Consider the following 72,089-nt stretch of genomic DNA (forward strand, 5'->3'; position numbering starts at 1 on the left):
AGCACTGTAGCTTCTCATGTGATTTAAACCTCTCCCAATCTGATCGGACGGTCCAGATTGATTTGGAGCTTGATCAACGGTCGGATAGACTCAGATCTAGATCAAAACCTCTGGATCTTCATTAATGGATGAGATATGCTCTTCATTAGGTTTGGATGAACCAGATCTTCATCTGATGGCTCAGATCTGTTTGATCTTAGATGAACGGTCCATAATGCTCCACAGCTTGATCGTCTCGTTTAGCCCTAGATTTGACCCCAAATGTGGTCTGATCTGATCGGGTCTATGACCCTTTTGATGCCTACAAAATAATAATCAAATATTATCATCAAATACCATAATAATTGGCTAATTTGTAATTAAGTCCAAGATCAAATGCAATTTATGAAATGTAATGTAAATGTGAGTTCAAGCTATGAATATACCATCAAAAACATGCATTATGAATCAAAATAATGTAGCAAAATCATGGTTATCAATGTACTATGAGTCACTTCATGTTTTACTATTGGTTTACATATTCATCATGATGTTACTCTACGATTTCTTCAAGCCTTTCTCATATCATGTTTTATTTTAGTTCCTCATGTTCAAGTATTGTTAGGTACCCTAAATGAGTTTTGGTTTGGTTTGTATGTATGTGTTGAGGAAATGATACTATGTTAGCTTCATTAGATTTGTAATGTTCAGATTTTATAGATTACTATGCTCTTTTGTTATTTGGAAGTTAATACCATGCTAGCTCCTAGAACTTGTAACCTTCAGAATTTAGTATGAATGTTTGAGTTACTCATGCTCCTCACATCATGGCAATTTAGCGGACTTTAATGGCTACATCTAGATTTCAGATCTCTAGGTTAGGTAAGTTCATGTTGGTATTCTTTGATTTTTCATTTTGATAACCTTGAATGCTGATGAAATGAACTCACTTACGGTGATGCATCTGTTAATAATTGCATTTCATACTTGTGTAGTAATTATGCTTATATATCTATGTTTGAGCTCATGCCTATGTAAGGGTTAAGTTTAGGTTTATGTACATGCTTATATTCATGCTTATGTAGTGATCGTGATTATGATTGTGCTTATGCTTATGTCTATATTTATGGAATGAAGTGGTTGGTTGTAACTGGGGACCTAAGCCTGGGAAGCATACCAAATCTTATTATAGGTTAAGTTATGAACCGAGGACCTAAGCCTAGGGAGCTTGCCAAATCTTATTATGGGTTAAGTTATAAACCAGGTACCTAAGCTTGGGGAGCTTGCCAAATCTTATTATGGATTAAGTTATAAACCGGGGATCTAAACCTAGGGAGCTTATCAAATCTTATTATGGGTTAAGTTATGAATCGAAGATCTAAGCCCGGGGAGCTTGCCAAAGAACCCTCATGAATTGGGATGATGGGATGAACCGGAGACCTAAACCCGGGGAGCGTGTCAAAATCATGCACGGGTAGGGGATTCGTTCCAAGGAGCAGTCCCAGCCAACCTAGCTAAGGTAGTTATCTGCTCAACAACTTATGTTACGGTACTGCTATATGCAACCAAGCCACCACCATGATACATTTATAAGTACTTATGTAGATATGTTCAAGCTATGTTTATGTTTACGCCAATGTTTATATTTATGTTTATGCTTATACTTATACTTACGTCTATGCCTATGTACATGCTCATGATTAAGTCTATTCTTATGCGTATGTTTATGTCATGCAAGTATGCTTATGTATATGCTCATGATTCAGTCTAGTCTTATGTGTATATGCTCATGATTCAGTCTAGTCTTATGTGTATATTTATACCATGCAAGTATGCTTATGTCGATACTTAGGGACATGCCCGTAACCAAGTCTATTATTATGCCTAGTTCATTTACATGCTTATATTTATACTCTCCTACTTATGTCGATGCCTATGCTTACATTCATGGTATGTTAGCAGGAAGGTCCCTAATTACCTAGAATGTGGTTTCCTTAGTACACTGAATTATAAACGCTAACTATTGTTTAACATGGTTTTGGAATGTGTTGAGTCTCTCGACTCACAGATTTTAACCTTTCTATAGACAATGGGATGAATGAGACAGGCGATATTGACCAGTGAGCTAGCTCGAGACAATAATAATACAACCCGAAGACCTTCCAGTTTAGTTTCCGCATTATTATATGTTTTAAGAACCATTTATGTAACTTCGTTGAGTTGAAAACCCACTATGGCAATTATCAAAGAAATGTAAACAAAAAGAAGGAAAAAAACTAGGGATGCTACATGAACTCAATCCAAACCTTCAACCAAATCTAACCCAAGCCTAACCCTAATCCTGATCTAAACCAAACCTCAACAACAACATTTGCTTGCAATATTTCTATACTTACCCAAGATTTTTCAAAAGTTTTGGAGAATTTTTCTTATCTTAATGGCCTTGTAGGAAGGTTACAATATCATTTGTTCTCTTCTTTGCAATGATAATAATTTTATCTATTGGAAGGGTAGGATGAAGTACTTCTGAATGAACATGATTAAAATCTGGAATATCATCAAAGATGGTTTTGACTTGCCAAGAAACTCAATTAGTGAGCTAGCTAGATCGAGTTATGGACCAACAACATCAAGAAAAATGTTTAACTAAATGCAAGGGCTACTACAACTCTAATGTGTTCTAACTTAGGAGCAACTTGAGGAAGTTGGACCATTCAATAGTATAAAGGAGTTGTGAAAGAGACTGATTGAGATTAATAAAGAAAAACTAACTCAGATGAATCAAAACAAGTCATCGTACAACACTCATAGCCAAGTTAGAATTAGAATATGCATCAAACTCTGATGACATAACTACCAAAATTCTAAGTGAGTGGATGGTAGTAGATGCTCCAGACACATAATCGGAAATCAAGACATGTTTTTCACACTTAAGTTCAAGGAAATGGGAATAATATGTTTTGAAAACAATGACAAGCTAAAGGTACTCGGATTAGGTAACATTACTATAAGTGCAAATTGATTTATTCAAAAGAGTTCTTTATATTGAGATCTTAAGTTTAATTTTCTTAGTATAAGTTAGTTATGTGATACTGATTATAAAGTATAATTTCTTTCAACTAAGTGTATTGTTAAGTCTATTGTTAAGAAGAACTTCAGTCATCAGACCTCTAATAGTCGCTTCGATAATCGAGTTGCTTCTTGCACCACAAAGTTAGTCCACAAAGTCCATAAAATATTTTCTAAGATTTGGACAACAATCATTGCCCATCTTGACTTAAAAACATAAGGTGGTTTTAGTCAGGTTTGCACTTAGTTATTAGACTACCATCGACTCCAGAAAGAAAATACACTCCTCACTACTTTCTGTGTTAGAAAGGTGCTCATAACTTTACCTACTTGGTGCCTTTAGGACTTAACCTATCAAGTATCTAGTCTAGCTACCTATGACCCATTGAGACTTCCACTTCTCATGATGTCTAGTCATTTGATCCATCAAAACTTTCTCCCCCTAATAAAATATTCATAAAATATTTCTCCCCCTTAATCAAATATTCATTTTCTCATTCAAAACTATAAAACTTCTCCTTTTCTTCCCTTTTTACCTACATCAAAAATGGGTTCAAAAGGAAAGTTTGTGTTTTGTAAAACTGGATTTTTGAAAATCAAAATGTTTAACTAATGTTATCTTTTAAAATTATGCGCGCAATGAATATAAAGTGAGAGCATTTAGGACACGGTTAAGCATGCACTAAAAAATGAAGTCAAATAAGTCGATTAAGTAAAGCCAAATAGAGTTAACAAGTAAAAATAAAATAAACTTAAAGCAAAAACTTTGACTATAGAGCAATTATAAAGAGGGTTAAAGTGAAATAAAAGTATGTCAAAGTTGGTTAAACATGGTCCAAACATCAAGTAAATTATGAAATCTAATTAATAATGGCCAAACTTAGGTCATTTATATTGGTTTTGGTTGACGAAAATCCAAGTTTAAAGAAAAAATAACTAAAATAATTAACCAAAAATAATTTTTAAATAATATAAAGATTTTTAAAATAATTTTGAAAACCTTTTGACATGTCAAACAAGTATTTTTAGTTTAATTGTCTAAAGGACATAAGCTTTCAATGAGTTGGTCACTTAAGTGGGAGTTTCCAGCTTAATTGTCTAAGCCTTCAATGAGTTGGTCACCTAAATGATCAATTTGGATTATTAACTTAGATTTATATTGATGTACATATATAAGCATATAGAATTAAGGTCTAGTTTAGCATCTCACACCCATCTACGTAAGTCAATATATAAATAGTTTATTCTAAAATATTTGTGAGAAGTGAACACTGCTTAAATATATAGGTTCATGCAATTTATAGTACATCCTAGGCTAAGTCCATTTATACTTAAAAAAAATAAATAAGTATTCATAAATTTTTACTAAAAGAATTAGTAGCCTAAATATAATAATTAACACATGAAAAGCATCCTAGTCTAAATAAAAATATTAAACTAATTTTAACTCACCCTCACTCAGAGAATTATTTCTTTTCGTTTTTCAAAATTTTCTAACTCCCCTATATTCTAGCTTTCTACCTTTTAGAGTTAATATGAGTTTCATTCACATAATGAATATGTAGTTTTGGAATCCAAAAAGAGTAATATCTTACCCGGTTGATTAAAGATGACTTGGGAATCCAAATCATCTGACATTTTGCAATTTAGAGTGTGATTGATAGTGAGATTCAATCGACTAGTAATCTATGTATTCATATACCTTAAGTTAGGTTTATCTGGAGTATTATGATTGGATCAATCAACTAATAAGTAACTATTTGTCAACTCTTGATATCAGATTTGTTAAATGAACAGAAGATTATCTAGTCGACAAGATGAATTGACTGAGGTTCTTTTTTGTGAAAAATAGAATATTTTTTAGCCAATTGGAGTATTATGGTTGGATCAGTTAACTAATAGATAACTATTATTCAACTATTGATATCAAATTTATTAAATGAACAGAAGATTATCTCATCGACTAGATGAGTTGACTGAGGTTCTTTTGAAAGGAAATAGAATATTTTTTAGTCGATTGGAGAGGTCATTTTGATTTCATTGAAAGAATACAATATGTCCAAGAGTCGACTGAAGCAATCAATTAAGCATTGAGGAGTCAATTGTTGGTTTAAACTAGTTGATTGATGGTAAAAGGTTCAATTCAAACTTAGTTGATGATGGAAATTCCAACAATAGGATTTAGATAAGATCCAGAGAGTATTAATTGATTGATGAGTGACACTACTCATGATCAACAAACGATAGGATTCATTGTGAACATAATAAAAAAGGCTGATGGGTTGGGAAATCAAAAATCAAGAGGTGAAAAACACACCCATATTCTATCTTCGTAAAGCCATTGTTCTATATCTTTTTTGTTTTATTACTTAGTGGACTCTACGTGCATTGGTCAGTGGATGTAGCAATTTTAGGGCTGTGAACCACATAAATCATGTTGTCTGTGGGTTTGCATTTTCTACTTTGTGCTTTATTTGTTTAATTCTACTGCAAATTACTCTTTTATAAAGAACTACCATCACAAAAAAAAGTTATTCACCCTCCTCAGCTGTTGTCACTGATCCCAACACTTTTAGTTCAAATTTAGTTAATTTGTCATTCAATATAACTTGAGTATCATCCTTTTTTGTTTTATTTCATTAGTACGGGTATCATATGGATCATATTGCTTAAATGTCGAGGTTCAATTAATAACTCTGACGAGGGTTCATCTCGATACCCATGGCCCCCACACCCAATACTGACCCTTTTTAATTGAAAATGAGGCAATTGTACAACAACTAGTTAGATCATCGGTGTTCGATATCTGAACGACCATTTTATTTATCAATTTTGTTGAGAAGTGTAAATATAATAGGGTATTATTGTTTAGAGAGGTTAGTCTACTACAAACAATTCATAAATATAGATCTATGGATGGCTAGTACACCGACACCACTAGAGTAGGTTGGATGACATCATTCTTACCCCCACAATCATCTGAGAGAATTTGGGGGGCATCCATCAGATAATACCTTTATTTGCTTTCCTTTATTTACTAAAACCTTGTCATACCTTTATGATGATATTGGTACCATGTGTTCTTATTTCTTTTTTAGTCATCATCTTCCTGGTCTCACCCAATTTGATGTTGTACATCTCGGTGCCCTCGATACTGTACTTTATAAAGTCATCGTTGGTTGTCTCTTACCACTAGTCACCAGAAGTCAAGCCAAGTTGAGGTTGCCTCATATTTTTCTTGTGTATGTATTCCATCAGCAACTTGACATAGACATAACTCTACAAATCTTCTAATTCATTATTCATTTCTGCGTACTTGGATTAAGAAAGATACATATTCTATGTTGTTATGCCATTACTACATTTCTTGCATCTTACTCAATCCTCTAGCCAATTAGCAGTAAGTTATAAGTCAACTTTATGATTTACTTCCCTTCACATAATTTAGAGATTAACTGTGAGAAACGCCTGAGATGAACATAATCATTTTTTATTACAAAAGTGTTACAAGATAATATGAAGCCTCTCTTGGAGAAGTACAACCAAATAGGACTAAGATAGATGGGCCCTCACTATAGTGGAGCGATAGACACATTTGGAGGAGATGGTAATTATTGGTGTAGGTAACATCAAACAATCGAACTTGACTTTTGATGTATGATAAAAGGTTTAAAGTTAAACACCGGATGTTCTAATGTGTGTGTTAAGTGCCAAGAGGAGGGAACTTGGCATGTAAAGCCACGATAGGTTAGGAGAACTGGACACTAGGTAGGTGAAGCCCCGGTAGTTTAGGAGGATCAAACACCAAGCAAGTGAAGCCTTGGTGGATTAGAAGGATCGAACGCCAAACAAATGAACTTCTAATGAATCAAAAGGGTCCGAACACTAGGCATGGAAAGTACAAATGGATTGATGAACTAGACATTTGGCAAGAAAAGTTTAAATGAGCCAAGAGGATCGAACATTTGACAAAAAAAGTTTAAATGGGTTAGTAGGACCCGATATTTGAGAAGGTAAAATGTCTTGGATAACTAGGTAACCTTAGTCTAGGAGAGGATCTTTTAGTAAAGATGGTTGTAAGGAACATCTTAACTATGGTATAAGTAGACTTACATCTAGGCATGGATATAATCGATAAATCAATAGATTTTTGAAGTCAAGGGAGATAGATAGTTTTAATTGTCTTAGTGTGAATTTTGTGACATCTTAGTGTTGTAGAAAAAGTTGAAGTTCTAGGTGACCAAAAGTGATTCTAGGCAATCAGAGCTTTAGGTGACTGGAAGTAGGTCCGATTGAGCGAAGATCCTGGTGAGCATCAAATCAAGATAAGTATTAACATGGCAGGGATCACGTCTGGTTCTGAATGATCGAAAGTGATCTAAACAATTAGAGGGCCCACTTAGCATATATAACAAAAGCTTATCTAGACGGAGGATGACATATGGACATTCGAGCAACCAAAAGTGGATCTGATCCATCAAATCATGGATAAACATCGAGTAACAAACATCATATAATGACTAAGATGGGGTGACCGGAAAGGGTTATAGTTGACAAGAATTCTTATATAACAGGGGTTGCTAGTAACCTTCCGATTCACTCAAAAACTCATTAAGCAATTCATATTCATTCAATACAAGTGCTCAAAGGCTCGTTGTGTTCATCCAGAAGCTCTCTAAAGGAAGTGATACCTCTTTTGGTATATTTAATTTAGGTTGGCTTTTTTATTCTTTATATTTGATCATTGTGCCTATATTCATTTATCATTCTCGCATCAAATACTTAATTGTAATAAGATATTTCAATTCTGTACTTCTTTAAAATTCTCTTCAGAAAGGATAAAGTGTTGACAACTCTAAATGTATAAATCAAAACGAATTAAAACGATAAATATTTACAGCGATCTCCTATAAATTTATAATCAGTGACGACAAAATTTACCATCGGAAGAGTAATCACAAGATCGGAAAGCTCTCCATAATTTCACGAACCAAATCCCACTGTCACGGATGTTCTTCTTCCTCTCTCGTTGTCTCTTTCTACACCTTCGTTCATCTCCCACGAATGATCCTTGGACGCACCCTTTATAAAGGAAAATAACCCACGGGTATAATGGATGATCCTGTCCGAATGCCGAATCAACGGACGCTGGGCACGTGGCGCTTCCGGCTGCTGGCGTGGATCTTCGACTAGCGGCACGAAGCTCCGGCGAACCTGCACAGAAGTCGGGCCGGGAAGGGATTCCCGGCGGCGATCCTCCGACGCTCAAGTCAGGCGAAGCTCAAGAAAGAAACAATGGCTTTAAAACTCGTAGACTGCGTACCTCCGGCGAAGAATGAGGGCCTTTATATAGGGCAGCGAAGAAGTGAGTGTACACCTACCGGGGTGTACACGTGTCCATGGCCCATACTCCAGTAAGGACTTGTCAGTGAGCTTCCCTAACTCATACTGCTACAGTCTTAGCATGTCCTCGATGGGACAGCAGAATCCCCTGTCACAAGATTTGGAGCATGGCCCACACGTGAAACATACCTGCTGTCAGAAAAAGACATTCCTTGTCCTTTTCCCCTTTGCTCCAAATCTGGCTTCCGGGCGGACAGCTCCCTCAACATCCGGCCAGACATATGCGGTGGTTTATTTGGGGAGATCCTCCATCACGTGCTTTATGGGGACTATTAGCAGTGTTACCTTATGGCTTTGGCCGAGCGTGAGGTCCGCTCGGCCCCGCGACCTTTTCCACTGAGCGCCGGAACCCTGATTTCGACAGGGCGCCTTTAATCATCAGCCGAATATCGTCCGGTCGGCAAGCCGATCGGACCCATCCCTCTCCGGGCGTTCGATTCCATCGGCCGGCCGGCCGTCCGGTCGGACCCGGCCCTCTCCGGACGTTCGATTCCATCGACCGGCCGGCCTTCCGGTCGGACCCGGCCCTCCGGTCGGACCCGGCCCTCTCCGGATGAACTGCCACTGTGACTTCCACGTGGCGTTGACTCCACCGGGCGGGGTCCCCTGTTCTTACTACCGGATCAATGGACTTTTTCTATTAAGAGTAGTAGGGAATGTGAGCACGTTCTCACGTTATCCGTTCTCATTTCCTACATCTTCCACTCGTTCAAGATAAGTCACTAAGACTAGTTCATTCAGGTAAGTCACTAAAATCAGTCAGTCACAAAGACCTAATAAGTCACATAGACTATTTGAGAGTTTGGTCACAAAGATCATATTAGAACATTCAATTCATACTTAGAGAAAATGGTTCGTGCGATAACAAACACATTGAGCGATAGTTGCTAAGAAGATTATTGCAGCTTACATAATCGCTCTCTGAGCGATCAATGCTAACAAAGTTGTTACACTTTACTTAGCCACTCTTCCAAATAAATTAGAGGCATACTCTGCATGACACATAGTCTCTCTCCTGGTGGCGCATAGCCTTTATCTAGGATCCATCCAATCTTCCAGTGGCATACAACCATTATCTTGGAGATATCTATATCATGCTATTTACCAAGATTAAATAATTTTCATTTATATTAATATGAACATCTCTAATCCCTTATATAACTATCATATCAAGAGAATGTTCCATATTCAATATTCACATTCATTTCTATACATAACAAAAATAGGTTGACCAGTGAATAACACAAAAAGATATAAATCTATTTAATCTTCCTTTTTAGCTATAATCTATTCATTTTAATCAGTTGTTTTCCTAGTTATGCTTCATACATTGAATCATCCATAGTCATAGGATACACGCTAAAGTAACAGACACTGATTAAAACTTCAAGTAAACAGCTAAATAGTCACTAAGGGTAAAAACTGAGATTAACTTATAATCTCAAAGGTCTCACATAGTAGAGAAATAGGAATCCATTCTCCTACTACCTTTATAGTCGCAATAACACATGTGGTATGAATCACATGTTACGATATTATTCTCTTTACTAAAAAGAGTGCATGTTGTCTTCAAATTTAACATCATACAGATTTTGATCTAGACATACCTAATGTCTAACCCTGAATTCAACATATGAATTCTAATATGACTTTCAACAGGTTTAGTAAATGGTGGGTTCATTTACTTCGATCATTATTAACACATAAATGATCACAACTTTGTTAGGGTTGCAAGGTTGCAAACATAGTCCCATATTGAAAATACATGGAAAAGATCATGGGTTTATAAGAAAAAGATATCTCCATTGGCATGAGGCCTTTTGGGTAGAGCCCAAGAGCAAAACCATCAGGGCTTAGGCCCAAAGTGGACAATATCATGTCATTGTGGAGATATCTAAATTCTTTTCGATCCTACAATTGGTATCAGAGCCCGAACTACCAGAAGGTTTAACCGCCGACTGTGCACAAGAGCTATGGTCTGATTGAACCATGTGAGTACAATATTGACCTCAAACAAAGAAAGTGAGGGCTCCTATGTTCAGATCAAGAGGACCGGACACCAAGCAGGAAGTCCTAGTAGGTCGGGTGGACCGAGGGGCAGGAAGTCCTAGTTGCGGCTAGGCAAGGAAGTCCTAATAGGTCGAGTAGACCGAGGGGCAGGAAGATCTGGTGAGTCCAGGATCAGACGTGGGAAGCCCATGGTCCTTTGTTTGAGGGGGGGATTGTTAGGGTTGCAAGGTTGCAAACATAGTCCCATATTGAAAATACATGGAAAAGATCATGGGTTTATAAGAAAAAGATATCTCCATTGGCATGAGGCCTTTTGGGTAGAGCCCAAGAGCAAAACCATGAGGGCTTAGGCCCAAAGTGGACAATATCATGTCATTGTGGAGATATCTAAATTCTTTTCGATCCTACAAACTTGACACACTTATCAAGGTGACCTTAACTTATGGTCTGTCTCTTTTTATACCTACTTAAGTTGTCTCATAAGTAACGGTCTTATCTCTATTTGTACTCAACGAATAGAGATGATTGTCCATGTAAGTAGACCAATCTCCACTTACCAACATGGTCACCGAGATCTTATATGGATATAACAAATACAACATATACATTGAATAGTATGTCAAGTCACATAATCAAATCACAAAGTCTGATTGTTATTTTAATATTGTTACATTCTATGAAGTCCCAAAGACTTTACATATTCTTTAAATGACTCTTTAGTCATTGGATTAGTAAAAGAATCTGCAAACATAGCACGTAAGGGGCATATCCCTCACAAAATTATATTTAATTTCTATATAGTTGTGTTTGCTGTGATATTGGAATCCTTGAAAAAGCTATTGCAGCTTGACTGTCACAATAGATAGTTATTGGACTCCCACTGTCCTCAGTAATTTTCATATGCTTCGGGAACCTTCTTAACCAGATAGCTTTTTGCACAACTGATGCGCAAGCTACATCCTTAGCTTCCAATGTTGACAGCGCTACACAAGCTTGTTTCTTGTTATTCCATGAGATGGTGGCCACCATTTTGCAAGAAGGCATTGCCAGATGTAGTTTTTCTATCATCAAGGACTCCAACCTAATCTGCATCTGAATAACCTTTCAGACTCATATTTGATCCTTGAAAACAGAGACAATAATCTGTTTCGCCTTCAGATATCTGAATATCTTTTTTACTGTCTTCTAGTGTCTCGGTCCTGGATTTGACGGGAAGTGATTCACTAAGCCAACAACATAGCTGATATCAGGACTAGTACACAACATAGTGTACATCAAACTACCAATAGTGTTGGTATATAATTTTTTATTCATTTCAGCTATTTCTTCTGGAGTTTTGGGACACATACTCTTGTTCAAAATAGTACCTTTTACAATAGGTGTATGTTCTATATTGCAATTGGACATACTGAAATGATGAAACATTTTATTTATATAAGACTCTTAAGACAGACCTAAAAGTCTTTTAGGACGATCTCTAATGATCTTCACCCCTAAGATGTACTCAGCTTCTCTTATATCCGTTGTATCAGATTATAATAACAATCACTTTTTGACTTTATTTACATACCTAATGCATTCAGCTATCAGCATATCATCAACATATAATGATAAAATGATATACTTTCCTTTTCCCCTTTTCAGAAAAACACAGTGATCCTCATTGACCATCTTAAAACTATAAGATAAAACGATTTCGTTAAATCTTATGTTCCATTGTCTTGACGCTTGCTTTAGCCCATATATAGACTTTCTAAGTCTACATACTTTCTGTTCTTGGTCTTTAGCAATGAAACATTCTGGCTGAACCATATAGATTTCTTCGTTAAGATCACCATTAAGGAAAGTGGTTTTTACATCTATCTGATGTAATTCCAAGTCATAATGTGCCACAAAGGCCAAAATAACTCTTATTGATATAAATTTCACTACGGGGGAAAATATTTTTTCAAAGTTAATACCCTCCATTTAGGTATATCCTTTTGCAACTAAACGAGCTTTGTATCTGTTAATCGATCCATCAACTTTCCTCTTTATTTTGAGAATCCACTTAATCATAATAGCCCTTCGGCTTGGAGGAAGATCAACTAAGTTCCAAACATGATTCTGAATTATGAACTCCATTTTTTCAACCATTGTAGCTTTCCATTTTTTTATCTAACTATACATCCTCATGCTTCCTCAATAGATTAAGGTTCGTCGTCGTCAATTGGAAGTATAATTAATGCCTCATTTTCAATATCAAACTTCTTCTTAGGTTTGATCTTACGAACACTTCTTTGTAAGTTGGGCTATTGAGAAGTCAACTCATGACTTAGCATATCACTCCCACTCGGTTGAGTAGACTCAGGCATCCCTTTTGACATCTCTCTTGTTGATAATAGCTCATCCTCAAATAGAGAAATATTTTTATCAACATCACTTCTGATTGGAAACTCTGTTTTGAGAAAAATCGCATCTCTCGAATCTATTCGGAGATGGTTTCATCTTGCTGCTCACCTATAAAAACATAATCTTTGGAGGTCTCATGATATCTTATAAAGATATATTTCTTACCCCTATATCCTAATTTTCTATACTTATGAGAACTTTCATGAACATAAGCAGCTAACCCCCAGGGTCTCAGATTACTTAAATCTAGTTTTCTGCCTGTCCAACGTTCATATGGGGTAGATGGAACTAATTTTGAAGGTACTTTGTTAAGTATATAGGCTATAGTTAATAATGTATCTCCCAAATAGAAGATTGGCAAATTAGTCTGCGCCATCATAGACCTAACAATTTCAAAAAGAGTCATATTTCTTCTTTCAGCTACCACATTTTACTATGGAGTTCCAGGGATTGTCAGCTGTCTTATAATCCCTCTATTACTACATATTGTCTTGAACATATTAGACAAATATTTCCCTCTACGATTAGTGCGTAAAGTCTTAACTTTACGTTCTGTTTGATTCTCAACTTCGTTCATATAATGAATGAAGCAATCCAATGCTTCAGATTTGTGAGAAATCAAATACACATGACTGAACCGAGAGAAATCGTCAACGAATGTAATGAAATAGGAAGCTCCATGTCTAGCCTTCACATTCATTGGACCACAAATATCCGAATGAATTAACTGCAATGTTGATTCAGATCTAATAGCCTTACCAAATGGTTTCATAATTGCTTTTCCAGCAAGACAATGCGCAAATATAAATAAGTGAATCTTAGCCCGAGTGCCCAATAGACCTTCTCTAGCCAACCGATTCATACGGTCTTGTCCTATTTGTCCTAATTTAGCATGTCAAACCTCATTAGTTATATCTGCATTACTAGTTAGAGCAATGTTTGAAAAACAACCATCAATAGCATAATTGGCATCTGGTTCTACATCAAGAATCATAAAACTATTTGTTAAAAAATCATATCCGATTGCCACTGAGTCAATCTTAAGTTCAACACATCAGCTGTGAAAATTAATATAATACTCTAAATCAAGAATACATGTAATGGAAATAAGATTCTGTCGTATTTTAGGAGCATACAGGGCATCATTTAGAAACAAAACACTACCACCAAGGAGGTTGAGTTTGCAAGTGTCGACTCCTTTGACTTCAACTCTTGTATTGTTTCCTACATAGATCCATTTATTGCCAGCTGGTACCCGATGGTACTCTACAAATGTAACTCGCTTCCGAGCTACATGATTGGTTGCTCCCGAATCTATAATCTACAAAGAAAAAGAATCAGCTAACAATACTGAGCTAGCAACAAAATGCTCAGGAAAAGAAGACACACTTGGATTTACCTTTTTTGGCTTAGTGCACTCCCGAACGAAGTGACCCTTATTGCTGCAGTTAAAACAAGATAACTAGTTTTTAGGTTTCTTTCCTATCATTTTGATGGGGCCCTATCCCACAATAACAGCTTTCTTCTTCTTTCCCTTTCCTTTCTTGAACCATTTCTTTTTCATGGATCCAAATGATCCAACAGAACTGACAGTCACATAGGCTTGTACAGAAATCCTTGCGAATTCAACTCTCTCCATCTCCAATTCTACATAGCGTGAGACGTCAGTGAAAGTCTTGATACTTTCACTATGAGTTAAAATCTGCTTCATGGTCTCCCAAGAATCTGGAAGGAAACGAATAACTGTTGGTGCAACCTTAGGTCAAGGTTGACCTGGTTGACCAGACTCGAGTTGACTTGACTCGAGTTGTGTTTTGATGTTTGACGAGTTATGTTTGACAATGTTTGACGTGAACAGAAAAGTTGTATCTTGATGTTTTACAAGGATACAAGCTTGGGAGATTGTGGGTGCAACCCGTGGTCAAGGTTGACCTGGTTGACCCGAGGTGAGTTGACCTGACTCGGAAAAGTCTAAACAGGGAGCTTGGCACGGGAAAAGTCCAAGCAGGGAGCTTGGCATGGGAAAAGTCCAAGCAGGGAGTTTGGCATGGTGAAAAGTCCAACAGGGAGTTTGGCATGGTGAAAAGTCCAAGCAGGGAGCTTGGCACGGGAAAAGTCCAAGTATGGAGACTTGGCACGAAGAGGTCCAAGTATGGAAGCTTGGCACATGGGAAGTCGGAGAGGGCTCGGTAGCTCGTTCTCCGGACTGTGGTCAGAGAGGGCTCGGGAGCTCGTTCTCTGGACCGGATGGAAGTCGGAGAGGGCTCGGTAGCTCGTTCCCCGAACTGTGGTCAGAGAGGGCTCGGTAGCTCGTTCTTTGGATCGGATGTGGAAAGTCCTGGTGAGTGAAGCCAGGCAGACGGATAAGTCCTGGTGAGTGAAGCCAGGCAGTGGGAAAGTCCTGGTGAGTGAAGCCAGGCAGTTGTGAAAATCCTAGTGAGTGAAGCTAGGTGAAAGTCCTGGTGAGTGAAGCTAGGCAATGGGAAAGTCCTGGTGAGTGAAGCCAGGCAGTGGAAAAGTCCTGGTGAGTGAAGCCAGGCAGTTGGTGAAAGTCCTGGTGAGTGAAGCCAGGCAGTTGGGAAGTCTTGGTGAGTGAAGCCGGGCAAGGAAAATCCAGATGGATCAAGGCTGATCGGACATCTGGTGTTGTGAAGGTCAAGAAGGTCAAGGGAGTGACCGGATACTTGGCACGAAGAGAAAAGTCCAAGTGGATCAAAGGGATTGACCGGACACTTGGTTGGGAGTCTTAGCAGGTCAAGGGAGTGACCGGATGCTAAGCATGATGTACCAACAGGTCAAGGTTGACCGGATGTTGGTTTGGAAGGCTTGGGACTTGGTTTGGGCAAAAACCAAGCTCTGGATCGATCAGTGGATCGATCGATGATTTAGGTATTGGATCGGTCGGTGACCGATCGGTAACAAACGATAGCCTAGTGAGTGTTATCGATCGGTCAGACCGATCGAAACAACGATCGAAGGCAAGAGTTCGGGAGAAAAGGAAGGACATGCATGCTGATCGGTCCCGGACCGATCGAGGTCTTCTGGACCTCGGACATAGCTGATCGGTCGGACTCTTTGATCGGTCCCAAGGCCGATCGAGAAACTCTGGACCGGAGGTGTTCTGATCGGTCGAGCCCTAGCCGTTGCGACACAACGGCTAGTTTATGTGTCTTCTTCTTCGCGGGTTATATATCGAGATCGATGGCCTCTACAGGAACACTGCTTGCTCTTCCTCCTTACTGCGATTTGCGCTTTGCTTAGCTCTCGGTTTGCTGAAGCTTCGTGCTGGTTTTCTAGCTGCTGGAGCCGTGAAGCTGCTGCTTCATCAACGGACTCCGACGAGAAGGCAAGCAAGTGTGTTTACAATTTCTATTGTTCTTGTTTGTTTCCTCTATTGTTGTACTCCTCTGTTTTGCTGTTGCAAAGAATTTGTGGTGAGGTTTCTCCACCCAGAAGGAGTTCATATTAGCCGGTTATCTGGGGTTTCATCCACCGACGGATTGATAGGCTTCGTCCACCTTACGGACACGCCGAGGAGTAGGAGGTTCATCTCCGAACCTCGTTACATCGCTGCGTCTAAGGTTTGATCTTCTCGTTCTCGTTTCTATTATTGTATTTCCGCTGCGGTAACTAGATTTGTAGAAAGAAACGCGAAGAATTTAGGGCGGCTATTCACCCCCCCCTCTCTAGCCGCGACCGTCGATCCTAACAATAACTACTTGAACTTGTTGTTCATCGGTCAACTCATGACCAACAGTTTTAAACTGCTGAATCATGTTTGACATCTCCCTGAGGTGGTGAACCATTGATACATTTGGACACTTCTTATAGTTGTCAAACTTGATTGTTAGTTGTCGAAGCTTGCTCAGACTTACTCCATTGTATTTTTCTTTAAGGGCTACCCAAACTGCATGAGCCGAAAGATACGATTCATACTCAAAAGCTAGGTCGACCACCATTGAACTAATCAATATGCCCTTTGCAGTGGAGTCTTTTTTCTTCCATGCCTTATAGGCATTAAGATCTCATCTGTGTTGTGTAGTGGAATCATCTACAGGTTCTATCATAACCTGATTTACAGCCTCCAGAACTTCTTGTTCCTCAAGTACATACTATATCCTGAGGTGTCAGATCTTATAGTTATTCCCATTAAAATTTTCATCCTTGTTGAGTTCAGCTATAATGTTTTTGGTTGCCATAATCTATCATAAATAAACACATTATTTAGTATTCAGTGTAATTCATATGCATGCAATTTATAATTGATTCAATATTAATTTGAGTTGGTTTACAAAATCAAGTGACGACAATATTTTTACTCATCATTCGTATGACCAATCAAATCAATATTGATCAATTCTATTACACACATCCCATCAAATGAATTAATTATTTATAATATCATGATTTCTTTAATTAAATGAACTAATCATTTAATAAAGATGAACTAATCATGCATCATGTCGAGTAAACAACATAAATAAATGAACATATCATTAATATAAAATTATGCTACATATTGTTAACATATAATTAACAAAATGGACTAATATTGTTCATACATAACGACAATAAAAATAACAGAACTCTAATAAACTAGATAGGCTACTACCATTCCCACTAGGACAGACACTAGTGCAGTGGTCAACATTATCCCTTTCAGCCTGGACTCATTTGGGGTAATCTCAGGCAGGATAGCTTCAGGATTCTCTATTGGATCCACAATTGGATCCATCTATGGATTCTCCTCGATCATTTATGGGTCCTCTTTGAGCTCTTCAGAATCCTCTTCAGTCATATGGTGAAGCAGTTCCTCACATAATACTGAATATGTGACGCGTCCTTGATGACGCCCCCAAATATAGTTTGCCATCATCCTAGGATTCTTTGGCAATGAACACATAAAGCTCAGATCCTATAACTGTCCAGGATTGGAAACTCTTCTCGCTTAAGTTTCCAAAATAGATCATCAAGCCGTCCAACGTGCCCGTCGACTCCATAAGTAGAGTTATACTCTATCTCCTAAATTTCCTCCTTGAGCTGATTTAGTCGCACTTTGCAATGAGTAAATGTGGTAATCGTTCGTGCCATCTGAAAAATTAAAATTAAATAAATCAGTACAAAACCGACTTAATTCAATTTATACAAGCATAGTATCAACATAATAAATCAAGAAAAATAATTTTTTCCGATTTTCATGAGTCTAAGTCGACAGACCCATTGTATCGGTTGAATAGGAATCCAGATCCTAAGCTTGGTATATTATCCATAATTAGAACTGATCTAATTGGATAGGGATTTTTGTACCTATATTCTATTACTGTTTTTTCTAAGTCTATTTCAGTCAATTTCAGACTTATTGATCAAACTCAAGTCTATTTGATCAAATCAATGTCCACTGGTTTAAGTCTGACCAATTAGAATAAATCTAATCATTTAATCATATTAGGTCAAGCCTAATTAATTAACCCAAATTAATTCGAGTTTGGATTAAATTGGTTCAATTAAATCAATGATTTAATCGAAACCTGGTCTAAGAGGACCAAAAGTGATCTGGTCTATTAATTAAACTCATTTGACAATTAATTACTCAATGTAAAAATAATACTATATATATATAGAGTAATATTTTATAATGAAATGTTTTTTTCTTAGACACGCCATGCAACCACGATGGGCGCGGTCGCCAACCATGCCAGCCTCTTGTCGGCCTATAGTGAAGGTCACTGATCCTTTCCGGCACTGGAATCCAGTCATTTTTGGCACAACGAGGTCACAGGCGCTTGATTTGCCCATCCCAGCCACCAACGCATCACTAGCCAAGCAAGATACCATCGCCGGCCATGGAATGTCGTCGGCATATACTTTGCTGCCCGAGCCCGGCTCCGGTGGAAATCATAAAACCGTCGTGATTTTCCATCCTAGGCCACTGCCGAGCAACAACACTAATGTTGGCGAATGACTCGATCGCCGACCTGCAACCCCGTCGTAGGTCTCCCTGTGACCTTATTGTCGACAACCATTGGAGAAAAACTCCGTTCCCTCAAAGCCTACGGCGTCAGCCATTGGGGCAGATCACAACATGGACGCGATCTTGCCACGTGTTGACAGCAAGCAACATACTCCGATGGAAACTGGCAACGATTTTAAACAGAAGATTTGTCATGCATTTAGAATTAACATATGCTCTAACACCATTGTTGATATTCTAAATGCATGAATTAAAATGTAAACGATAAACACTTACAGCGATCTCCCACAGATCTGTAATTGATGACGGTAGAACTTGCTGTCGAAAGAGTGATCATAGGATCGGAAAGCTCTCCACAATTCCACAAACCAAATCCCACCATCACGGATGTTCTTTTCCCTCTCGTTGTCTCTTTCTAAACCTTCGTTCATCTCCCACGAATGATCCTTGAATGCATCCCTTATAAAGAAAAATAACCCAGAGGTATAATGGACTTTTCCATTAAAAATAATGGAGAATGTGGGCACATTCCCACATTTCCATTGCCTACCTAAAGACAGTGGTAATTTCAGGGCTGATCCAACTAATAGATCAATAGGACTGGAGTGGGAACTTGGGGGTTACGGAACCATATCAAATCACTTGTATCACTTAATTTTTTTTTTATTAACTTTTTTTTTTTGTGCATGTTAACGTTGATCAATGTATTTTTGAAAAGCCCTATTCACCTTTCCTTTAGTGTATCCCATGGATGTTATAAGTGATATCATAGTTTGGACACACTGAATAGACTTAACCACCTTCCAAACATTCAATTTCTTTAGTCCCAATACTTGGTATCAAAGAGGGTTAATCTATACTTAGTCAAGGGAGTCTGGGCTTAATCATTTTAGGAAAATTATATCTAAGAACCATGATTACGTTAAGAAAATTCATTGAGACTTGTCTTGGGAATCTATCTTGACACTGTCACGCCCCAGAGGAGTCCCTGTCCGAGAAAATTTCGGCAGCATCTCCCCTATACGGTGGACAATCTGAAACTTTTCTACATCTCACATATACCTCAGCCACAGGCGGCTGGAATAATAACAACAAAATAAAGCATCACCACGCAGTTTATATAAGTAAACAGATAGATTATACCCTGACTCGAAATCAACCCTACTCCACTACACTCGTAAAGCTCAAATCCGACGAACTCACCTTTTCTGCCGTCCAGGCAGACATGTAGTAGAATAAATCCAAATCATACCAAAAGTCCATCAAACGGAAATATTCCATACAATATCCATATGTAAAGTCCAAAACAAAACTAAAACAAAGTCTGATAGCGAAAAGCTAAAATAAATCAACAACTCAAAAACCAGCAGAGGAGTAGCACTACGTGCTGTGGGGACCAGCGACTGGAACTCCCTCCTGACAGCATCAACATGAAAATATCAACAATGGAGGCGGGGTGAGTCCAACACTCAGCAGGTACAATTGATATGCAAAGTAAAGAAACAACACCTAGCACTAATCATGCGTACAGTTTCCTGCTAAGAAAGATAAAAATGCATCTGAAGTAAACAGGAGAATGCTGTACTAACCAGGTCCTGAGTATAAGGTCAAACAATCCGAGTGGTATAGGAATCCTGTATGCATGTCAAACATAGGTATCCAAACAATATGTAGCATATAAATGCAGCAACCATAAACACAAGCAATAAATGCATCATGCATATGATGCCAATGATGCGTCCTGGTCACCCCTGACGCCAGTCGATCATCTCACACACAATAATGAGGCCGAGTGGGTAGGGCTGTGACAACCGTGCACTCTGTCGTCACTACTCCTGATGAGTGACTGAGTGGACGGGATGCTGTCGGAGTACACCTATCCTCCTACCCCAAATCATAAATGGGGGAGCGCAATGCTCTCATCTCCCGGTGCTCAAAGACGGGGAGGAATCCCTGTCGGATAACACGTTGTGTCACACTACCCATGAGCGGACCAACGGTGCCTAACAGAGTCCCTGCTGCAACACACTCTGCCTGAATCGACCACTAACCCATGAGTGGTGGTGTGTGCAGATCCATGTAACTGGCGATGTGCTCAACAATAATGGAGCGGACTATCGCACAGCATGCAATCATGCAAATGATGCATGGCAATAACCATATAAACATCCTGACCTAATCCATATATATATAGAAAAGTGCACCCTAGGTCAACAAATCATATCGAATCAAAGGTACACAGAAGGTACAAAAACCTAGGTCCTGAACATGGTGAAGCATGGTATATCACTACCCCCTATAAGCATGTATAAGCAAATAAAGTATACATGGGATGCAAATCAAGCAATCAATCAATCATGTATCAGATATTGGGTAGTGACTAACCGAAACAAACAAAGGACATAATTAATGCAATATGTTAATTTCATTACTAAGCATATCAAAGACAAAAAGTCAAAAGTACCCGCCTCCTATAAAATGGTGCAAATCTGACTCCGAGATACTCGTCTCGCGTCAAAGTCCTGTTTCACCAATGTAATATATTTTATTTAGCTACATTTCTCATAAATAACCAAATAAAAATCTATAACCCTAAATTAGGGGAAAACCCAAATCATATGACCATCATCCTGTCTAAACAATTGGACGATCAATTAGGATTAGTTACCTAATCCTCAATCCACCCTTTGATTAAAAATCTAAAACCTAAGTCCAATTACCCATGCATCTAAAACATGATGAATCACATATTCCATTTTAAATGTAATTCAAACATAACCCTAATTCAAATCTACACATGATCAACCATCTAAAATAATCGAATCAAAATCATGATCAATAACATGTATCAAATGCCCTACTCCTTACCTTATTCCTCAGCCTTGATTGTTAATCCACAGCAGAGACAACTTGCTACTGAGAACAGGTCTCACTGCCAGAACCCATCACTTCCAGTTAGTCACCAAAATCAACACTCAACCTCTACAAACCTATACAAAAGCAAATGCTACCCAATTCCTCCAAATATGATATCAACCAAAGCTTAATTAGCAAACTCACCAGTTCTGGATCAGAGGTAGCTGTTGGTGGCTACAACGGCCGGAACTAGGGCACAGGAGAAAGGGTAAGGCCGAGAGATGAGTGTCGCGGGCTGAGCACAGAAGAACAGGTCGCCTCTGTGAGTTGCGGCCGGCGGTGTCTCGTCGGACCAGAGGAGGGAAGAGGGAGGCAGCGGCATCAGTGAGCTCGGCTAGGGCACCGAGGGGTGCGGCTCGGGAGGAAGAAAAGGAGAAAAGATGAAGAAATGGCCGGCGGCGGTTGCGGTAGTCGGCGATCGAGCGGCGCCGGGTGGCTAGGGCAGGGAGATTAGGGTTTCGGCTTCACCGAGAAGAGGAGGAGATGAAGAGGGGGAAAACCGTCGTGACCGGCGGTTAGGGCATAGAGGAGAATCGGGCGGCGTCGGGGAGAAGGGCTCGGGCTCGCGGAAGAGGAAAAAGAAACGGGAATAAAAAAGAAAATAAAAAGAAATTAAGAAAAGGAAATGTAAATATAAACATTTCCTCGCTTAAACGGGTCGCCTAAACAGGCTTTTCCGGATCCCGTTTTTATCCCCGTCAACTCGTCCGTACGAGCTCTAAAAAATTTCCGAAAAATTTCCAAAAATTCCGGAAAATTCCTTTATTCATATCCGCCTATTTCCGGTATTTTACATTCTCCCCCACTAATAAAAAATTTGGTCCCCAAATTTCAGTATCTACCATCAGCAAGTACTAATAACAGATAATAAAAATAAATGCTGAACGGTAAATAAACTCACATACCTCAAGTGAAAAGATGGGGATATCGTGCTCGGATCGTATCCTCGAGCTCCCAAGTAGCCTCCTCGTCCGAATGATGCTGCCATCCAACTTTAACCAGCCGGATGGTCTTGTTCATAGGCGCTCCTTGGTTAGAATCTGGAACCTCCTCATAGGTAATGTCAAGCTGAATGGGAGGATATCTGCCAACACATGCGTCGGATCGGGTACATATCTCCTCGGCATGGATACATGAAATACATCGTGCACGCTGACAGGGACGGTGGTAGTGCCGGTCGGTAAGCTATTGCTCCGATCCTCTCCAAGATCTCGAAGGGACCAATGTACTGGAGCTAGCTTACCTCGAGGCCAAATCTCTTCACCCTTTCGTGGGTGAAACTCGTAGAAATACATGGTCGCCAACAGAGAACTCTAGTAGTGCGTCTCCGTCGGCATAACTCTTACGGCGATCCTGCCTCGACATCCTCCGTCGATAGTGCGGACCAACTCGCATCTGCTGAACTCTATGAGGTCCCAACAACTGGGCCTCTCCAACCTCATCCCAGGACGGGTGTCCGGCAAGGTCTACCATACAACGCCTCAAGCGGTGCCATCTGGATAGCCAATGGAAGCCGTTGTTGTAGGCAAACTCTACCAACGGCAGATGGTCCTCCCAACCGCCTCAGAAATCCATAACACATGACCTCGGCAGGTCCTCTAAAGTCAGAATGGTCCGCTCTAGCTGTCCATCTGTCTACGGATGGAACTCAAGAGTTGAGGCCTCAGCCCAATACTGCTGCAGACTACTGCGAAAACGAGGCGTGAACCGTGGATCTCTATCGAAATGATACTCAACGGAACACCATGTAGTCGATGATCTCCGGCAATACAGATCCGCCAATCGATCCAGGATCAGTCCTCCAGATCTATAAAAGTGCTGATTTGGTTAATCGATCAACGATTACCCAAATCGCGTCATAACCTCGTCGTGTCCTCGGCAACCCTACCACAAAGTCCATGGTAATGTGATCCCACTTCCACTCGGGAATAGGAATCCATGAAGTAATCCTGCGGTCTCGGTGTTCGGCCTTCACTGTTGCAGACAAGACATCTAGTTCTGAAATCCGTGATGTCTTTCTTCATGTCGTTCCACAATAGGAGCGCCTCAAGTCTCGATACATACGAGTTCACCTGGATGGATCGCAAATCGAAAAAGGTGTGCCTCCTGAGTAGCTCTGTAAGACCGGATGAGGCCGAGGTGCGCATAATCTGCCTCGGAGTATATGATACCCTCCTCGTCTCGTGTAAACTCGATGCTGCCGGAAGCTATCATTGCTAATAAGCTGCAAATCCTGATCACTAGCTGCCTCTCGGATCCTCGTCACGATCGGCGGTGAGCAACCATGGTAACAAGAATACCTGCTCTTCGGTCCCTGCTCCTCAAGATCTAACTCGGAGAAACTCTGAATCAAGTACAAGTAGCGAAGTCAGGTGCTCTCGGACTTTCTGCTGAGTGCATCTGCAACCACATTAGCTTTCCTCGGGTGATAGCTAATGGTACAATCGTAGTCCTTCAGGAACTCCATCCATCTCCTCTGTCAGAGATTAAGCTCCTTCTGAGTAAAAAATATATTTGAGATTCTTATGATCAGTGAGAATCTCAAATGTGATACCGTATAAATGATGTCGCCATAGCTTCAGAGCAAAGATGATGGCAGCTAACTCCAGGTCATGAACTGGGTAGTTCTTCTCATGCTCCTTCAGCTGACGAGAAGCATAAGAGACTACTCTGCCGTGCTGCATCAGAACAGCGCCCAAACCCTGAAGAGATGCGTCGGTGTAAAGTACAAATCCATCCTCTCCAGAAGGTAAAACCAAAACTGGAGCCGACACTAATCTCCGCTTCAGCTCCTGAAAGCTTGTCTCGCAATCCTCAGCCATATAAACTTCACGCCTTTCCGGGTAAGACGTGTCAGTGGCATAGCAATACGCGAGAATCCCTCGACAAAACGTCGGTAATATCCGGCCAATCCCAGAAAACTGCGGATCTCCTGAATTGACTTCGGCTGCTCCCAACCGGTGACAGCCTCGATCTTCTGAGGATCAACTGAAATACCTCTGCTAGAAACCACGTGTCCCGAAAACCAGCGAGGATAGCGGAATCGCTCACTGAACGCGACAGGTGATGTCGTCGAAGAATCTCCAAGACTGTGCGAAGATGTGCATGCTCCTCCTCGGAAGCAGTAGACCAATATGTCATCAATGAAAGCGATAACAAACGTCCGGATACTCCGGAAAGATGCGGTTCATCAAATCCATAAACACCGGAGCATTGGTAAGCCAAATGGCATTACCAAAACTCATAATGACCGTATCCGGTATGGAAAGCATCTTCGAATATCTGAGTCTCGACTCGCTGATGATATCCGGATCGCGGATCAATCTTAGAATACACCGATGTACCTCTGAGGTGATCAAACAAATCCTCAATCCGTGGTAATGGATATTTATTTACGATGGTAACTGCATTCACTGCCTGTAGTCAATACACGACCTCATAGTACCATCCTTTTCTTGACAAAGAACTAGAGAACCCCATGGTGAAACACTAGGACGAATAAATCCCCTGTCTAAAGCTCCTGAGTTGAACCTTCAGCTCGTTCAACTCTTTTGGTGCCATACGATCACGGAGCTTTCGATGTCGGTAGCGGTTCCGGAATCGACTCAATAGCGAACTCCAGGCCTTCGGGAGACAAACACAGCGGCTCCTCCGAAAATACATATGGAATTCCGGACAGCAGAGCGTCGGAGGCGCAAACTACTCATCTCTCGATCGATCAGCGACAGAAAACCATGGCGGTAGTGAGGCAGCCTGCGCTGAATCGCGAAATAATCGAGATGCGTCGTCTCGATGCGGTGAAACTCCACGAGGTTGGTTCGGAGGCGGAAGGTGACCACCCTCGTCGGTAATCAACGGTAGCATGATATACTTGACAATCCATGCCAAGAATGACATCAAACTCGACCATCTCAATACTAGAAGATCTACCGTAAGTATCATGTTGCCAAAGTCTAACGGGCAACCTCGATCTCTGGGTGATGTCTAAAGTATCACCGGACGGTAGGGAGACAGATCAATCGCCGCAACCTAACGAGGTAATCTACCAATCCCGCATAAAGTGCAGGATATAAAAGTGCGAACTACGATGTCAATCAAAATATAAGCGATAAATGCATAAATAAAAATCGTACCGCGGAAAACGGATCACTGAGCATCCTCTCTGGTAATAGCATGAACACGACCGGTCTCCGGCGGAGGAGGAGGTGGTAATCTTGCCGGTAATTTCTTCTTGAGGCTTGGACTATGTGCGGATAAGGCGAAAGGATGGTGGCGTCTTGTCGGTGGTGGGGAGTCGTCGCTTGAGTCGGATAATAAGGTCTGGAGCATAACTGCGGGTGCTGAAGCCTGAGTACTCTGTCCAAGCATGCCAAATCTTTCTGGAGGGCTGCTCCTATTGTGTGAAGATTGGGCTTCGCCCTCCTCGATATGCTTACAGTGACTAGTCCCTCGACTGACCCTCAGGAGCCGGTGTCTTGAGCCTTGGTGACAATCTCGTCTCTGGTGCCCGGCGGTTTGCAATAAAAGCAAATCCCGAGCAAGTGGGTGAGGTGATCTGGATCCACATAAAACAATGAGTATCAGGAAGGTGGTTGCAGTTCTGAGAAAGCAGGGCGTCACGAAGAAGACCGCCACGATTTAAGGGCCTCGAGATGCCCTGAGTACCACGACCGTCTGTGACTACTCGAGGCATCACATCGCTGTGTCTGCTGGACACATACAAGTCGACCAGTATGCTTTCTTTTCTGTCCGGATATCTTGTCTGAGCTAACTCTATCATCAAAGCTCGATTCAATGCATCGAGTAAGATGTAATCCCTAATCCGGCAAGTACATGCAGATAACCATCCAATCCACATATAAAGCGCATCATGCGAGTTCGTCCTCATGACTAACTGGACAAAAGCCGAGCCAACCGGAGGAATTACATATTATACTCGGTCAGCGGCGATTATTACGCCTCGGACTCATAAAATCACATCGTGAGACATCGATAGGACGGTGGAAAAAAGCGGCTCTCGAAAGCCTCTCAACACTGGTCCATGTGACGTTGCGCTCACCAATAATAGAACGCTGAGTAACCCACCGGGCATTAGCTTCATCCGTAAATGGTAAGCAGCCTGCTTTCTCCCACTCGAGCAAGCCATATAGAAGAAAGTCCGCTCCATAGTCTCTATCCATGACAGAGCCATACTCGGATCGAGATCTCCGCGGAAAAGAGTGAAGCGAGTCTTCATCGACTCGGCCAATCTGGAATCCTAGCTCGTGCGACAACAATATCGATGATGCGTGGGACGGTGCGATGGCGGGCTCTTGGGCGATACTATAGGTGGTACAGCGGAATAAGCGGAGGAGAAACTCCGGTGCTCTTGTATATCGGAGCATAAGCCGTGGTGGTGCTGCACAGGGAACAAAGTGGTGGCAATGGAGTGCAGTGGGAAAGGTGGGATGTGGGCGGTGCTACTCTTGAAGGCAGGGGTGCAGTGCCTGGTATAGGATACTGTAGATCCAGTGGTGGTGGCCTTGAATCGCCGTGAACTGTTGGAAGCGGATGTCGGGTACACAATGGTACCCACGATGATCTGTAAGCGGGGTGGGCGTGGATCTGGTCGGTGTGGCCAAAGTAGGTATCTCTACAGAGCTATCGGGATTTGAGAGCCCGATGCTCCCGCTGCATCCTGAGTCTGTCCCTGACCGACATGCTCACTAACAGTGGGCATCTCTGGCATATCCAGAGATCCTCGCACGTGGTCGTCCGGCACCACGTCTCGCAGCAATACGAGTAGATCGTCTCATATCTGTTAAATTAAATTACGGATATCAATACCAATATAACAAACATAAAATAACAACATACCTATTTACCGTCTGGAGATGTTCGCTGTCCAGTTCCCAATTTGACCTCAAAATTCGGCGTACATATCGGAAATCCAAATAAATCCAAAGCGAAATCCGAAACATAACCATATCGAAAATCCGATAATGCCCGGTTTGACTCGCAAACCTAGCTAACCCAAATATCGAATACCAACAACGGTATCCATAAATCTCGAACACAGCGGTATCATAACCCGCTCGATACCAAATAAATTGGTATCGGATAAATCCGAAAATCAAAATACGAAACAAAAGATCGTAAAACCGTGCTCGATACCACTAAATTGTCACGCCCGGAGGAGTCCCTGTCCGAAAACATCACCCCTGTACGGTGGACAATCTGAAACTTTCTACATCTCACATATACCTCAGGCGGCTGGAATAATAACAACAAAATAAAGCATCACCACGCAGTTTATATAAGTAAACAGATAGATTATACCCTGACTCGAAATCAACCCTACTCCACTACACTCGTAAAGCTCAAATCCGACGAACTCACCTTTTCTGCCGTCCAGGCAGGCATGTAGTAGAATAAATTCAAATCATACCAAAAGTCCATCAAACAGAAATATTCCATACAATATCCATATGTAAAGTCCAAAACAAAACTAAAACAAAGTCTGATAGCGAAAAGCTAAAATAAATCAACAACTCAAAAACCAGCAGAGGAGTAGCACTACGTGCTGTGGGGACCAGCGACTGGAACTCCCTCCTGACAGCATCAACCTGAAAATATCAACAATGGAGGCGGGGTGAGTCCAACACTCAGCAGGTACAATTGATATGCAAAGTAAAGAAACAACACCTAGCACTAATCATGCGTACAGTCTCCTGCTAAGAAAGATAAAAATGCATCTGAAGTAAATAGGAGAATGCTGTACTAACCAGGTCCTGAGTATAAGGTCAAACAGTCCGAGTGGTATAGGAATCCTGTATGCATGTCAAACATAGGTATCCAAACAATATGCAGCATATAAATGCAGCAACCACAAACACAAGCAATAAATGCATCATGCATATGATGCCAATGATGCGACCTGGTCACGCCGGTCGATCATCTCACACACAATAGTGAGGCCGAGTGGGTAGAGTGTGTGACAACCGTGCACTCTGTCGTCACTACTCCTAATGAGTGACCGAGTAGACGGGATCTTGTCGGAGTACACCTATCCTCCTACCTAAATCATAAATGGGGGAGCGCAATGCTCTCATCTCCGGTGCTCAAAGACGGGAGGAATCCCTGTCGGATAACACGTTGTGTCACACTACTCATGAGCGGACCATGCCTAACTGAGTCCCTACTGCAACACACACTGCTGAATCGACCACTAACCCATGGTGGTGGTGTGTGCAGATCCATGTAACTGGCGATGTGCTCAACAATAATGGGGCGGACCAGCATGCAATCATGCAAATGATGCATGGCAATAACCATATAAACATCCTGACCTAATCCATATATATATAGAAAAGTGCACCCTAGGTCAACAAATCATATCGAATCAAAGGTACACAGAAGGTACAAAAACCTAGGTCCTGAACATGGTGAAGCATGGTATATCACTACCCCCTATAAGCATGTATAAGCAAATAAAGTATACATGGGATGCAAATCAAGCAATCAATTAATCATGTATCAGATATTGGGTAGTGACTAACCGAAACAAACAAAGGACATAATTAATGCAATATGTTAATTTCATTACTAAGCATATTAAAGACAAAAAGTCAAAAGTACCCGCCTCCGATAAAATGGTGCAAATCTGACTCCGAGATACTCGTCTCGCGTCAAAGTCCTGTTTCACCAATGTAATATATTTTATTTAGCTACATTTCTCATAAATAACCAAATAAAAATCTATAACCCTAAATTAGGGGAAAACCCAAATCATATGACCATCATCCTGTCTAAACAATTGGACGATCAATTAGGATTAGTTACCTAATCCTCAATCCACCCTTTGATTAAAAATCTAAAACCTAAGTCCAATTACCCATGCATCTAAAACATGATGAATCACATATTCCATTTTAAATGTAATTCAAACATAACCCTAATTCAAATCTACACATGATCAACCATCTAAAATAATCGAATCAAAATCATGATCAATAACATGTATCAAATGCCCTACTCCTTACCTTATTCCTCAGCCTTGATTGTTAATCCACAGCAGAGACAACTTGCTACTGAGAACAGGTCTCACTGCCAGAACCCATCACTTCCAGTTAGTCACCAAAATCAACACTCAACCTCTACAAACCTATACAAAAGCAAATGCTACCCAATTCCTCCAAATATGATATCAACCAAAGCTTAATTAGCAAACTCACCAGTTCTGGATCAGAGGTAGCTGTTGGTGGCTACAACGGCCGGAACTAGGGCACAGGAGAAAGGGCAAGGTCGAGAGATGATGGCGTTGGGCACTAGAGTTCGGCTTCAGTGCTAGAGCACGGGTGAGTAGTTGGCGTCGCTGCAGGGAAGAGGGATCAGGAGGCAGAGGCTAGGGCACCGACGATCGGAGTAAACACCGGGCAGTGAAACTAGGCATAGGGGCAGTCGGCGGTGTGCTCAACTAGGGCAGAGGATGGGTCGAAAAACTAGGGCTCGGCTCCACCGAGAAGAGGAGGAGATGAAGAGGGGGAAAACCGTCGTGACCGGCGGTTAGGGCATGGAGGAGAATCGGGCGGCGTCGGGGAGAAGGGCTCGGGCTCGCGGAAGAGGAAAAAGAAACGGGAATAAAAAAGAAAATAAAAAGAAATTAAGAAAAGGAAATGTAAATATAAACATTTCCTCGCTTAAACGGGTCGCCTAAACAGGCTTTTCCGGATCCCGTTTTTATCCCCGTCAACTCGTCCGTACGAGCTCTGAAAAATTTCTAAAATTTCCGGAAAATTCCTTTATTCATATCCGCCTATTTCCGGTATTTTACAGACACACTGGCTTAGGAAACTTTGTCCAAGTTACTAACTCGATTTAAATCAATCTTAGAAGAGAGTTTGGAAAGCCATTAGGTTTACTTGTTTTAGGAAGCTTTTGTTCAAAGACTATGACTACTCATATTTGAGAATCTATGAAGATGCACTTATGTGACTGTTACTAAATTTGAATCTAACTAAGGATTAAAGCACCTCAACCACACATTAGAGAGTGAAGCTAAATAGATGTTGTTTTTCGTCTTCAATCTCCAAGATAAAATTAATCCAAATTAGACTAAGAATATAGGAGAGTTTTGTATGCATACAAATTTTCATCAAGCATATGCAACTCGAGATGCATATTAAAGATTCAACAACTCCAACACAACTACAATCAGACACAGACATAAACACACATAAACAGAAATAGAGAGATAATATAATTTTGCGGCAGAGAGCGCAGTATGATGTTGTTGCTACGGCGGGTTAACGTAACTGAGGATTGCCAGCACCGTCTGCAGCATGGTGAGAATAAAGAGAAAGATTGCCGCAACAACCGAGATGCCCGTCCAAGGGTTGCCGAAGTAGATGTGGTTCAACGTCGCTCTCCACTTGTTTGCCCTCTTCTCGCAGTGCTTGGGAATGTCCTCGAACACTCTCCAGAGATGGCCATTCTTAGGCTCCACCACCACCTTCAAACAGAGCCGGTTGAAGAGCCTAGCCACGGACTTGTTGCTGCCCATGGTGCTCACCAAAATGTCCGCTTCCCGGAGTATCGCGACGTCTGCGGCCGTGTCGATCAGGCAATCGATGAGGAAGGTGAAGTCAGTGACGTGCGTGCCCCGGTCCGGGTACAGCTGCTCGAACGCAATCAGGTTACGCAGGATAGCGTTGGACACATTGTACGCCCGGATCCGGGGGATCTCCAGTCGACCATTGCGGAACGTCACGTCCAGGAAGCTGTCCGTCTGCTTCTTCCGTTTGATCTCGATGCCGGCGTCCTTGAGCTCCCGGGCGCAGGGGATCGTAGACGGCGTTAGCGGCGTAAATATTGCGTCCTCGATTTGGTCCTGCTCACAACAGTCAAAGCAAGAATTGCGCTTGAATGATGGCAGAAATGAGCCTCGACGGCGAGGGCCTCCTTTCTCGCCTCCACCAAAATAGCTCTTTTCCCCGGAGAGATCGAGCTTGCGAGTAGGTGACTTTGTAGGGGGCCTCGACTCCGTTGGTGGGTGTATGCAGGCATGCAAAAGATGGAGGATGTGACGAGACTTCCGGACCGGTGCTTCCAATTTCTCGGGCAACTTCTTCGTTCTTCCCGGCAAGAAATCGCCGCCGAAAAATTGGAGAGCGAGCGGTTTCAGGGAGTTGGCTGCTCTCGCGGGATCCACAAAGCCGAGCAAATCCCTGATGAGAAACAGAGGAAGCTGATTCTCCAGCAGCAGCATGTCAAGCCTCACGAAGTATTCTGTCCACGACGAGGCAAGGATTGGATCGTACTCCCTATTACCTATGCTATCGTTGACATCGTCGTCGTCGATGATGACTCCCGGCCTTTTAGTAGGAGCGTCCTTTCGGTCATATAGTCTGAGGAGGAACTCGACGACGAAGCAACCGTCGTGCAGCATCATGTCGACGAACTTGTCGCTGTCCATTTTGAAAACCTCAGAGTAGGCGCTCCGCACCCGAAGTTCTTCCTTCTTGATGTAATTTCGGCAGTCGTCCTTGCTCTTCGGGGGGTTCGTCCGCCGGAGAAAGCTGTGAAGGTATTGCGGCTTAATTTTCTCCATGGCTTGCAGGCGAGGCACGCCGCGGTGGTAAGGACCCAAGGAGATGAGGTTGGGCTCGTAGGCCCCGGGGTCGGCTTCCCGGATGATTTCCGGGACTCGGAAGATGGTCGGCTTCTCTGTGCGCCATGGATTCAAGTCTGCTTCTTCCTCCTCCCTATCCATTGCAATGGTTGAGCTTTGAGGCGTCGCAGCAGCTTTTTGATTCCAAGAATTCATTTCTGAGGGGTCAATGAACGAAACCCTATAAATTTTATAAATTTTGTTGTCAGCAATAATTGCATGGGGTAAAATTATTGGTGTTCAATTTGGAAAGAGATATGATCATCATAAGGTCTGTAATGCGAATTTTGATAAATATCTAGGTTAATAATTATCCATAATTTATCTCTTTCGTTTTTTTTTGTCACCTTATTTATGTTCATTCAAAATTAATTAAACAAACAAGCTGGAACAACTAATTAAGTTAAATAAATAAACTTAAATACATATGTGTTCAGCTCGTTAATGTTCATGACCAACGTTTAAAAACAATATTCATAAAATATATTTATTAATAAAACTATTTTTAATATGTTAAAAAATAATAAAATAAATAAATTTAAATTATCAAACTTAATAATCAATCAAATAATTAAAAGTTTCAAACAATCAAATAAACTTGAATTGAGAATTTGATAACATCTAAACGAACCAAGTTCGAATCAAGCTCAAGCCAAATTCGAACCAAACTCAAACCAAGCTTGAATTGAGAGCTTGATAACATCTAAACGAATCAAGTTCAAGCCAAGATTCAAACAAGCTCAAGCTCATAAAAAATAAACCAAGCCAAGTTTGAACACTAATTTCAAAAACTTAGTTCATTTTAAGCTCGGCTCGACTTAGTTACCTTATCAAATAACTTTAAACACCTTAAATCTCGGCTCGACTCGACCCGATTTATTTACAACCCTATCTATAAAAAGTCGAACAGCTGGACAAACAAAATCCTATGAAATAAATCTTTTTTAAAAAACAAAAAACAAAACCCTAAAAAATTAATCTGCAACAGCAGTTGAACTTGAAAATATTTGGAAATAGTTGGACTGGGAGGGATGAATGTGGAGATAAAGCCATATAAATATAGGCAAAGCCAGCTCAAAAGACAGGTGAGAACTGATTGAAAGGAAAACATTGTTTTCTATTTGTTTTTTTTTTTTCATTGTGGCAGAGAAATTGCCTGTCAATGATTTTTAAGAGAAATAATAATTTATCAAAGAGTGCATCGTCACATAGTACTTTTCACTAAAGAAAACGGTGCATTTGTTTATTTTTTAAATCCTTCCCCCACTTAAGTTTGTTTAGAGAATTCATTATTACAATAATTGTTGTTAGTTGAGACTGCCTAATCAGATCTCTGGTCTATTGAAAATAGATGCATATTTTTAATAATTTTCGGACTCTATGCAATTCATCCCACTTATCACATGCTCATTTAGAATGTTATGATTTATCTCCCTCGTGATGACCTTGGATCGGATGCGACGGGAGCGCTGGGATGAACGATTTCACCTTTTATCACATATTTTCAATAATTAGTTACATTAAAATCCATCACAAAAACTTCAAATTTATGCAAAACGAACACCTTCGCACTATTGTTGCCAACTCATTTATATAATTTTTTTCTGGAGGGAGAAGGTCTGGATTTTGAGCTTTATAAAATCATGAAATACTTTTTATCAAACGTACTTAATGATCATAATTTTTTTAAATATTTTTCACCAAAATATTTAATAATCACAAAGGCTTCAATTTAAGTCGAATAGCATTATTGTACTTAAATTCCCTTAAATTTGTTCATGATTATTTTTTTTTTCAAATTTTGAAACCTTGAGCACTATCAAAATTTCTTAGACAAAGGTGTTTCACAGCTCGAATTGAAAATGACTTCAGTCAACTAAATTTGAATCCAGTCGATTAATTTTCTCTAAACACTTTTAGCTCTAGTGTCTAATGATTATAGATGCTTCAAATTCATGTAAAATGAGTCATTACAGTTCGCTTATCATTTTTCTTAAATTTAAGCGTTATAAGGGTATCAATCACTTTTTGTTTACCAAAGCTCTTTGAGGACTACCATTTGATTGGCTAGTCGATTCTAAGAGATTAGATGTGTTTCCAATCAATTGGTCATTATGGTGCATACTAACCATAAGTATACGGTTATCATTAAGTAGTAAAAATATCATCCTTTGGGATCATGCTGTTGAGTACCAGTTTAAGTGTATAGGTAGGTCAATCAATTGAAAGTCTGAATAAGTCAAATTAACTAGATACTAGACAATCAGAAGCCCTACTAGGTTAGTTGGATCAGATACTAGGCAAAGGTGGAAGATTTGGCAGATCAAGGACATCAGGTAGGAAAGACTAGATGAGTCAGTGGACTAGATATCTAGCAAGTCGATGGGTTGGCAAGGATAGAACATTGGAGGAAGCCCTAGGGTTAAGGATCAAACGCTAAGCAAAAGTCAAAATAGGTTTGGAGGACTAGACGTTTGGCACCAAGTAAACTATTTTGAGTGAAGTTGTTCTTTTGGAAAGAACGTATAAGAGAGAATTCCCTTTAAGGGAACAATAGGCATCCGTTTGATTAAGGATTTCACGGGAAATTTTTAGTCAACATCGAACAGTTAAATATTGACAAAACTTATATTTCTTATATTATATTTGTTGTGCTAACACTATGATGCAGGAACCTAAAATTGGGAAGTTGGTCCCAGTCAATTGACTCCAAGCGACCGAATCGATTCCAGGCGATTGGATCTCCAATTGACCGAACATCCAAGTGCCCGGAAGGTTCAAACTCAGCCAAGTGTGTAAATGATGTGGCTTAATCTGATTGGTCTATGGCATGTTAAATCCAGGCACCCAGAAAGGCTTCAACTATCTAGATCAGGATAAGCTGCGACGAAATAAGTTAGATAAGTTATTTGCCGAGGGCTAGGCACATTAGCATCTAAGCATCCGTAAAGGTTTTAGGCGGACAAGCATAAGTCAAGGTTGAAGAAGTCAGATAGAGATTCATCCAGAATGTGTCACGTCAGCCGTCCAGGTGTCCGAAAGAAACCTAAATGCCCGAAGATGGATAAACTATGACACAATCGGATCAGATGAGGTCAAGCTAAGGGGCGCTTGGGGCTAGTCTAGGCTCTTGGAAATATATTACAAAAGCCCTACAAATAGAGGCTTTGGATAGACCTTTTAACCAACTTCCTATACTTGTCTCGTTCCAAAAATGCTAAAGCTACGTCAGGATGCCACTGTTGGTGCAATATCCCTTGGGTCAGATTGACCAAGTTGACTAAGTTTGAGTTGGCTTAAGCTTGAGTCTTGATGTTTGGGTTTCGATGTTTGAATATATATGGAGATTGCAGGAGTAATCGTCCGATTAGGAAGATTGTTGGAGCAATTCCCCTCTGGTCATGGTTTGACCAGTCTGATGTTAAGAAGAGTTAAGTAGGTCAAATGGTTGAATGGATACTTGACTAGGAAAGTCCTAACTAGAGGTTAGGCAAGAGAAAGTCCTAGTGAGTGAAGCCAGGTAGTTGGAAATCCTAGTGAGTAAAACCATGTGAAAGACCTAGTGAGTGAAGCTAGGCAGTTGGAAAATCCTAGTGAGTGAAGTCAAGTGAAAGACCTAGTGAGTGAAGCTAGGCAAGTGAAAGTCCCGGTGAGTGAAGCCGGGCAGTGGGAAAATCATAGTGAGTGAAACTTGGTGAAAACCCTGGTAAGTGAAGTCAGACAGATGGAAAGTGCTAGTGAGTGAAGCCAAGCAGATGAAAATTCCTAGTGAGTGAAACTAGGTAGATGGAAAGACCTGGTGAGTGAAGCCAGGCACGTGAAAATCCAGGTGGGTCAAGGTTGACCGGACACCTGGTGTTGGGAAGTCCAAGTAGGACAAAGGAGTGATCGGATACTTGGCACAAGGAAATCCAAACGGGTCAAGGGTGACCGGACATCTGGTGGAAGGAAGTCCAAGTAGGTCATGGAGGATCAGACACTTGGCATGAGATGGTAAGTCCAAGCGGGTCAAGGTTGACCGGACATTGGCACGAGGAGAAAAGTCCAAGTGGGTCAAAGGTTTAATTGGACACTTGACACAAGACGATAAGTTCAAGTGGTTCAAGGTTGACCGGACACTTGACAAGAGAAGAAAAGTTCAAGTGGGTCAAAGGACTAACCGAACACTTGGTGAAGAAGTCCCAGCAGGTCAAGGTTGACTGGATACTAGGCACGAGGAGTCCCATCAGGTCACGATTGACCGGATGTTAGGTTTGGGAGCCCTAGACTTGACTTGGGCAAGCTAAGGTTGGTCAATTTGATCAAGTGATCAAATTGGACCAAGCTCAATCGATCAGCTGATCTATTAGGCATAGTGTTGCGATAAACAGCAGCTCAATCGATCGACTGATCGATTGGGAGCTTATATTGCGCATACAGAAGCCTTCCCAAATGATCCGTCGATCGATTGGACATCACTAATCGATCAACCAATCGATTGGCAGTTGGAAATCGTGCGCGACGCAATAAAGGATGAATCGATCGGGTGATTGATTCAAGTCTTTCCAGCAGACCACAGAGGCACTATGAATCTATCGACCGATCAATTCAAGCCTCACCAATTGATTGGTCAATTGATTGGGATACGACCATTGCGTAGAATGCAGATTTTGGACGGCCAAGATCGCTGGGATCTGATGTAGCAATCGATTGGGAGGAGCCCCAATCGATTGGAAGCCCTAGAAGTGCAGATATAAACGTGACGAAGCATCCAAACGCTATAACCCTCCTGTTGAATCTCACGTGATCTTCTCTGGCACTCACCGCCTGTTCTTAGAAACTCTTAGGGACAAGTGTTGTTGCACTTCCAAGGTTCAAGAGGCGTTCTTCAACAACAAGGTCAAGCAAAATAGAGGTTTTTCTTTTGTATACTTGTATTTCCTTCTTGCGTGTGTTGTATTTTATTGTGTAAATCTTGTATGAGGTTTCTCCACCTCTGGTAGTTACCGAGAAGGAGTATTTTTCATAGTGGAGAGCATCTTGTGTGTGGATCCTTGGATTAGTCACCTCTTCTTGAGGTGGATACCAAGTAAATCCCTTGTGTTAGCATTATGAGAGTTACTTGAGTGTTTTTTCGCTGTAACAACATCATCAAAGCAAGCAACCGAAGTGTGATGAGCTATTCACCCCTCCCCTCTCTAGCTACAAATTGATCCTAACAAGTGGTATCAGAGCAAGGTCGCTCTTCATCGGAATCATCGCCGAAAAGGCAACAAGCGAGAGGGAGAAGAAGTTGAAGTAAGTTCATCAAAGTCAAAGGCTTCAAAAGAGCTCAACTTCAAATGGAATTTTGAGATGGACTCAGATTAGACACAAGGGTGCCTCCACCATTCACATCAATGAGCTTCGATTCTTGGAAATTAAGGATCGAAAATTTTTTCATGATGGAGATAGAGCCATGGTTTGCTTTCATGGAAGGCTTTGAAGCTCCAAAAGATTCAAAGGGCAAAATTCTTAAGAAAAGCAAATAGAGCAAGGAGAAAATTCAAAGGTGTGAGGCGAATGACAAGGTAACAAAATTATTGGTTAGTCTATTGTCAAGCACAATCATTTACAACATTAGATAATACAAGGATGCAAATGAACTATGGAGAAAATTGGTCAAGCTTCATGAAAAACCCTCCACTGCACCAAACCAAGAGAAATCCAAAAAGGGTGACTCATTGGAGCAAGATCAAGAGGAAGAGGACTCTAAAGCTGAGAGATACTTAATTTCCGAAGATGAAGTCCAAGAAGCTTCATCCTCAAAGGATTACAACCAAAAGAGCAAAGAGGAAGCATACTTTTTGTTTCATGTGCAAGAGGATGAAGATGAAGAGGTGTCCACCTCTAGGATTGAGGGGGAGCGTCATTCATTGACACCGGAGAAAGAAGAAGCTTCTACTTCCGGGTCAAATGGAGAAGAAGATGATGCCACCTCCACAAGTCAAGAAAAATCAAGTGGAGAATCATGTTCCACCTCTATAAGCAAAGGCATAACAATTTCAATTGTTAATAATAAAAATCATATCATTTGCTTTGAGTGTAGGGAACATGGGCACTATAAGAGTAAGTACCCTAAATTAGCCAAGAAGAAGGACCAAGTGACACCTAAGGGTAAGGAGAAACCCAAAGAGACCACCCCCATGACAAAGAAGAGCAAAGAGCACATAGTATGCTTTTTGTGCAATTAAAGAGGACATTACCGGAGTCAATGTCCAAAGGAGAAAAAACTAGTTAAAGTCAAGAGAGAAAGCTCAAATCAAGGAGGAGCTCTCAAGAGCAAACCCAAGGTATCATTTCTTGAGCTTATCCCTTTAAATAATGATAAAAAGTATGCTAGTTCTAATTTATATCATTTTAATGCTATTTATCATGAAAATAGGAAGCATGATAGAATTAGGGAAAATTATGTAGTCTATCATGCTAATGTTAGAGTGTATACTAAAAGTCTAGCTTTTTGTAAACATTTATTTTGAAATAAAGAATCACATTGGTCAAATGTCTATATTTATATGTTAAGTGTAGTTGTTCAATTAATTTATATTGTAGATAACATGGTGTGTGATGTCACACACAGAAGATCATGTTATCAGTTCCTTATAAATTATAAATAGTAGCTCATGACTAAGATGGATAGGAACAAATTATTGGAATAGTCGTAGTGTAATTTATTATTAATTTATCTTGACTATAAAATTACACTAGTACACTCTGAGTATATTGAGCAGGACCATTTAAGGTAGTTTCTTTTTATACTGACTGCATAAAAGAACAAGACCATTGTTATTATGGAAGTATATGTTCTTAATCCTGATATAATAACAAGCACGTATACTTAATATTTATTTCTTTAATTTATCAAAGGATGCGATTTAGTTCGATAAATCAATAGGTTCGATAAGTTGGGAAATGATATTATTTATATGGTGCGTTGTTGATTATAGAATGAAACTGTGTCCTAGTAATCTAGGTTGATGATGTCCCCTTGAGAAGCTTATAAAGATTGTCATGTAAACCCTGCAGGTGGACTTAGTCTGACATGACAATAAGGTTGAGTGGTACTACTCTTGGAGTTAAATATTTGATTCTGTCGGGAATCTGAGAAGACGAACCTGCCGGTGTGACGTGTCTGGAAGGTTGACCGCATCTCCATGACCCGGATGGTGAGCTATCCTCTACGTTGACCAAGTCGTCAGATGTCCTCCGGTCGACAGTACCTGTAGCCAACGACCGGGTTACCCCGGTCCCTGGTACCTCGATGCTCAAGGCAAGTCCCAATAATGCATAAGAAACAAGTTGAATAAATAGTGGAATAATAAAGTAAATAGAGAACGAGTACGATAACGTACCCTAGCCCTGGGGGGCGCCCTCGGATGGATGGGTGAGCCGGTCGTGATGCTGATCGAGTTGTATCGGCCCGGACGAGTAGAGGAGTGTGAGCCAGCTGAGGAATCGAATCTAAGGGTGACGATACGGAATTCGGTGCAGCACAAATCCGAAAGGCGGCATGTAGACCGAGACATGACAATGACACCTAGGCCGGAATACCACAACGGCTCGCAGGCCGACACACGGCACGCAGACCGGATAATACCAGTAACTCCCAATCGTAATAGAGATACCAAATACAACGGCTCGGTGGCCAGAACACAACACACAAAACATAACACAAATCATAAAGGTAGTGCGCCAGCAGTAGTCCGAAGGCCGGATCCGCGATGGCTCGGCGACGCTGGATGGTCGGCTCTAGCGATGAGAGGGCCAACAGTGACGAAGGTCGTGGGTAGGTCGGTGGTTGTCGCCGGAGATGGTCTCGGAGGGCGGCAGCGGCCTTAGGGGTGGCGGCAGTGGCCGCTGGACCTCGTGGCGGCCACTGGAGGCAACCACCAATGGCAGCGGCAGGTGTCCCTGGATGCGGCGGAGTCGCCGGAGAAGAAGAGGTGAGCTGGCGGCGGGCAGTTGCTAACGACGAGAAAAAGAGGGGAGCAAGGATCGCGCGGGAGGGCGCGTTGCGTGAGGAAGGCGGCGCCAAGTCCGTTCGATGGCGGCTCAGCGAGGAGGAGGAGAGCAGCGGAGATGTTGCTGCTAGCAGCAAGGTGGCCGGGCAGTGTCCGGAGCCCTCCACCGGCGGTAGTGGCGTCAGCATCCGCGACGTCTTGGCGGAGGAAGGGACGAAGGCCAGGAGTGGCGACACCAATGACGCTGGCGGTGGCAAGGAAAGGCCACATGTGTGGAGCTCCGGTCGGAGGTAACAGCAGCTGCGGCATCCAGTGGGAAATGATGGTGGCAGCGCGGTGCCTGCGTCAAGAGGAGGAGAAGAGCAGCGGAGGTGGCGACCGACGAAGGCTGGTGTCGCAAGGGGTGTGGGAAGGAGGATTCCTGTTGGCGGCCGACCCCCTTCCTCTGTCTCTGCGAACAGTGCTTTAAGCACTAAAACCCTAAAGCCCTTAACCCCCCAAAGGACGAAAATGCCCCTTTCCCCTCTGCTTAATTCCTCTCATGCCCTTAACTATATCCGGATCACAAGTCTCCCCTTCAAGTCTAGTCAAAGGAGGCGCAAGTCCAACTGACTAGACCAAGGCCAAAACAGAATCACCACTGAATGCAAAATCAGATCACGAGGCTCGTCTTCTCACATCGCACGGGTAACTATGGCAATGCCAAGCAAGTGACCCAAGTAGTATTGATCGAGCGACGAGAAGTAGTGCGGTCTAGGCGACGGAGATAAGGCTACTCCGGTAGAAAGACGGGTAATCGAGCGTGTGATCGAGAAGATGCTGATCAGACAACTAGAAAAAATGCGAGTCGAGAGTGTCGCGCGAGAGACAGTAGCAAGGCCGAGCGAACTACGAGAAATAATACCAAGTAGGCCATCGAATTGATGCCAAGCGAATGATGCTGAGCGCACGACCGCGAAGATGCCCACCGAGCAATCGGAAGGATGTCGCTCGGGAGGATAGACACCGAGCGGACGATGCTAAGCGCGTGATCGAGAGAATGTTGGCCAGTCAGTCGGAAGGACTAGCTCCGAAAAATGTCGGTCGAATGGCTGTAAAATGTGATCGGGCGATCTCGAAATGCATACATAGTGACAGTAAAATGCTGATCGAGCGACCATAATGATGTCGAGCGAAGCAAGTACGTGGCTAAGTAGATGATCAGGCGAAGGATCAAGTGGCTATCAAAGTGTCGACCGAGCGGCGAAGAATAGTGCCGAGCGGCTACTAAGCAAGCTCTCGGCCGAACGCCAAGTGAGTGCATAGGCGAATACCGAGCAAGAGACGAAGCAGCGCTGGGCAGGAGCGGAGCCCGAAAACTGAGCGAAAGCATAGCCCATGAAATCGAGTGCGCAGAGATGAAAGTCGTGAGCCGAACAGGCGCATCACACATGCACTGAACTGGAGTGAAGCCCGTGAATCGAAGACGCATGGATGCGAAAGTCATGAGCTGAACGGGTGCATCGCACGCGAAATCGAATGCGAACAGAAACGAAAGTCATGAGCCAAACGGGCGCATCACACGTGAACTGAACTGGAGTGTAGCCCGTGAGTCGAAGACGCATGGACACGAAAGTCGTGGGCTAAACGGGTACATCACACGCGAAATCGAATGCGCACAGAAACGAAAATCGTGAGTCGAATGGACACAGAGCCTATGAGATATTACGGCCCGAAACCAGCGGAGATACTCTCGTTCACGACCATTGGAGATAGTTTGACCCCGAACGGGGGAGATAAGCTGCTCTGATGCTCCGTGACCAATGAAGACCTCTCAACCCAGACGGGTGAGATATGAGATCCGATATGTCGGTCCGAGACCAGTGAAGGTCGCTCGACCCCGAATGGGGGAGATAGAGTATCCGACAAGATTGGTCCGAAACCAATGAAGATTGCTCAACCCTGAACGGGGGAGATAAATGCTCGTGAAGACTGCTCGACCCTGAACAGGGGAGATAGATGCTCGCCAAGATTGCTCAACCCCGAACGGGAGAGATAGATGCTCGTGAAGACTGCTCGACCCCGAACGGGGGAGATAGATGTTCGCGAAGACTGCTCGACCTCGATCGGGGGAGATAAAACATCTGATAAGCTGGTCTGAGACCAGTGAAGACCACTCGACCCTGAACGGGGGAGGTAGAATATCTGATAAGCTGGTCTGAGACCAGTGAAGACCACTCGACCCCGAACGGGGGAGATAGAATATCTGATAAGCTTGGTCCGAAACCAACGAAGGCTGCTCAACCTCGAATGGGGGAGATATAATATATTTGAAGCTAATCTGTGAAGACGGAGGTTTAACGTCGTCGCTCGACGGTCTTCAGGCCGGGGTTTTTATAGTCGCAGGTTCGACTCTAGAGTTTAACGTCGCCGCTCGACGATCTTCAGGTCGGGGGATTTATAGTCGCCGGTTTGACTCTAGAGTTTAACGTCGCCGCTCGACGGTCTTCAGGCCGGGGGGTTTATAGTCGTCGGTTCGACTCTAGAGTTTAACGTCGCTGCTCGACGGTTTTCAAGCCAGGGTTTTTATAGTCGCCGGTTCGACTCTAGAGTTAACGTCGCTTCTCGACGGTCTTCAAGGCGGAGTTTTTATAGTCGCCGGTTCGACTCTAGAGTTTAACGTCGCCACTCGACGGTCTTCAAGTCAGGGTTTTTATAGTCGCCGGTTCGACTCTAGAGTTTAACGTCACCGCTCGACGGTCTTCAAGCATAACTCAAATCCGGCCAATCGGCACGGGGTCTTTTGGCTCGGATAATATACGCCCGGTCAATCGACACGGGGTCTTCGGCATCGAGCCCATGGCTCGGATAATATATGTCCGGCCGATCGGCACGGGGGTCTTCGGTATCGAGCCTGTGTCTCGGATAATATATACCCGGTCGATCGGCGTGGGATCTTCGGCATCGAGCTTGTGGCTCAGATAATATACACCTGATTGATCGGCATGGGGTCTTTGGCATCGAAACCATGGCTTGGATAATATATGCCCGACCGATCAACGCGGGATCTTCGGCATCGAGCCCGTGGCTCGGATAATATACGTCCGGCCGATCGACACCGGGTCTTCGGCATCGAGCTCGTGACTCGGATATGATGGAAACCCGACCGATCAGTACAGGAGTCCTCGCTCGAGAAACCATGATAAATTTTATGACCGAAAGATAATATAACTGAAAAACTGATCTGCCGACCAGCAGAGGATCTGACTCAATTTCTCGACTCCCGAATACCCGTGGAGTGAGGAGGATATGATATACACATCGAAACTCATCAAGGCCATGAGGATGGCGGAACTTTCCGAGTCGTCCGTCTTCACGTTCCAGACCAGGTGCATTCTCACAGACGGCGCCAATTTGATCTTATCGGGAATCTGAGAAGACGAACCTGCCGGCGTGACGTGTCTGGAAGGTTTACCGCATCTCCATGACCCGGATGGTGAGCTGTCCTCTACGTTGACCAAGTCGTCAGATGTCCTCCAGTCGGCAATACCTGTAGCCAACGACCGGGTTACCTCGGTCCCTGGTACCTCGATGCTCGAGGCGAGTCCCAATAATGCATAAGAAACAAGCTGAATAAATAGTGGAATAATGAAGTAAATAGAGAACGAGTACGATGACGTACCCTGGCCCCGGGAGGGCACCCTCGGATGGATGGGTGAGCCGATCGTGATGCTGATTGAGTTGTATCGGCCTAGATGAGTAGAGGAGTGTGAGCCGGCTGAGGAATCAAATCTGAGGGTGACGATACGGAATTCGGTGCAGCATGAATCCGAAAGGAGGCATGTAGACCGAGACATGACAACGACACCTAGGCCAGAATACCACAACAGCTCGCAGGCCGACAAATGGCACGCAGGCCGACACACGACATGCAGGCCGGATAATACCAGTAACTCCCAATCGTAATAGAGATACAAAATACAGCGACTCAGCGGCCGGAACACAGCACACAGAACATAACACAAATCACAAAGGTAGTGCACCAGCAGTAGCCCGAAGGTCGGATCCACGATGGCTCGGTGGCGCTGGATGGTCGACTCTAGCGATGAGAGGGCCAACAGTGATGAAGGTCGTGGGTAGGCCGGTGGCTGTCGCCGAAGATGGCGTCGGAGGGCGGCAGCGGCCTTAGGGGTGGCGACAGTGGCCACTGGACCCCGTGGCGGCCACTGGAGGCAACCGCCAATGGCGGCGGCAGGTGTCGCTGGATGCGGCGGAGTCGCCAGAGAAGAAGAGGTGAGCTGGCGGCGGACAATTGCTAACGGCGAGAAAAAGAGGGGAGCAAGGATGGTGCGGGAAGGCGCGCTGCGTGAGGAAGGCGGCACCAAGTTCGTCCGCTGGTGGTGCCACGAGGAGGAGGAGAGCAGCGGAGATGTTGTTGCTAGCAGCAAGGTGGGCAGTGTCCGGAGCCCTCCGCCGGCGGTAGTGGTGTCGGCGTCCGCGACATCTCGGCGGAGGAAGGGACGAAGGCCAGGAGTGGCGACACCAATGACGCTGGTGGTGGCAAGGAAAGGCCATATGTGTGGAGCTCCGGCCGGAGGTAGCAGCGGCGGCGGCATCCAGTGGGAAATGATGGCGGCAGCGCGGTGCCTGCGTCAAGAGGAGGAGGAGAGCAGTGGAGGTGGCAGCCGACGAAGGCCTGCGTCGTGAGGAGTGTGGGAAGGAGGATACCTGTTGGCAGCGGACCCCCTTCCTCCGTCTTTGTGAACAGTGCTTTAAGCACTAAAACCCTAAACCCCTTAACCCCCCAAAGGACGAAATGCCCCTTTCCCCTCTCCTTAATTCCTCTCATGCTCTTAACTATATCCTGATCAATATTAATTAAGTGAGTTGTCAGTAACTCGTTTAATTAGTGGACATTCGATATCTTAAACACAGGGAGAATAACACACTCATAATAAAAAGGAGTACATATAGTAATATGGGATTGGTGTGGTAGTTCAATAATGACTCTTTAGTGGTATGAGTTATTATTGATGAACTCGAGTTGGGTGTTCGAGGCGAACACGGAAAGCTCAAGTTCATCGGGAGACCAAAACCTTCCTTCTCTCGGTCCCTGTCGTAGTCTCTTATTTATAAAGTTTTATATTCACCCAAACCCAACTTCTTACCCACCTTAAGGTGGCTGACGAAGCCTAGCTTGGAGCCCAATCTAGGGTCGGCCAAACCAAGGCTAGAAGGGTTCAAGTTGTGGTCGGCCCTAGCTTGGAGCCCAAGTATAATAGTCTTAATATCAAACATTAAACCCAAAACTATAAAAGAAGCTCTATATAATCCCGACTAGATTATAATAATGTAAGAATAACCAACCCAGTTTGAAAAAATAAAGTTTGAGACTTAGGTGGCGTTTAGTTCTCTCCTAGGAATCAGAATGAGAATGAGTATCATAGTATTATGGAATGGGAATGAGTATGAGCTTGGGTATCATTCTTAAAAATAATGTTTGGTTAGTTGAATATTTTCAATCGGAATCAACCTAAATTTTCTTTTTTGCCCTTAGAGGAAAATAAAAGAAAAAATTAGATGGGAGGGAAAATTGAATGTGAGAGAAACATATGATGAGAGAGAAAGTGTGATGAAAAAAATGAAGAGAGGGAAAGTATGATGAGAGAAAATGAGGAGAGAGTGCATGACAGGAGAGATTGAAAAGAGAAAAAGTATGATGAGAGAGAAAGTGTGTTGAGAGAGAGAGTGATGGGAAAAAATAAAGAGAGAGAAAATAACAGATTGAGGAAAGAGAAAGTATGATGAGAGAGAAAGTAGGTTGAGAGAGAAAGAATGATGGGAAAAATGAAGAGAGAGAAAGTGTGATGAGAGAAAATGAGAGATTGAGGAGAGAGAAAGTGTGATTAGAGAAAATGAGGAAAGCGAATGTGATGGAGAGAATGAAGAGAGAGAAAGTGTGATTAGAGAAAATGAGGAGAGCGAATGTGATGGAGAGAATGAAGAGAGAGAAAGTGTGATGAGAGAAAATGAGGAGAGAATGGTAAGAGATATTAAGGAGAGAGAAAGTATGATGAAAAAATAAAGAGAGAGTGTGTAATGGGAGAGAAAGTTCCATGGAAGAGAATGAAGAAAGATAAAATAAGGAGAGAAAGTGTGTGATGAGAGAAAATATAGAGAGAAAATAGTAGAGAATGTATGATGAGAGAGAATGAGAAGAGAGAAAATATGTTGAGAGAGTGTGTGATGATAGAATAAATAGAGAGAAAATATGGTGGCAACACTCACCCCCAACACCCCTGCCAACCCATCACAGGGCCAATACGGAGGAGGTAAATCACGGACGGCTACTAGCCTTTGGAATAGTGACTAGCACATAAGGGAGACATTTACCTTTGCTTTGCCGAGATTCGAAACCCAGACCTCATGGTGGCAACACCTCATGCGCTAGCCACTAGACCCATCCGAGGGGGCAAGTAGAGAGAAAATATGGTAAGAGAGAACAAGGAGAGAAAGTGTGAAATGAAAGAAAAATTGAATAAATATACTAAGAGTATTTTTTTCAAAACTTAATTCACATTCCTATTCCATCAAACCCCAAGAGAGGGGAAGAGTTTCATTCATACTCAAGTTTTTGGGTTTCATTCCAAAATTTTGATTCCATTCGTATCAACCAAATATAAGGTTTGGGAATGAATTCATTCTCTCATTCTTAAACCCCTAAATCAAATGTCATCTTAGTACTTATACCAAAAGATAAATTAATTATTGATACCAAATGCGTCTTTAGAATTAAATTAGATGATAAAGATGAAATGGTTAGGAATTAAACTCATTTAATAACAAAGGAATTTAGTTAACTAGAAGTACTAGGCTATGACGAAATCTCTAAACCTGTAACTAGACTTAATAAAGAGTAAGATTGCCGCAACAATTGAATACCAAATTTGTTCACGATATTCGATTCATTTACAATTCTATCCAAAATTACTTAGGGTAGGAGTTTTGGATGCATTCGAATTTTCACCATGCACATCCAGCTCGAGATGCAAAGTAAAGATTCAACAACTCCAACACAACTAAAAGCCACACACTGCACGCAGACAACCAAGCACACAAAAACAGAAGTACAGACATAATAATTTTGCGGCAGAGAATGCAGCATATGATGTTGTTGCTACGGCGGGTTAACGTAAGTGAGGATTGCCAACACAGTCTGCACCGTCGTGAGAATAAAGAGTAAGATTGCCGCAACAACCGAGATGCCCGTCCAAGGGTTGCCGAAGTAGGTGTGGTTCAACGACGCTCGCCACTTGTTTGCTCTCTTCTCGCAGTGCTTGGGAATTTCCTCGAACACTCTCCAGAGATGACCGTTCTTAGGATCCACCACCACCTTCTTACAGATCCGGTTGAAGAGCCTAGCCGCGGCCTTGTTGCAGCCCATGGTGCTCACCAAAATGCCCGCTTCCCGGAGTATCGCGACGTCTGCTGCCGTGTCGATCAGGCAATCGATGAGGAAGGTGAAGTCAGTGACGTGCGTGCCCCGGTCCGGGTACAGCTGCTCGAACGCAATCAGGTTACGCAGGATAGCGTTGGACACATTGTACGCCCGGATCCGGGGGATCTCCAGTCGACCATCGCGGAATGTCACGTCCAGGAAGCTGTCCGTCTGCTTCTTACGTTTGATCTCGATGCCGGCGTCCTTGAGCTCCCGGGCGCAGGGGATCGTAGACGGCGTTAGCGGCGTAAATATTGCGTCCTCCTCAATTTGGTCCTGCCCACAACAGTCAAAACAAGAATTGCGCTTCATCCCGCAGTCTCCGCGGAATGATGGCAGAAATGAGCCTCGACGGCGAGGGCCTCCTTGCTCGCCTCCTCCAAAATAGCCCTTTTCTCCGGAGAGATCGAGCTTGCGAGTCTGTGAGTTTGTGGGAGGCTTCGACTCTTTTGGTGGGTGTATGCAGGCATGCAAAAGATGGAGAATGTGACAAGACTTCTGGACCGGCGCTTCCAATTTCTCGGGCAACTTCTTCGTTCTTCCCGGCAAGAAATCGCCGCCGAAAAATTGGAGAGCGAGCGGTTTCAGGGAGTTGGCTGCTCTCGCGGGATCCACAAAGCTGAGCAAATCCCTGATAAGAAACAGAGGAAGCTGATTCTCCAGCAGCAGCATGTCAAGCCTCACAAAGTATTCTGTCCACGACGAGGCGAGAATTGGATCGTACTCCCCATTAACTATGCTATCGTCGACATCGTCATCGTCGTCGATGATGACTCCCGGCCTTTTAGTAGGAGCGTCCTTTCGGTCATATAGTCTGAGGAGGAACTCGACGACGAAGCAACCGTCGTGCAGCATCATGTCGACGAACCTGTCGCTGTCCATTTTGAAAACCTCAGAGTAGGCGCTCCGCACCCGAAGTTCTTCCTTCTTGATGTAATTCCGGCAGTCGTCCTTGCTTTTCGGGGGGTTCGTCCGCCGGAGGAAGCTGTGAAGGTATTGCGGCTTAATTTTCTCCATGGTTTGCAGGCGAGGCACGCCGCGGTGGTAGGGACCCAAAGAGATGAGGTTTGGCTCGTAGGCCTCGCGGTCAGCTTCCCGGATGATTTCCGGGACTCGGAAGATGGTCGGCTTCTCTGTGCGCCATAGATTCAAGTCTGCTTCTTCCTCCTCCCTGCCCACGGTTGGCCTTTGAAGCGTCGCAGCAGCTTTTTGATCCCAAGAATTCATCTCAACAGGTTGTGCGCGCCAAAGAAAATAACCCTACAAATTTTATAGATTTTTTTTTTTCAGTTGGAATTGCAGTGGGCAAAATTGTCTGCCACGGCAAGTCGAAAGCTGGACAAACAAAATTCTAATTCACGAAATGAAGATGAAAAGAATCTAAAAAAAAACAAAACAGAAACCTTCAAATTAATTTGCAGCAGCAGTTGGACTTAAAAATATTTGGAACTAATCGAGCAGGGATGGGATGAATGTGGAGATAAAGCCATATAAATATAGGCAAATTAAAGCCAGCTCAAAAGACAGATGAGAACTGATTGAAAGGAAAAAACATTGTTTTCTAGTTTATTTTTTCTTTGTGGCGGAGAAATTGCCTTTGTCAATGATTTTTAAGAAAATTAATAATTTATCAAAGAGTGCATTAATACTATTTTACTAAAACAAATCGTGGTTTATTTAGTTTTTCAATCCCTCGCCACCTAAGATTGTCGACTGATTTCATTATCACAATAATTGAAAGTACTTGACTTGCTAGTCAATTGACTTCTAGTCTACCGGATATAAAGCATATTTTCCATCAATTAGTTATCTTAAAAATTCTTTGTTGAAGAGTGTCTAATGATCATGAAAATTTAGGGGTATTTGGTTGATGAATTTAGGAATAAGAAAATGAAATGATAATAAAAATAATATTTGGATTGTGGGTTTGAACAGTCAATTAATTGGATCCTTAAACTGTAATTAGTCCGACTTTAATCAGATCTATTACTGTTCCAACCTAGTTAATCAGGTTAACATGTAACTGATCCATTGACCTAGTTATAGACTCCGGCTATATCGAATTCAAACCTGGCCCTTGGACAGGTCTAGGAGGATGTTGAACCTTATAATGTCATCAAACACTTTTTATCAAAATACTTAATGATAAAAAAAGATTTAATATTTTATATCAAAAATACATAAAGGTTTCAATTTAAGCCAAATAACATCATTGCACCTATGAAATTTCCTAAGTTTGTTCAAGATATATTTTTTTTTTCAGATTTTGAATCTTTTGCGCTATTAAATTTTTTTAGACAAAGGCATTTCACGGCGGCCATTTGATTGATCAATCAAATTGGAACTGACTTCAGTCAACTAGATTCTAGTTGATTAATTTTCTCTAACACTTTTAGCTTTGGTGCCTAAACATTATAGAAGGCTCAAATTCATATAAAATGGAAAAAAAAAAATTATTGAATGTAACACTGAATCTGGGTGATCTATCTGGCTCCATAAAAAATTTTCATTGATTACCAGAATAAATTAAAAAGTGTTCGTAATTGATCACCCGAAAGAAGAAGAAATTCATGCAAAATGAGCCATTACAATCCTAGGATTCCCCAAGTCTATCCATGCTTATTTTCATCAGTTTTTTTATTATTTAGAATGGTCGAACAGTTTTTGTCAAAAATGCTCGATTGTCCTAAAGACCTCAAATTTATATTAAATTGGCATTGTGAACTCCTAAACTCCCATGAGTCTGTTTACGTTATGAAAAATTTACATTATGAAGTTTTGCTTTGATTTTTGTTTGTTACGTTTGGATTGCCTTGAGGTTAGGAAATTCATTAGCACTCCCCTCCAAAACCCTCAAGAATCAATGCTGAAATTATTCACAAAATTTTTCTTTTATAGCCTTTAAGGCGGAATTGATTTCCATCTATCAATCAACTGTATACTCTCATCAATCGATTGCTTCGTTGAATTTCATCATTTCACCTGTAGAATGATTTTTTTCAACTCATCATTCACTACAACGGTAGATTGCTCATCATTATCATCAATTGATTGATGAGAAAGTAGTCAAGTGCTGCAGCCAAGCTCCAAATATTCTCTTCGCTTGAACAATGACAACAATCAAGTCAACTGTTCCACTCCATTAATCTACTATTACTATATCAATCGAGTTCCCAACTAGACCTAAAAATCTTCTGTTCACTAAAACATGCCAACAATCGACTATTATTATTTATCAATCAGTTGATCTCAATTAATTAGTCGAGTTGATTAATCAGATTAATTTCAAGTAATCTAGTTGCTATAATAGTATCATCAATCAATTACTCAAATTTAACAGTTCACTGTTCAACATCAAATATCCTTAAACCCCACTAGGTTTTACTCCCTTCTCTCACCCGTGCAGTAGTGGCTTCCGACTGACACTACTTTATCCTCCTTACCATGCGCATGATTCTGTCGCTTCTCTACCATTGCCAGCGCCTCAGTCATCGTCGCCGCCCTACCATCACGACTTGGACTTGATTGCCACCGCCGAATCTCTATCGTCCACGTGCATATCCTGTCCTCTCACTGTCACCATGCCACCTCAACGTCGTTTCCCCACTACATGTAGCCCCGTCGTCGCCTGCTCGATTTAATTGGATAATTAATCAATTTAATTAGATGATTAAATAATTAATTAATCAGTTTAATAATTAATTATTTAGTTAATTATTTGATTTAATGAGTTTAATTGATTAAACTGTAAATTGGATTTAAATGATTAATTAAATTATTAATTAATGAAATAAGTTTAATTGATTAAGTCATTAATTTATAAATTCATTTAGATAAATTAATTAATTAGATGATCTCAGTCAAAATTATTAAAGAATTGATTTAATAATTGATGATCAAGCTATTAAATTGATAAATTAGATAATTAATCTAGTATTAATCAGTTTAATTAATTAATTAATTGAATTAGCTTAATAATTAATTGACTTGTGTTAAGGATTAATAGGTTAATTAATATTGTTTGATTACTTTGATTAATTAATCATTTAATTAATTAAAGGGTGTTTAATTAATTAAAATAATAATCAACTAATGGAATAATTAATTAAGTTGTAAATCGTAAGTTTAGATAAATTGATTAATTTGGATTTGATCTATTTAAAGAATTAATCTGAATGTATCTAATTAATTAAAAAAGTTTAATTAAGTTTTTAATCTACAAATAATTTAAATAAATTAATTAATTTGATGATTGATTTGGATTTGGTTTATTTAACTAATTAATATTAATGTATCTAATTGAATAGATTATTGATTAATTTAATAATTTATAATTAATTCATGAGGTCAAACTGTAATCAGATTGATAATTGATTTGATATTAATAAAGTATTAATTGAGTTAGTAATTAGTTTAATAAATTGATTAATTAATCAAGTGATTAAATAAGTAATGTACCCTAACCTAGTTAGAAAAATCCTATCTTTTGGTTTAGTTAACTCTTATCGATTGTAACTTAAAAGATTAAGGTGTCTTTCATCATGTAATAGGATTCAAGAATAAGAGAAGTTCAATGATTAGCAAAACTTTTATATCACGGTATTTAAAAGTGGGTAGCTCCTTTCTTTAACCTCTTTAGATATTTTCTCCTTAGTGTATGCATACTTTATCTATATTGATTCGACGATAGTTACTTTTTTTTTTTTTTGTTTGTTCTCGATACTCCACTTTTTTCCATTTTTAGATTGACTTTTTATTTGCTCGCCATCAGGGCCATCTCAAGGTTCCCTAGGGCCTTAGACAAAAATAAAAAAAAAATAGGCTTTTAATATTTGTTTTTAAAAAAAATCTTACTTTTTTTCATTCAAATTTGAGACCGACAATAGTAAATTTTAATTTTTTAATAAAATAATATATTAATTTTAAAAAATATTTATATACAAAATTTAGTTTTCTAACTTTTTGAGATGGAAAAAATATTAATTAAAATTTTATATTCAAGTTTTAACATAATTTTTTTCAATTGATAAAATTGTTCAATTATTAATCTTTCTTGAGACATTGTAGAATATAAATAAGACTATATTAATTTTAATTTTGAAAAAAAATTCTTTCTATTGAAAGTACACTAATAAGTATAATTAATAGTATTCTATAAGCTATCCATGCATTAGAAAAAGAATTTAATTTTTTTAATAAGGTTCAATACCTAAGTGCAGTTTTTAATTCTAGATTTATTATTTCTTTTAAAACTTTTAATTCTAAAAATAAATCTAAACCATGATAAGATGTCATGTGTTAAATTTTTTTCAAGATTTAAACATTTTATTTTAAAAAACTATCATCAATCAATTTTAACTTTTGTATGTCATATAAAAAATTAAAATTATCTTCATATATTTTAAATTATTCAAACCTACTTTGAAGTGAAGAAATAACATGATCAATAATATAATTAAAGTAATTAATTTTAAAAGATTCTTCAAATGAAAGTCACCTCATTAATTTATTTTCATCAAATTGTTTGTTTCTTTTAATTACACATATTTCATGAATTTTAGTTCTATATTCATTTTATTTGCAATCTCTTTGGTGGAAATTATAGTAGATATGAATCCATTTTTTCTATAATCATTTAAAAAATAAGACCTTTTAACTAATCTAATGCAATAGTAATGCTTGTATCTTTATGATACGGTGCATGATCGGTGGGGTCGGACATCGGACGTGGTCCAAAGTCAAGCCCTCAGGGTGGTCAGAAGTCAAGCCCGCGTGACGGTCAGAAGTCAAGCCCGCGTGGCGACCAAAAGTCAAGCCTACCTAATAGTCAAAAGTCCGTCTACGTGACGGTCAAAAGTCTCGCTTATGTGGAGGTCAAAGGTTCAGATTACAGGATGACCTAGAAGGGACATAAGTGGCATTTGGGGGGCAGGTCTACATGGCAAGTAAGAGTTCGGACTGATCGGGACGCACTGGTCAGAAAGTATGGACCGAAGCGCACAGGTGGGGATGTGCAAACCAAGGATACAGGTCAGGACTTATAGTCTTACGGCTCGGGACACCTGGACCGAAGCGCACAGGTCGGGATATGCAAACCAAGGATACAGGTCAGGACTTATAGTCTTACGGCTCGGGACACCTGGACCGAAGCGTACAGGTCGGGATGTGCAAACCAAGGATACAGGTCAGGACTTATAGCCTTACGGCTCGGGACACCTGGACCGAAGTGCACAGGTCAGGATGTGTAAACCAAGAATACAGGTCAAGACTTATAGCCTTACGGCACAGGACACCTGGACCGAAGCGTACAGGTCGGGATGTGCAAACCAAGGATACAGGTCAGGACTTATAGTCTTACGGCTTAGGACACATGGATCGACGCGTACAGGTCAGGATTCATAGACTCGCGGCATAGGTACAAAGATCAAAGCGTACAGGTCGGGACATAGGGAATCAGACTGAGGCGTACAGGTCGGGACTCAGGATAGGCAGAAGCAGACTGAGGCGTACAGGTCGGGATTCAGGATAAGCATAACCAGACTAAGGCTTAACAGGTCACGACTTACAAGGTAAGGTAGGTCAGGAGTTCACAGAATACGACACGCGGAACAGGGATGGATACACAGGTCTAGAGTTATGAAGCGACAAACGCAGGTCAGGAATGGTAGGTCTACACCCACAGGTCGAGGTCGGTAGATACAGGGACCCAGTCCAAGGTTAACAGATCGGGGCAGGCGTACACTACACGACAAGCAAGCCAGAGAATCGTAACAACCTGTCAGGGAATAATCACTGTCTGTCAGAGAATATGCTAACAGTCTGTTGCTCACTGCCCGCTGATTCCTCCTAGACCTATAGGAGGACGCCACGTGTCATTCACCGCCAGATAAAGTCTGACATTCGACATTCCCTGACACTCGTCAGACTCCGGAAGCACCCATTGCAGTATAAAAAGGGATGCTTTGTCCCTTACGCAGGTACGCTCACTCATCTTCTAGTACTAGTCTTTTACTTTTTGTCCTTTCTCTGTGCTTCTGGGGAAAAAGTACCTGACTTGAGCGTCGGAGGGCCTGACCCGGGGACTTTTTCCCTGGTTTCTGGTCTCTAACGACCCGGGGGCTCGTCTGAGTGTGTGCAGGGTCCTTACTTCATCGTCTTCGTCATCACCTCCCGTCATCCGATCGTGTAAGCCTTTCCTGCGGGTGCCAGATCGACCAAGCTTCGTCGTGACTTTCCGTCAACCCCAGCGACAGCACGGCCCGCCTTCATCCGACTCAGCTTCCGGACGGGATCACTTTATATTATAAAAATTTATAACTAATAGTATTAACTACAAATAATATATCATATCAAATAACCATTCCTAATAAAAATTTAAAATTTTCAAACTCATATATTGCTAAAGAATTTTCTTCACTTTGTGTTTTAGGATCATCACTTATTTCTACAAGTTTATATAAAGCTTCTCTTATTTGTGGATCTTAATATTTTATTGTACGCTTTCAAGATGATTTTCCTAATGTGTTTGTCATAATAGTTTAAGAGTTAAATTAGAAACATGGCCTTGCAAGATTTTCCATCTTTTTGTAGAAGAAGAAAATAATAAGTCAGTACATTGTATCACACAAAAAATGTTATAACACTAGGGCAAGAATTAGCCATATCACATAGTACTAAATTAAGACTATGACAACCACATGGTGTATAAAACGCTCTAGAATTTATATCTAACAATCTCTTTTGTACGCCTTGTTATTTACCTTTCATATTAGCCCCATTATCATATCTAACAATCACTAATGGCTAGTAGCCACCTGTGATTTACCTTCTTTGTGTTGGCCTAGGGATGGGTTGGCGGGATCGCTAGGGCTAGCGAATCATCTTTTACAACATATGTATCATCTACTTTTAAAAATTCTATAAAATATTCTTCTATTTTGATTGGACTAGTTGAAATATCTACACATCTTAATATAAGAGACATTTGCTTGATGATTTATATCTAGAGTACAATAAAGTATAACTGAAAAGTATTTTGCTTCTTATTTTTTTAATTATAATATTTTTAATTTCTTTTCGTAATATATTTATCAATTCATTTTGTATATAATGATCAAGATAATAATTATGAATTTTACCATTTTAAATACGGTTAGGGTGTTCTTGCTTTACATGATCAAATTCTATAATTATTTCAATTAAACTTAAAACTTTCTATTATTATCTTGATAAATATTTTTATTTGTACCATGAAATGCTAGATTATTTTTTACAAGATTTTTAATTATAACGATAATTTTTATTAATACATTCTTCTAATATTATTTTTTTCCTTGTTTATCTTTTCTTGTAAATTTTAATCAATGATTTAATTTTAACAATCTCATTTTAATATCAAACCAAATATTCATATTTTTAATATATTCACTACTTGTTTCATGACTTTTAAGCTAGACACCAGCCCCGACCCAAAGGTCGGGCGGTCCTGGGTGACTGCACATGGCCCAAAGTTGGGGGGCCCAAATTTTTTAAAACATGTTTATATGTTATGATATTTTTTTAGAAATTAGGTTAACTTTTCTTCATCTGCACAGTGCACTCTTTGCAAACCTTCTGCTGACACCTATGCTTTCTTTCATAGCAGAATCAAATTGCTAACTTGTTGCTCCTTTCTCATATTCTCTCTTAGATTTTTTTTTATAATTACACCGCCCTTCTTCCTTTTTTTTCATTTTTGTTTGCTCTCCTCTACCTGCGACTCCGCGACGGCGAGGTTGCACCTTTGCCTCTGCTCTACACGGCAGCACCTCCTGCACACAGCGTTGCAAGGGCCAAGGAGCATGAAACTTCTGCCGTGTAGAGCACCTCCTGCAGCGACGACAAGGTTTCTGAAGTCTGAACATGGCTTGCGTTGCGAGTTGCGATGGTTGACGGTTGTCATCTACAGACTACAGATCTACTCATATTCTGATCTTCTTCATCCAGGTGCAATTATTCCAATTATTTCTTTTATATTGAGTTGATTTAAATTATAGTTTTGCAATTGTTGTGGTTTTGTGCATTATAAATTTATAATATGTTTCCTAAAAAACATATTTCTGGATGTGAAAAAAGAAAAAAAAAAGACTAGAACAATTAAGTGAATCACAAAGAGGTGCTCTTAATAAATTATTTGTTAAAAAACCAAGTTCTACTGAAAATATAGAAAATTTAAATGGGAACCATATAGATGAGTTTAAAGAAATATATGATGTTAACAAGGAGTCTAATGAAATTCATGAAGTTAATGATGAGTCTAATGAAATTCATGATGTTAATGAGGATAGAGATAATTTAAGAGAGCATGAAAATGTTATAGTAGATAATGAGAATACTAATATTGATAAACAATTTATTCCTCCACTTGATATATATGATCCAAGGAATTGGGATAATCTTGATAATAATACACATGATATTTTAGTTGAAAAAGGGCCTATAAGAGAAATGAACCTTATATTTCTTTTTGATCATTACTCTAGACATTTTTCAAGTAGTCATTATTTTAAAAAGTTAAGTAATGAAGATGTAATAGATCGAAAGTTGTTGGTATACAGTAAACATGTAGATAAAGTTTATTGTTTTTATTGTAAGTTATTTAAATCTGAAAACAATAGAAGTTTTTTAGCAAATGATGGGGTTAGAGATTGGAAACATATCAGTGAATGACTTAAAGAACATGAAAATTCTATTGAACATATAACTAATATGAACTCTTGGAAAAAATTGAAAATGAGATTAAATAAAAATGAAACAATTGATAAAGATCTACAACGAGAAATCTCTAAAGAAAGAGAGTGTTGAAGAAAAGTTCTTACAAGAATATTAGCAATTGTAAAATGTCTTTCTAAACGTTGTTTGGCTTTTCGGGGATCTAATGATAAACTATTGTTGGTGCGGGAAGCATCCGACGATCGAACCAAAGTTTTGATAATGGCAAAGGGATTCAAAGTTAAGATTCTTTGTTATCTAAAGTGCTTAAAATGAGATTGCAGGAAAGTCCTAACTGCGGTTAGGTAGGTGAAAAATCCTAGGGGGTGGTAACCCTAGGTCTTAGGGGGTAGTAACCCTAGGTGGTAGGAAAATCCTAAGGGGCGGTAACCTTAGGTCCTAGGGGGTGGTAACCCTAGGTAGTGAAAATCCTAAGGGGAGTAACCTTACGTCCTAGGGGGTGGTAACCCTAGGTGGAGAAAAACCCTAGGGAGCGGTAACCCTAGGTCCTAGGGGATGGTAACCCTAGATAGAAAGTCCAGTCGGTCTGACTGGCACTAGGTAATCTCTCCTGAGAGGAGTAGGTGAGGACGTGTTCCCTGTAGAGGGAACAGGAGGAGTCGGGTCGACCTAGGATTTCCGGTTGGAAATGCGAAGTCAGACCCGGACAGTCCGTTGACTGTCGATATTTCATTTAGTATACCTATTATGTGCTAACTTTGTTTTGCAGGGTATGTGTTTGAGACTAACACATTTTGCATGAACAAAGAAGCAACTTATACCTCGGATGAACAGTGTCCGAGGTACCTCCATGGAGCTTGGAGGCGCATCGGGTGCAAGCCGAAGCCAGCTGTCCAGAGGAGTTGGAGGCGCCTTCATGGGGGTTGAAGGCGCCTTGGACCAGGGATTGGAGGCGCCTTGGACGGCCATGGAGGCGCCTTCAAGCTGATAAAGTGCGACGAGTTCAATAGTGATCCACGCGGTTGACTCGGAGGCCTGGAGGCGCCTTGGATGGTATTGGAGGCGCCTCCAGCACTGTATAAAAGAGGACTTCGAGCAGCTCCTTGTATGATAAGTAAAAATGCGATCTTTCATCAACGTGCTACTCCAAAATACTCCTAGAAGTGCTGTTGCAAGTCCCTGACGACCCAAAGCTCTGACATTCCGATTATTATCGTCGGTATAAAGTTTTATTATTGCACTTATTGTAATACATATTTGTAAACATTTTGCGCGATATAGTTGTTGCCCACAGTAAGCGATCAACGATCGTGAACCTTGAAGTAGGAGTCGCCCTAGGCTCCGAACCAAGTAAATTCTTGAGTCGTTCTGTGTGATTTCTCTTCTGTTGTTTTATTTTCGCTGCTTAAACTCTCGAACGATTTTCGAATATAATACAAGTGAAAGCCACAAGCGCTATTCACCCCCCCCCCCCTCTAGCGCTTTCGATCCAACAACTATATCAAGAAAGTAATGTAAACTTTTTAGGGTTGATTGAAATGATTGCTGAATTTGATGTTTTGATGCAAGATCATATTAGACACATTCAAAATCATGAAATTTATCATCATTATCTTGGTCATAAAATTTAGAGTGAGTTGATTTCTCTTTTAGATGATAATGTTAGAAGTATTATCATTAAGAAAATTAAGGAAGCAAAATATTTTTCAGTAATTCTTGATTGTACTCCAGATATAAGTCATCAAGAACAAATGACTTTCATAGTATGATGTGTTAATATGTCATCTAGCAATGTGAAAATAGAAGAGTATTTTTTAGAGTTTCTAAAAGTTAATGATACATCTAGTTTTGGACTTTTTAATGAATTAAAAAATGTGTTAAAATCACTTGAACTTAGTATTGAAAATATTAGAGGTCAAGGTTATGATAATGGTTCTAATATGAAAGAAAAACACCAAGGAGTTCAAAAAAGGTTACTTGAAATAAATCCAAGAGCGGTATACATGTCATATGCTTGTCATAGTCTTAATTTAACTCTTAGTGATATGACACATTCTTGTGCTAAAGTTGTTTCTTTTTTTGGAGTAGTCCAACGCATATATACATTGTTTTCAAGTTCTTCTAAAAGATAGAAAGTTTTTCTTGATAATGTGAAAGAATTAACTGTCAAATCTTTTTTAAACACGCATTGGGAAAGTCGTATTAAAAGTGTTCAAGCTATTAGATTTCAAGCTCTTGAAGTGCGAAGTGCTTTATTAGAGTTATATAACATTTGTGATGATGCAAAGTCTAAGAGTGAAGCTGAAAGTATAGTTAACTCAATTGAAAGTTTTGAATTTTTACTTAGTATGATTATTTGGTATGACATTTTATTTGCTATAAACATGATAAGTAAGAAGTTACAATCAAAGTCTATGTGCATTGATTCTGCTATGAAACAATTAGATGGTGTAATATCATATTTTGAAAAATATAGGAATGATGGTTTTGCAACAAGTTTGACTATTGCTAAAAGTCTTACATCTGATATGCATATAGAGCTAATATTTCCAATGAAACGTTGTATTTTTAGAAAAAAATAATTTGATGAGAAAGAAGATGATGAAATTTCACTATCACCTGAATAATATTTTAGAATTAATTATTGTAGACATAATAATTTCTTCTTTGAAAGGTAGATTGGATGAAATGAAAATATTTGAAAATATATTTGATTTTTTGTTTGATTCGAAAACATTAAAATCATTAGATAATGATGAGTTGAGAAAATGTTGTGTTAATCTAACATCTACTTTTACACGTGATAATTCTTTAGATGTTGAGTTAGATGATTTATTTACAGAATTAAAAATATTACAAGTAACTTTACCAAATGAGATAATGTCTGCAATTGATATTCTTAATTTTGTAAAAAAATATAGATTATTATCCAAATGTTACAATTGCTTATAGAATATTGTTAACTATGCCTGTTACCGTAGGATCAACTAAAAGGAGTTTTTCAAAATTAAAATTATTAAAAACATACATGAGATCAACAATGTCACAAGAGAAATTGAATGTCACAAGAGAAATTGAATGGATTAGTAATTTTATCTATTGAAAAAAAATATTTTAGAAAATCTTGAAATTAATAATATTACAGATGATTTTGCGTCTAGAAAAATTAGAAGAAGTCATTGTAAATAATTTTTACTTTATTAAAGAAAAAATTGAGGACCTATTTTGATCGTTTCGCCCCGGCCCTTCTGAATGTTAGGACCGGGGTTGCTTGACACTAATATTTTTCCAATCTCGATGTCCTTCATTTGTTAATTGAATTATAATTGATTTTTGACTAAATAATTTAGAAAAAAAATATTTTATCTAATTCTTTTGAATATATTAGACATTTTCTATTACATTTTTCTCTTTTGTTAATTTTAGACTATAATGAATCATAGAAAATGGTCTAGAATTTTCATCATTTAAAAAGAAATATTGATTTTTCTAATTGAACCTTTTTTAACTAATAAATCTATTAAATTTATATTTATATTTTTTCACTAAATCATATATATTTTGAATAGTAATTTTATCAATGTTATTAAATTGTTATCAATGTTATCAATGTTATCAATGTTATTATAACATTGATAAAATTATCAATGTTATCAATGTTATTTATTTTTTTAGAAAACAAGCACGAAAAACGTAAAGTAAACATCATTTTTCAAAAAACACATATTTTTTCAAAAAATAAAAATGAAAAATATGCGTACCAAACGCATCCTAACATTCTACTTTGTGTTTGCATGGATAAACAGCATCCCAAATTCATGTTCAAGAAAAAATTTTACCGACAAAGAAGAAAGACGTCCTACTTAACTGCCCTCCTTTGAGAGTGTCACCGGGGGGTCCGAGGGAGGAGCAGAATGAGATCACATCACCACAGAGAGGGTTTTGTCAAATTGGAAAAATACGGTGAAAGAATAAAATGAAAATGAGTCTTATATAATGGGTATAATAAAATTTCATCTAAAATTGAGTAAGGGAATGCAATTAATAAGGAAGCGTAATTGAAGCATCAGGATATTTGATAATCTGAACATATGCAGGCCCCAATCGAAGCATCAGCGGAATCAGAGTGTAATTGTGTTGAACTGAGTCGAATTTTTGAATGTTTGAATTTAACTCATTCATAATTGAACCTAGCTCGAGCTTTATTTAATAAATATATTCATGACTCATGAGCTTATTCGAATTTTTATCGAACCTAAACGAACTTAATAAATATAAATTATAAATTTAAATATTTATTAAAATTAAATTATATATTTAGAGAAAATTGTAAAATTCATGTTAATATTTACAATTTTATTCTAATAAACAAATTTAATATATTTATCTATATTTTTCATAAGTAGAATATAAAATCTATAAATTGAATATCAAAATTATTGTTTTTTTCATTTAAAAGTTGATTAATAAGTTTACTAACGAACATATTCACAAGCTAAGGAGTCGAGCATTATGAAGGTTGAGCTTGATTTATTATCTTAACGAGCCTTATTAAACGAACTCAAATGAGCTTTTATCGAATCGAGTTTCGAATAGTTCATGAACAGCTTGATTCATTTACTCTGCTAAATTCAGTTTTGCCAATTGGAGATTTTGTAAAATTAATAGATCCTAATTTTATTAGGATCCTAAGGCCTATGCCTTAAGCCCGGTCTGCTTGCTCTGATTTAGTCTGATTGATATCTATGCTTGACCTCGTTAGGATGATCTCGTTAGGATTCTCCACCTCAATTTCTGATGACTTGGACTCTGGCTCAACTCGTTCTTCTCTAACCTAATCTTCTAGCTCGAGGGGATCCTCATAGAGCTCGATCAGCTACATCCAGAGATCATATACATTTAATAACAAATATATTACCTTGGTGTCCGTATCCAATTTTCTGATATAGTCCCCTGTCCACGTTTTTTTATATAGGCATTCCTTGCTCATCTATTGGTACTTTAAATTTACCTTCAAGGTGACTCATCTTTCAAAGCTTCCAATTGGGATGAAGTTCTCCATTTCTAGACTCCAGAATATGAATCCCTCCTCCGTCTCATACAATGGTGGATCTGAAGGGTGCTGCAATTCCATCATATTTAAATTTTTCGTACAAAATTATATAAGTATAAAACTATTCTTAGCAACCTGCACGTTTGATCAGACATGTGTTTGATCAATCAAGCAAGTTCTTGAATGATTAAAGCACACCTTGATTGAAGTACAAGATCGCTGGCCTCTTGTGTTGGTATTCAAAATCGATATCCAAAATCGACACGAAGAAAACAAAACCAATTACGCAGCGGAATTAAAGAACTAGTTGTACATTTCTTCGTAGCTAAAGACCTCTTGATCTTCTGTCGTATTCCTCTCCTCTTCTTGGACATCGAGTGGGTGATGATCTACCAAGACAACACCACCCTTCTTTTCTTCTCTTCCAAAACGCCGGCCACAAAAGGAGTCTCTAGGATTGAACACCTTCTAATCTTCTTCCTCTTCTTTCTCTTCTTCCTTTTCTTCCTCTTCTTCCCTTTTTTCAAGCCGCTGGCCACCAAGATGAAGAAGTGGCGCCGGCCACCAAGGAGGAGGAGGGGATAAGGGCGCCGGCCCTAAGCAAGGAGGAGGAGGGGGAAAGGGGCGCCGACCCTAAGCTAGGAGAGGGAAAGGGCGCCGACCACAAGGCGGAGAGGGGGTTATGCGGCCGCCCCTAAGAGGAGGAGAGGGGGCGGCAACCACAAGGAGAGAAGGGAGTTATGGAATAATAGAAATATAGGGGATCGGTGGCCGGCTATAAGGGGGGTTGGATAGACGGCACCCCCAAATCTTTGCTTCCTACACTTGTTAGCTTGCGCAGCGAAAATACAAAAAACAAACAAGCTAAAGACTAAAACTAAGAAAGGAAATGTAAACCGCTAACACGTTCGTTTAACGTGGTTCGGATATTAGGGCTCCTACTCCACGGCGTGTCCTTAAGGTGGACGATCTCGATCCGTCGGTGGATTAGCCCCCGACAAACTCCTGTTATCTCAAGTAACTCCTTGTAGGTGGAGAAACCTCACCACAACACTCACAAACACTTGAGAACAAGTAGACTACTAATTAGAGTTTACCACCACTAATTTCGTCAGCTATAACCAAGCTCCCAAGCTTTGATTATATAGTCGGCGGGTTAAAAACCTCGCCTACCAGTCGACTGCTAAAACATGCAGTCGACTACCCTCTATGAAAATTCAACCGTTACATCCCAATGGCTCGATACCAGTCGACTACTAAAACTAGCAGTCGACTGCTTCACACTAATCGAATTAACAGAAGCATTCTGTTCGCTCCCAGTCGACTACACCAGTGGACTGCTAAAACATGCAGTCAACTGCTACAGTAGTGCTACAGTACTGCTACAGTAAAACCCTAAAACTAGGATTTTACTCTGAGTACAATCTCTCATACACTCGTACCATCACCCTTATAACTCACTTGATGCTTCTTTGCAGCCTTGACCTCTTGCCTTCAAGCCTACTTCCTTTGGCTCTCGTCCCTCGGATGCATTCAAGCCTTATGACTCACTTGATGCTTCTTTGCAGCCTTGACCTCTTGCCTTCAAGCCTACTTCCTTTGGCTCTCGTCCCTCGGATGCATTCAAGCCTGCGGCTCGCCTCCAATGTCATCCTTCGCGTATGCCTCGAAGTCGCTTCCCTTGGTCCTTTCCTCGCTGTCTTGTCCACGGTCCCTCGGATGCTCCATCCTTCACCGAACCTGAAACCATCAACCTGAGTCACATATGTATCCTACATACCTGCACACTCACATAAACATATCAAATAATAAGGGTGAACCTAACTTAAACCCTTTGCCCAAACACCAAAACACATGGTCCTACGGACTATTGGGATTACTCCAACAAGAAAGTTAGGTTTTAGGGGTCACATCCTACTCCTTTTTATAGACTTGTCGTCGGTTACAAGGAAAGAAAAATTAACAAAATTTTGTTTAGAAAAAATCTAAACAAACTATGTTAAAACAAACCAAGTTAAGTTAAATCAAACCAAGTTAAGTTAGACCAAACCAAGTTAAGTTAAACCAAACCAAGTTAAGTTAAACCAAACCTGATTATGGAAAGGTGGATGAGAGGCTTTATATATAGAGGCTACAACATGCACCGAGAGGAGGAATTAGTTTTGGTCTCCTGATGGACTTGAGCTTCCTGTGTTCGACCCGAACACCCAACTCAAGTTCATCAATAATAACACATACCACTAAAGGGTCATTATTGAACTACTGCACCAATCCTATATTATAATATGGGCTCCTACTTATCATGAGTGTGTTAATCTCCCTGTGTTTAAGATATCATATGTCCGTTAATTAATTGAGTTACTAACAACTCACTTAATTAATATCTGACTCAAAGAGTAGTACCACTCAACTTAATTATCATGTCGGACTAAGTCCTCCTGCAGGGTTTACATGACAATTCTTATGAGTTCCTCAAGGGAACATCATCAACCTAAATAAATAGGCCACAGTTTCCTTTTAAATCGATAACACGCCATATAAATGGTACTATCTCCCAACTTATCGGGCCTATTGATTTAACGAATAAATCTCACCCATTGATAAGTTAAAGAAATAAATACTAAGTATATGTGTTTGTTATTATATCGGGATTAAGAGTGCGTACATCCATAATAATAGAGGTTCTATTCTTTTATATAGTCAGTATAAATCGAACAACCTCAAATGATCCTGCTCAATACACACATACTGTAGTAGTATAATTTTATAGTCAAGACAAATTAATACCAAATTATACTACAACCGTTCCAATGGTTTGCCCCTATCCATCTTGGTTGTGAGCTACTATTTATAATTTATAAGGAACCGATAACGTGACCTTCTGTGTGACATCACACATCATGTTATCTACAATATAAATTAAATGGACAACAACATATATATAAATATAAAATGCAAACGTTTGACCAAAGTGATTCTCATTTCAAAATATCTCAAAAACAGATGTTCACACAAAAACCTAGATTTATAGTATACATCCCAACAATCTCCCACTTATACTAAAAGACTATGCTGCCATACATCTGATTCCAATTCCCTCAACATACCCATCAAAAGCTCTCACCGGAAGGGTCTTAATAAAAGGATCTGCCAGGTTATCTGCTGATGCAATCATGGCGACAACAACTTCTCCTCGCTTTACGATGTCTCGTATTAGGTGGTACTTGCGCTCAATGTGTTTACTTGCCTTATGAGCTCATGGTTCCTTCGAGTTTGCTACTGCACCACTATTATCACAATAAATTGTGATAATTTTGGGTAAATCAAGAATCACATCTAAGTCCATCAAGAAGTTTCTGAGCCATATATCTTCTTTGGTTGCTTCAGAGGCTGCCACATACTCAGCTTCCATGGTGGAGTCCTAAACACATTTCTGCTTAACACTCCTCCATGTTATGGCTCCACCTCCCAAAGTAAACACATACCCTAAGGTTGACTTACTATTATCCCTATCTGATTGGAAGTCCGAATCTGTCTAACCCATAAGGAGCAAATCATTTGCTTGGTAAACTAGCATATAATCTCTAGTCCTTCTCAGGTACTTTAATATATACTTTATGGTAGTCCAATATCCCAGCCCTGGGTTACTTTGATATCTTCTAACCATGCCCACGGTAAAACAGATATCCGGTCTCGTACATGGCATCGCATACATTAGGCTTCCTACAACCGAAGCATAAGGAACTACCTTAATCTCCTCTATCTCCTTTGATATTTTAGGACACATCTCTTTATATAAAGCTACTCCATACTGAAAAGGTAGAAAACCTTTCTTAGAGTTTTGCATGCTAAAACGAGCTAGGATTGTATCGATGTATGAAGCTTGGGATAAGCATAACATCCTTTTCTTACGATCCTTTATTACTTTGATCCCAAGAATATGTCCACATTCTCCCAAGTCCTTCATATCAAACTGCTTGGACAATCATACCCTTACGTCTGACAACACTTTGACATTGTTGCCAATGAGCAAAATGTCATCTACGTATAGTACAAGAAATACCACCACGTTTGCGTCACTTTTCTTGTATACACAAGACTCATCCGGACACTAAATGAATCTATAAGACTGGATCACTTCATCAAACTGGATGTTCCAAGATCTCAAAGTTTGCTTCAGTCCATAAATGGACCGATTGAGCTTGCATACAAGATGCTCTTTGCCCCTTCGCAATGAATCCCTCTGGTTGCTTCATATAGATATTTTCTTTAAGACTTCCGTTAAGGAAAGCTATCTTAACATCCATTTGTCAAACCTCATAATCCATATGAGCAGCAATAGATAAAAGAATTCGGATAGACTTGAGCATGACTACCGGCGAAAAGGTTTCCTCATAATCGATTTCCTCTTTCTGAGTATACCCCTTCGCAACAAGCTTTGTTTTAAAAGTTTCTACCTTCTCGTTTGTCCCTCTTTTCCTTTTGTAGACTCATTTATATCCAATGACTTTTACACCATTTGGTGATTCTACAATCTCCCAGACTTGATTAGAATACATAGATTCTATTTCAGAGTTCATTGCACTTTGCCAAGATGCTGCATCTTTATCTTGGAGTGCTTCATCATATGTCCAGGGATTAGGTTCATGTTCATCAGGGATCAAGTCTGAAAACTCTCCCAAAAACATGAATCTATCAAGCTGCTGAACAACCCTCCCACTACGACGATGCAGTACTTGTAATTGTGCATCATTTGTGACACGTGTTGCAGTTACTTGTGGTATCTCATCTTGTACCGGTGGTACTAAATTAGACGCGTCCTCTCTTATTTCCTCAAGAACAATTTTACTCATGGGCTTGTGGTTCATTACATAATCCTCTTCTAAAAATTAGGTATCGGTGCTAACAATGACCTTCTGATCTTTGGGACTATAAAATAAACCATCTTTCATTCCTTTAGGATAACCCACAAACAAGCAAACTTCTGTACGTGATTCTAACTTATCAGCATCACCCTTCAGCACATGTGTTGGACTACCCCAAATCTGAATGTGTCTTAGACTAGACTTACGCCCATTCCATAATTCTGTGGGAGTAGAGGGTACTGACTTAGAAGGTATACTGAGTTCAGAATGTACGCCGTCGTTTCCAGAGCATATCCCCAAAATGAATTTGGTAATTATGAATAACTTATCATTGATCTAACTATTTTTATAAGAGTCCTATTCCTTTGTTCCGCCACACCATTCTGTTGGGGGTGTACCAGGTGCAGATAATTGGGATTGAATCATGACCTCTGATAAGTAATTCCTAAACTCTCCTAAGAGGTACTCTCCACTACGATCAGATTGTAGTTGTTAGCTAGAGCCCTAGAGCCAATTATTTGATGATTGTATTATGGACTTGTTGTATCATATTCTATATAAATAAAGGCATTTGGTTTTTGGTTATTATACTTACTTGTATTGGTGCCAAATAAATTAAGTATAATAACGTCCTTGAGTAGAAAGTTCTTACCTATATCAATCGGTTAGCTGAACTGATAGTGAGATGATATAGGGAACACCACTCTAAATCATTCCTAGTCGAGTATTAACATTCAGGGACAATGTTAATGCAATAAGACTAACATGTAGGTCAACTCGATGACTTGATCTCACAAGTCATGGATATAGAGATATCAAGTTGACACATGGGAATGCATTGGAGAATGTATACTGAATGACCCGCCATGAGAAAGTATCATGGATCGTTATATGAGTGTCATATACTTTCTCATGTGGCTATTAGTATGACTACTAGTCCTTGGACCTGAAGTCACCATGGATCCCTACATAAGGAGTTATGTACTTTGGTTTCGTCAAACGTCACCTGTAACTGGGTGGACTATAAAGGCGATTACTGGGTATGTAACGAATTATGCAGAGGAATGTGAGTGATGTAGATGGGATCTATCCCTCCTATATGACGGGAGTGACATCGATATTCTTGATAGAGTGAGACCACGAAGTGCATGATCATGTCCAAATGAGTCAATATGAGATATTGAGCTTATTCGATTTAGTGAGTCTACTTGGAGTTCAAGATTTAGATTGGTCAAAGGATGACACGGTCTATGCCTCACATTGATCAATCTAGATGTCTAGGATAGAAGGACACTTGTCATATATTGTGAGGAGTTACAATTAGTAGTCACAAGGTGATGTTGGATCTCAACATTCTTGTAACTTGGGTAATAATGATGTATTGCTAGATATCGCTCATTACTTATGGTCCTAAATGGGTTTAGGGGCATTGCCAACGTTACAAGAACCTATTGGGTCACAACCAAAGAACAAGTGGATGGAGATTAGGTTCATATGATGAACCAAGAGGATTAGATTCATGTGATGAATCAAATTAGATTAAGAGTAATCCCAATTGTGCTAATTGAGTTGGACTCAAGTTGATTCATGTGTTCAATGAGTCTAATTTAGATTATGACTCATTGAATCAATTTAATTAAATGAATTAGATTCATTATATTAAATTGGCTTGAATTAAATGGTTGGATTAGATTAACCATGAGATAGATTAAGTCAAGTTTGACTTGACTTGAGAGGAAGAGGAAGAGTCAAGTTTGACTTGACTTTATGCCACATCATTTGTGACTTGGCATTAGGAGAACTAATGATGATGTGCCACATCATCACATGTGCCACCTCATGGAGGTTACAACTATTCTCTTTAATGGTCTCCACATTAATTGTGATTAATGTGAAGGGGGTTACACCACTTGATGGAAAAAAGAGAGGTTTTTCTTTTGGTGAGTAACTCTCATTCAAGTCATCTTCCTCCTCCTAAGCTCTCTTCTTGCTCCTTCTCTTCTCTTGGTCATGGGTTTCAAGCAAGGGAGAAGAAAGGAGAGTGAATCTAATCCAAGAAGAAAGGTTAGTGAAAGTCACATAGAGTTTTTAGAGGAGTGTGTTCTCTTCTTTTCCTTTCTTCATCTTCCAATCCTATCCGAGAGCATCAAGAAGTGCTAGCACACTTGTGGTGTTCTTTTCTCCATCCTTGTGTGTTAGAGAACACATCTTGTTCGTGTGAATACTTCTAGAGGATTGTCTACGTTGACAATCTTGAGATCCGGCGTACCTTAGACTTGTGGGATTGCGAAGGGCTTCGCTTCAAAGGTATAACTTTTTTCCCTTGTAGATCTAGGTAAACTCGTACTCGTAGTTTTTTGAAAAAAATTTTCTTTGCACGGATCCGTTGGCTAGGGAGTTTCGGGGTTTCCGCGATGCGGAAAAGCGGTTTTCGCGGCCCGAAAAACCCAACAGTGGTATTAGAGCCACGTGCGAAAGCGTGTACGATTTTTTTTTTGGTTTTTTTGAAAAATAAACATTCTATGAATTTCTGTAATTTCATGATTTTTATAGTTTTAAAGGGTATTTTTCTCGCAGAAGCGAAGCACAAGTGTTTAGACACTTGCAGGCTTCGACTACCGAGAAGATTTTTCCGTTACGGCAATGTTTCGACCCAAAACTTTTTGGGACAGCGGGCTAAGGCGCTGTAGGATCTCTTAGGAGCAACTCGCAATGGTTAGATCGCGGGTAGGGGTACTGCCCCTAACCCCGCAAGGGGATTTGCTCTACAATTGTGCCCGAAATCGCTAATCAGACCGCCGGGAAAAATTTACTCATAAAAATTGTAAAAATTATAAAAAATTACAGAAAATTATGAAAATATATAATTTAGAATTATATATTATTTTTTTGATAGTCATGGCCCAAAAAGACCCAATATGATTGGATTTGTGTTGTAATTTATAATACGGCCTGCGTGCCGTCATGTGTTTGTGTGTACTGTATTTGATACACGACCTGCGCGTCGTGCCTCCCTATTTATATTTTGGTTGTAAATTAGATTTAGACTCGAATGTAACTCGAGTTTCAAAATGTAATGTAAATTTTGAAGCGGTGGAAGGTCCACTCAAGACGGAGTTACGAGGAAGGCGCGAGCAACACAAGGTAGTCAAAAGGAAGGCGCTTGAGAAGCTGTTGACCTTAGGTTGACCATCCGATCTTCTCATTGGCTTGAGAAGATCGTAGTAGGGCCATGACATAATCACAAAATTATTTAATTAATTGCTTTTGTGTGTATGTGATGCATGCTAGTTAATTAAGTAATTAATTAGTGCCTAACGATTAGATTAGATCTAAGTCGTGCACATGATGCACCCTTCGATTAGATTAGATCTATCGAGTATATGATACGCATCATCGTTTAGATTAGATCTAAATCACGATAACTCGTAATGCCTACCATGCCGTGATACCTACCACTACCTCGATCGCATGTTGTTGTTGAATCTGCCAAAGCAGAGCAACACATACTATCTTGGTAGGGTACGGAGGGACAATCTTGGTCCCGCCTATCAACGCATGGGTGAGTACAACTCAATTAGATTGAGTAACTAGTTAACTCAATTGGATCGAGTTTAACTATATGCATTATCCAATGGTTGGTAGATAGGTCAAAATCACGTTTATATTAACTCTTGGACGTATTAGCCAAAGCTAACTCGAGTTTTAATATAAATGCGGATTTTGATCCTATAAATAAGAGTTGCATAGATATGTAATTGGTAATTAGTTACCTACCGATCATACTAAGTCTTGGGCGTATTAGCCAAAGCTAACTCAAGGGTTAGTATGATATGGATCTTGTCCCACATGAATTATAGAATTCAGTGGGAGCATCATTTAGTTAAAGACCTAATTAAATGATTTAAAAGAATATGATATTTATTTCTGCATTTATTTCTGTTGTAGAATTTCCATGACGTCAAACACGAACAACTTCTCTCTGCGTTCTGTCCTTAAGAAGGACAAGCTCAACGGAGCAAATTTCCTGGACTGGTACAGGAACCTGAGAATAGTTCTCACCCAAGAACGTAAACTGTACGTTCTGGAGCAGCTCATTCCGGAGGCTCCTCCTGCCACTGCCACGCGAGTAGACCGAGATGCTTACAAGAAGCATCAAGATGATACATTAGATGTGCCCTTTCTTATGCTCGCGACCATGAACTCTGAGCTTCAGAAGCAACATGAGTTGATGGGCGCTTACGATATGGTCGAATATCTTTGTCACCTATATCAAGGACAAGCAAGGCATTGGAAGAGGAACTCCAAAGAATACCTGGAAGATCTTAAGAAGAAGAGAAATAAGATTTCTACTTCAGGTATACATGTTATAGAAGTCAACCTCTCTATTTCTTCATCGTGGGTATTAGATATCGGATGTGCTTCGCACATTTGTACTAATGTACAAGCGCTGAGAAATAGCAGGGCATTGACGAAGGGTGAGGTAGACCTACGAGTAGGCAATGGAGCACGAGTTGCTGCTATTGCTGTAGGAACTTACTATCTATCTCTACCCTCTGGACTTGTACTAGAATTAGATGATTGTTGTTATGTGTCTGCCTTGACTAAGAACATAAT

The 72,089-nt window shown here is 40.4% G+C and overlaps 2 protein-coding genes and 1 pseudogene across 2 annotated transcripts; 1 reads left to right on the plus strand and 2 right to left on the minus strand.

Moving 5' to 3' along the window:
- Window positions 1–31,013: 31,013 nt before the first annotated feature.
- On the minus strand, window positions 31,014–32,543 carry LOC121979912 (UPF0481 protein At3g47200-like). The gene has a single exon (XM_042531889.1). It carries the CDS (start codon window positions 32,541–32,543, stop codon window positions 31,014–31,016), a length of 1,530 nt encoding a protein of 509 aa, XP_042387823.1.
- Window positions 32,544–47,255: 14,712 nt separating this feature from the next.
- Window positions 47,256–49,403, minus strand: LOC121981413 (UPF0481 protein At3g47200-like). Its single transcript, XM_042533918.1, has 2 exons — window positions 49,247–49,403; window positions 47,256–49,103 (listed from the first exon to the last, which is right to left on the minus strand). Exon 2 carries the CDS (start codon window positions 49,068–49,070, stop codon window positions 47,523–47,525), a length of 1,548 nt encoding a protein of 515 aa, XP_042389852.1. The 5' UTR covers window positions 49,071–49,103; window positions 49,247–49,403; the 3' UTR covers window positions 47,256–47,522.
- A 7,280-nt stretch (window positions 49,404–56,683) lies between these two features.
- LOC121979913 lies at window positions 56,684–60,657 on the plus strand (annotated as a pseudogene).
- The last annotated feature ends 11,432 nt before the right edge of the window (window positions 60,658–72,089 follow it).

This window comes from Zingiber officinale, chromosome 5A (assembly GCF_018446385.1).
Source record: "Zingiber officinale cultivar Zhangliang chromosome 5A, Zo_v1.1, whole genome shotgun sequence".
NCBI classification, from domain to species: domain Eukaryota; kingdom Viridiplantae; phylum Streptophyta; class Magnoliopsida; order Zingiberales; family Zingiberaceae; genus Zingiber; species Zingiber officinale.

Excerpts from the sequence above, each read along its gene's own strand:
- LOC121981413 (XM_042533918.1), bottom strand. The coding sequence starts at position 49,070 with ATGAATTCTTGGGATCAAAAAGCTGCTGCGACGCTTCAAAGGCCAACC.
- LOC121979912 (XM_042531889.1), bottom strand. The coding sequence starts at position 32,543 with ATGAATTCTTGGAATCAAAAAGCTGCTGCGACGCCTCAAAGCTCAACC.